This window comes from Mandrillus leucophaeus, unplaced genomic scaffold (genome assembly GCF_000951045.1).
Source record: "Mandrillus leucophaeus isolate KB7577 unplaced genomic scaffold, Mleu.le_1.0 Scaffold1599, whole genome shotgun sequence".
NCBI lineage: Eukaryota > Metazoa > Chordata > Mammalia > Primates > Cercopithecidae > Mandrillus > Mandrillus leucophaeus.
In genome coordinates, this window is record NW_012101586.1 from 84,137 (window position 1) to 156,225 (window position 72,089).

Genomic DNA, 72,089 nt, shown 5'->3' on the forward strand with positions numbered 1-72,089 from the left:
TACTTTGAACATCTGAGTGTCATTGCGTGTAAGTTGGGTCTCTTGAAGACAGCAAACAATGGGGTCTTCCTTCTTTATTCAATCTAATCTTCTACTCCTTGTCCTTCAAGTGGGGCATTTAGCCCTTTTACATTCAAGGTCAATATTGATATGTGAAGGTTTCATCCTGTCATCGTGTTGTTAGCTGGTTGTTTGGTAGATCTGATTGTATAGTTGTTTTATAGTGTCAGTGTTCTATATACATAAGTGTGTTTTTGTGGTGGCAGGTATTGGTCTTTTATTTGCATGTTTAGCACTCCCTTAATAACCTCTTGTAAGGCATGTCTGGTGTTAACATATTTCCTTAGTATTTGCTTATATGAAAAGGACTTTTATAACCTTCATTTGTGAAGTTTACTTTGACTGAATATGACATTTTTGATTTGAATTTCTTTTCTTTAAGGATGCTTTATATATGCCCCCTTATCTTCTGGCTTATAAGATTTCTGCTGAAAGGTCCACTGTTAGCTTGATGAAGTTCCTTTTGTACATGGCCTACCCTTTCTTTCTAGCTGCTTTTAAGATTTTTTTCTATTACATTGACCTTGGAGAATCCGATGACTATGAGTCTTGTGGATAGCCACCTTTTATAATATCCCACAGGGTTTTCTGTATTTCCTGCATTTGCATATCAACCTCTTTGGTGAAGTTGAGGAAATTTGTGTTGACAATATTGTCAAATATGTTCTCCAAATTATTTGTTCTCTCTCTATCTCTTTAAGAAATGCCAGTGAGCCACAGAGTTGATCTCTATGCATAACTCCATACTTCTCAGAAGTTTTGTTCAGTTTTCATCTTTTCTTCATTTTTGTCTCCCTCATTGATTCAAAGGTGCAACCTTTGAGCATTGAGATTCTTTCCTCAGCTTGGTCCCTTCTATCATTAATGTTTCCAATTGCATTATGAATTTCTACAATACATTTTTCATTTCCAGAAATTAATTTTGGTTCTTCTTAATATGGCTATGTCATCTTTCAACTCTTGCTTCATTATACTGCTTTCCTTGGATTGAATTTTAACCTTCTCTCCTATCTTATTAAGTTTCCTTACTGCCAAGATTTTGACTTCTATGTCTATCATTTCAGTAATTTCAATCTGGTTAAGAACTATTGGTGGGGATCTAGTGCAGTTGTTTGGAAGTAAGAAGACATTCTGGCTTTTAGAGTTGCCAGTATTCTTGCACTGTTCCTTCTCATCTGTGTGGGCCTACCTTCCTTTAAACTTGAAGTCGCTGTTACTAGGATGGGGCTTTTTGTTTTTATATCTTTTTATGTTCTTGAGGTTTGCTTGTGGTATTAGTTGGGTTTAGTTAATTGGCTACATTTCTAGATACTTTCAGTGGGACAAGGCTCAGCTCAAGTACTCCCATGCTGTGTGCTCTAACCTAGGGGGCTGGGACCAGGCCCACAGCTTTCTTCTCTGACTCTTTGAGGTAAAGCACCTGCTGTTTTAGACATCTCAGATGTTCTCAGTCTGCTGGCAACAACATTTCAGTGGGGACTGCTGGCAAAAGTGCTGTGGCAAGGTGTCAGAGGGGCTGCGAGGAAGTGTACTGTGGTGGGTGCCAAGGATGAGTGTGCATCAGCTGTGTGGCGGTGGGAGGCCATGTACAAGTGCACACCAACAAGTCAGTGGAAATCCAGTCACACATGCCTTTCAGAGTGGTGATCAGGGTAGGCTGAGGGTGACTGCATTCAGGTGGGGGAACGCTGTGAGTGGAGGCACACCAGTAGTGGTCCATCTGCAAAAGTAGTCCAATGGGAAGGCAGGAGCTGCTGGTAAAAGAGCGATGGTGGTGGCTGCTGACAAGTATTTTGGTGGGACAACTGAGGCTGCACACAAGCAGATGCAGTCAGAAATTGACACAGGGAGACAGAGGGGCTTTCAGATCAGACTGGCCCCTTATTCAGGCAAGACAGCCTGGCTTTCTCCAGGTCCCGCAGCTCACAGACGCTAAAGCCGCCTACAGGAATATTGTGAGCCTTGAGGGCTGGTGCCCCTGGCCATGCTCCACTGCAGCCTCTCCCACTCCAAACCCTCTGTGCTCTATGCAGGACTGAAGTTCTCTCTCTGCCCAGTCTACAGGCAGTTCTACCTGCCAACTCAAATGTCTGTGAGGGTCATAGGTTTTTCCAGAGCTAGGATTATGGAGGTCTATGGCAAGTGTGGGATGCTCCATGTCTGTTTCACTCACCCCTTCCCTAGGGGCCACTAAGGGCAAGGAAGGAGTCCTGGTATTCAGAAACCCCACACAGAATTCCCAGCTTCCTCCCCTTCCAGCCCAGGATGTGTCCTCCCTGTTTCCACTTTAAAAGTCTTCTTCCCAAAGATCTGTCTGGAGTGCGCTGGTCCACTTGATGATCTGGTTTCTCTCAGTTAGAGCAGCTCTTCCCGGCTACCTCTAGTCACCCATCATCAAAAACAGTCACCTTTTTCTTTTTTAATGTAATTTGTAGTAGCTTCTCTACAGTAGATCATTCCAATACTCCTGAAAGTAACAAGTGTCCACACTTGAAAGGCTTTTCAGTAATTGAATAAGGTGACAGGCCTGATATCCTACAACTCACATCAGGGAAATACAACAACAGCCTAATTACTGACATATTGTATTCATTTATCTGCATTTATCTTGTAGCTAATGAAGTAATTTTATGTTCTCCATCTTCCAGTTTATGCTTTTTTATTTTCAGAGTTCACTTTTGTAATTGCAAGAACTTCCTTTTCACTGGGCAAATGGTAAATGAATCAAATTTAAGATGTTTGGCATGAAGATTTTATATATGCAATGGGTCTACAAAGTCTATGAATAGTCAATCAAACATATTTACTGACTATTCTTAGCCATACTCCCCTGAAGGCAGCTTGCATAGAATGCGTTCTCCAACATGTTAATGAAAAGGGCAGTTTAGTTAAGTGATAAAAGAGATAGTACATTCAGAAAGTGAGAAAATAATACTTTCCCCATAATGCCATGTATTAACTTGAATAAACCCAATTTCAAACTGTTTATTTCCAACACATATTCCACTCGAGGTAACACTAACTTGCTTCCATTGTCTGGTTGTTCTGCCGACTAAAAGTACTTGACACATGTGGGCCAGACACGGAGGGTGAGGATGAACTTTCATTCACTCTCCCTTCATCAGAGCTGTTTGCTTCCAGGGCACTTGAACCATCTGAATAGTTCTACTGCTGATGCCATCCTCATGCTGTGACAGCAGATGGAGTGTTCCCATATGAGACTGAGATGCAGATGAGACTCTCATGGGCCAGTGTCCTCAGCAGCAAGGTCTGCCCTGAGTTCTCCAACAGCCTCCTCTCTGCAGACTCAGAGACCCTGCTGAGCTGCTCCCCAGACAAGCAGCACATGTGGGCAGCTGGGCCATCCAAACAGGGAGGTTTCTGTTAAGGGCTGTATCAATGTGGGAGGAGTTTGTAAAGCTTGCATGCAGTAATAAACCCCAACATCCTCAGCCTCCACCCGGCTGATTTTCAGTGTGAAATCAGTGCCTGATCCACTGCCACTGAACCTGTCTGGCACCCCAGAGAACCGGTTGGAAACTCTGTAGATTAGGAGCCATGGAGGCTGCCCTGGCTTCTGCAGGTACCAATACAAATAGGTATTTCCATTACTATGCAGGAGGCTCTGACTAGACCTACAGGAGATGGAGGCCGGCTCTCCAGCAGTGACTGGCAGGGAGAGTGGAGTCTGGGTCATCACAATATCCCCACTGGATCCTAAAACAATGAGAAAGAAGTAAAAGATTAGGTACAAATATTATGAGCAACTTTCATGAATTCTCTTATGATATTAATTTATGATTAATCTTTTTTCAAATTTTTATTCATATCATAAATAAGAGACTTTCTAAAATATATGAAAATAAGCACAAGGAACTTTTTTATTTTCTAAGATCTTAGAGCATTAGTCATTCTTTTTTGAGATGGTTTCTAATTTTTAATAGGAAAAAGTATAAATTCCCTTCCCTGAAAGTTAGAATGTACTCCTTAACATAAGGTAGAATAAACATGGGAGACTGCAGAGCCCTCGGAGCTCACCCTCTCACCCCATTCTCCTCCCTTCTCTCCTTCTGTTCTTACCAGGGACCAAGAGCATTAACAGTCCCAGGAGCTGAGCAGGGAACCTCATCTTGAGAAGGTGAACTGAGCAGTTCTAATCTGTCACTGCAAAGTTAGAGCTGAGCTTTTATCTGACTGCAAGGGACGATTCTCCCCAGGAAACAATATGCAAATCCCCTGGTGGGTGTAGTGAGGTGGAAAGAGCCAGTGGTTGGGGCAGGTCTTTCTTGTGAGCAATGTGATATAAATTGTGCCTTGGAGAAAAACAAATAGAACTGAAGTCCATTTTGCCTATAGTGGTGGAAAGAAGATCTAACTGTGAAATTTGGATCATGAACAAAGACACATAGGTGTGCCAGTATGAGAGAGCACCAAGATCATGACAAAGTAAAAATGTGTGTTTAGGATGGATCTCTGGGAGGTGAATGCCATCCTGCTTGGCTCCCTCCCAGCTCATGTAGAGAGGAAAGGGCCCTATCCCCACAAGCACGGCTGGGCATGTGCTTGCAAATAAAAAGGGAGACTTCTGCCAGCTCAAGAGTTATCTGGAATCTTCTATTACCAGGATAACTGTTCAAAAACGTTAGATGCAAATGTTAGAATCTGCCTTCCCTTGGTACCTGGTGATTTATATATGTAAGAGTGCTCTCTTGAAGGCCTTTACCTGGAGGATGATATGTGTCTCTTGCACTTAGAAGGCACACAGTGCAACTTAAGTAAGAGGAAAGAATTTCATGCCTCAGGCAGTGAATAAAAAATTGATGGTGACCAATTATAGCAATCTGGTATGTGTCTCATCATAATTATCTCACATATGTGAGATTAACCAGAGGGATTTATTAGCAGAAGAATTCTCTAGGATAATAATACAGAACAAGCAGGAAATAACTTTGCATTATGTTTTTTTGCGTGCTGTTCAGGGAAACTCCTCCCACATGGTCTCCTTGGTCATGAGGAATCGAGTCCTGTCAGGACTTCCAGGTTCTTGTCAACTCTGAGTGAATCCTGAGTCTCCCCCAGCCTGGATGTGGTGCAGCTGTAGCCTTGAGCCCGCAGTTCAAATGGAGATACTCTGTGTAAGAAGAGCAAGAACTGGATCCACAGTTTTATGTCTTAGCATAAAATTTACCTATAACTGCCATTTTCCTGGACTTCCATGTGAAAATGATCACAGCTCAGTAATGCCAATCAACCACACGGCTGATCATTAGATAGGGAAACAACTGAACTATTCTTCATTTTTCAGAGACGTGCCTAACATTTTGTTGAACTGCTCCTGAAAAGTAGTACCTGCATCAAATCCCTTCACAACGATAGACATAGTTCAGAAAAAAAAGTGTGGGCAGGTAAACAATTAAAAAATTGCTTTGTATTACTATGTAGTCTTAGGTAATTTAACACAAGTCATATTGCCAAAGAACATGAACAAACAAATGCCTTTCTAGGTAACATTCCAAAAGAAATCTTGTTCAGAATATCTTCTGAGAAATGTACCAAATAATATTTATGTGCAAGGTTGAAAAAGATAATTGAGTAAAAATGATACTGACCTTTATTTGGTGACCTCCATGGTAATAATCTGGGTCAATGATGTCACACTGTAGCTAAGAGGCAGAATTAGAATAAAAGTCTCATGTAGAACTATTTGATTTTTTAACCCTTTTTTCACATTTTATAAATTTGTGTATTTGACTTTTTTATTATCATGTTGACCAATTCTAATCTGGTTCTTGGTCTTACAAATATCAGTCTCCTAATTAATCACAACAGTAAAAAGAGTCAGAAACACCAGAAGTGGAAAGAAGAAAACATACAAAATGTAACGACCCTAATACCGTAGTCCATCTTATTGCTAACTTTGAAGGATTACTCCGAAAGGGTGTTCAATGAAGAATCAGTTCTATTTCTTATTTAATATAAACATTTGATTTACGGGAAAATGAATAACAATAAAAATGTGTCATGTTTTGTTTTACACAAAGTTGGTTCTTTAAAATGCTATTTTTACAAAGCCTTCTTTAAGATGCTTGAATTTAAGACAATATTGCAGTTTTCAATGAAAATGATACATCACTAAAAAGTCTATCACTGTGATTCGGTATTTTATCACACAATCTATTGCCTTACAAATCTGTAAAATGTAAAATGTTGAAAACACTCTTTTTTCAGCATAAAGGGGCTGTGAAATTACCCTATATTAACTTGAAGAATAATATTCCTAATTCAGAACAGAAATTTGTCTCTCTGTATCTTAACATGTTATCCCAAGACTTATTCGATAAGAGAGTAAGCCGGTTGTTCCTCAGTGGACACAGATTAGAAGGTGTAAGAACAGCCTCCATTTGGATCTAGCGGTGAAGCAGGCCTCTGTCTCTGATCTGGAGCATGGTCACCTGAATGAGGAGCGACTGATACGGGTGGGGCTTATTGTAATTGCATCCCATTTGCCTGATGCTGTTATTTGGGGGTCCATAAAATTGGAATCAAGAGTATTATTTTTAAGACTTGTCAAGACAGTGTTGGAAGTAGAATTGTTGTGTCCATTATGCTGGAGTCAGTGTTTGTGGGGTGGAAAGTGTCTTCCTGTTTGAGGGGGGTTTGGCTAGTTTGGATTCTAGTCAAGAAAAAGAAGAAGTCCACAGGGGGGCAGTAGCACAGGTGACTTTTACTGGCTGAACCTCTGATGGGTTTACAGGGAAAAGTCCCTCACAGCAGGAGTCTGGCCAGAGGCTAAAGTGCCTGGGCTGCTTCTCAGAAGGTGGAGATGGGGATTTACTGGAGAAGGGGCTTTTGTGTCTACGGGATGTCACACAACTGCACAGTGGGGAGTCTCTGGGTTAGAGACCTCCCAGGGCAGAAGTGGATGGGGGTTTTCCTAATTGGGGGAGCATCAATTACTTTCATATGTAGATGAGATTTTCTGAAATATATAGTGTAAATATTCTCCGAATGGCTAAAAAGCTAATTGTTTGGACTGTTTTTGAAATGACTGGATGGAAAATTTGAATTTGGCACAGGCCATAAAGAAATAAGCCTGCAGTTTAGAAATAAACAGCATAGGGACAAGGGCACACTGGCCATGTTTGGCTCATTTATACATCACTGAGAATTTGTATCAGTACACCAAGAAGAAAAAAGTAAATATGCTTTTAATTTTTAATTTAGGTAAGATACCTTACCTGAGGAAAAAATGAGAACATAATTTGAGAATTCTCACATTTATAGCTTCTTCTTTCATATTAAATAGTTTCAAGAATCAACAAAATGTTCATGTGAATTTTGAACAAGGAAATATAAGACACCCAAGAAAAATCAGAGATCAAATTCAACCACTTAAACTGATTTCTAAAATCAACTGAAATTCTCATTTAGTCTCTTTCTTTCAACTTCTGTTAATAAAAAACCAAAAGTTCAGAACAGGAAAGAAACACTAGCTGAATTAATAATTTAGGGCCATTCCATGTCTTAATAATAATAACAATAATGTAGTATCTACATCAACAAATGGAAATGCTGATTCTCTGCCTTGTGGAAGCAGGATCTCCCATCACAGTGGTGAACTTGAGTTTTTCTGGGCCTTTCTCAGCCAGGAGTCAAGGATCACTCAAAGTCATACCTTCAATTAAGCATCAATTGCTTTCATATTCAGTACCTGTAGAAACTGCTCCTTCTGAAATACCTCCTGATAAAGAGAATGAAGCATCAGTAATCAAATAAAATAAGTAAAATAAAATAAAATAAATTCTGACCTCCTACAAGCATCCCAGGGATGAAATGATAAAACTTAATAGATTACTAGAGGCATGATCACTTCTGAGAAACTTACTCAACCAGATTTTATTCATATTTAATATCCTTACCCTCATGAGTTAGGAACATTCTCAACCCAGAAAATGACTTTCTTAGTTTTCTGCAATCCTAGAAGACCTAGGTGGAATTTAAAGTAGAATATGACAATTTCTATTAATATCTTATCCTAGTAAATATAATTGTTCAAAAATCATCTATTTCAGTTGGTGCAAAAGTAATCGCGGTTTTGACCATCAAAAGTAATGGTACAACCTGCAATTACTTTTGCAGCAGTCAAAATAGATAATTTTTAAGTCAAAATAAAAGGAGGAGCCCATTGATTCTGTAGAAAATTAAAGCAAGTAGTTGCTAGCCAATTATAGCCCTGAGTATGCCCTTAAGCAAGAGCTAAGTCTTTTGTTTCTGGCTTAATGCTAAAGGTATTAAATTTAAGTAAAAGTAATCTGCCTTGAGGTTAAACTAAACTCATAGTATCAGTCATTACAGTTCAACTAACGCAGAATTTCTAGAGGAAAACAAAAAAAAGATAATGAGAAACCTATTATAAAATTTGCCACATGTCAACATTTGCAGAGTCTGAGAGAGATTCACAATTTGCGTAACCACAATCATCGCAGCAAAATCTTTAATTTGAGACGAGAATTTAGAAAACATTTTTGAACAACTTGGAACAAGATGAATATATCTATGAAGAATTCGACCTCAGTGCCCTAGTGGTTTCTTGACAGAAAAAACAGATGAAAGTAGGAGCCTGCTCTGTTTTCTGTTGGTATTAGACTTCGGAACTGCTAACAACCTGACTGGCCCTGCGGGTGGGGGTGTCTTTTTCCCCTGGAGACAAAGACAGGGATGCTGGAGACTGCATGGTCACGACTTCACCAGTGGTCTCTGAGATTGAGAATAAACCAGCAATGCCAGTGATGTAATCAAGATTATACCCATTGTCTTCCTGGCAAAGACAGGGCCATTGATCTACATGGAGCTCCAATTGTGCTTGCTGAGCAGAGGTGCCAGGCCACCGGACCCAGCAACATAGAAAGAGTTTTCACTGACATACGGAACCACCCCATGGTCCCCTCACCTGAAAGCCAGAATAGCAGAGAAGCTGAACTGGGGCTTCCACACTTCCCTCTGGGTCCTAACTGAACTGATCTTCCACAGAACTCTGACTCAGTCATTGATATGGGCTCTGGAAAGCAGGGTGCCTGGGAGGGTCATGCAAAGTAGCTGGAGTGAGTGCTGGGCTTCTAGCTGCAGAAACCACGTGCCTCCTCCTCTCTGCACTCAGCAGTCTGTGCCCAGGTGGGCAGGCCAGGAAAGGTCCTTGGCTCAGTCCTAAGTGCACCATTCAACACATAGGAATCCTTCAACACTTTAGTAAAGGGCAGTTGGTAATGTTGGTAAAGGGCAGTTGGTGCTTCTGTTGTTGCTGTTTTTGTTATTATTATTACTTTCTTGTATATATTTGTTTTCCCCTAGTTCTCTGCCTTTAAAAATGCCTCATCTCCAGAATAGATTGAAAGATTATGCTGAGGATAAATTCCTTTGCAGGCCTGACCTAGAAATGTCATTTTAGAATTAATTCAAGGTTTGCAGATTTCTGTTGTCAAGAAATGAAGCTTTCAAGGGACTAACTTCCCATGCAGAGCTCTTAAGCCCTGCAAAATATTCCTGGAAATAGATCCTGCACCTCAGAACAAACTACAGGGGATAGCGCCATTGTTGAAACCACCAATCTTCACTACAAAACTGGACTGGGGAAAAGATACATGAGAGAAACCATACACTCCTGCTGGCCCAGTGTAATCAGCTTGATCCCAGTTGTTAGTCTGATCCCTAATGTGTGGTGGAATGTTAGGGACTCAAGAGGGGTCATTCTTCTTGGAGAGTTGGATGCTTAAAAGCGCCAGTGCCCATGTGAGCCCCCTTAGATGAAAATCATACTGCTGAGCCCATGCATGGATCTCACTGGGAGAGCCGGGAAGTGACTGACTGAAGTCCACGTGTTGGATCATATTAATTATTGGGAGCCTCCTGCTTAGTAGTGACCTTTAGGTGGGCATTAACTTGCAAAACCATTGTTCTTGACCTTGTCCCATTTTTAAAGTTTCAGTCACAGCTTTTCTAAGATACTTTTGTCCCCAATTCTTAAGCTATGTTTTTTCTAAGGCCTGCAAAGTTGTCAAAACCATCAGTCAACATCATTGAATTGCCAGTCGCTTTTTGCAGAATGGTCAAGAGATGTAACCCCTGAATTTTACCCAGTCTTGTGATTTCCATTCCTCCAGGACATCCTTGACATGACAGTGGATGACAGCAGTCAAGTACAAATCTCGCATATATCAAGGCAAAATTGTGTCTCCAAATGCAGAAATGATTTAGTAACAGAAGGAAACACCTGGATTAACCTGAAATTGTAACCTTATTTAGACGTGAATACATGTTAATATAAGTAGGTTCAGCCAATAATATATCCAATAACTGTCGACACACCTCTATGTATATTATAAACACATGTGCACATTTCCATAAAAGATGTAAAATTTACTATTATTGCTCAAATATTCATTTTAATGTCTTCTTAGTATCTTTATAAATTGACTACTAAAAGTTTATGCTAAGTCTATACATTTTAACAAAATACATTTATCTGTATGGACAGATGTGGATGTATTGTAATGGTCAGTATCTGCACGGTAATGGTTGATAACCAACTATTCAGAACTCAGTAGCTTATAGTATTAAGCATGTATTTGCATGTTCACAGATGTTTTTTATTAATGATTTTGGCTGATCCAGGCAGAGTTTGACTGGGTGTTTCTAATGCACGGCACTGAGCTTGTCTCCAGTGTGTGAATTGTGTTTCATGTGAGTTCAAGGCTGAAGGGTAGTGACGACTCAGTACACAATATTCCCATGGTAAGTTACACGACTGAACAAAATCCCCAAACAGGCAAACATGTGATAATGCTATTGTTGTATAATTAGTCCTGTATTAAAACACTTTCTCCTTGGAGTCACTACAGAAGCTTCTCCTTTTCTGTATGAACCTGGGCTGGGCTGTAACACAGAATCCTCATAATCCTCCGGTGTAGTGACACTGATTTTTGTTAAATCATCAAAGGCTTTACTATATCTGTTGCTGAGGATAAGGAGAGGAAAAAAGATTTAGGGTACAGAGAAGAATCCTGGGCCCTTTCACCAAAACTGCTCAGAGCATGGCTGCATCTGAGGAACATTGTCAGCAGATGGAGGTACCAGGAGGGGCAGCCGGTGCAGAGCAACTTCCCACATCTGCTTGCCTGGGTGATTTGTGGTTGAGTTTATAACACCATGGGAGGATAACTCTTGTACTGTTGATGGAATAAGTTGCAACCACTTCAAGCTGCAGGCAAGTAACGGTGAGAATAAAATCTGTCCCAGATCCACTGCCACAGAATCACAATGGGACACTGGTTTACAAATTGGATGCAACATAGTTCAGCAGCTCTGAAGCTTTTCCTGGTTTCTGTTGACATGCATATAAATCATTGCTAATGCCCTGACTTGCCTGGCATGTGACAGTGACTCTCTCACCTAGAGATGAAGACAGGGAGGATGGAGACTGGTCACCTGGTTGTCGCATCTAGCACCAAAAATTGAAAACAAACAATTAACACTATTAACCATGTTATGAGAGGACTTCCCTGAATCGCCAGGTAGTGCTAAGCACACTGGGCCGAGTAAATTGCTAATGTTCTTCCTTACCTGGCGGCCAGAGAAGCAGGACTCCCAAGAGCTGACAGGGGCCCTCAAGTCCAGACTGGGGCTAACTCCTGCACAAGGTGTGACCAGCCTATTTATAAGTCTTCAAGGAAGTTGCCTGTTCTCTGTAGTGCACACAAATTTGCACAGCTGCAACAGTGGCATCTCAATAATACTGCACAGGCCTGGTGTCTCCCAGGGATCCCAAAATTGATCAGGGCAGCATATATTTGCCTCAGAGAGCATATTTCTCTCTGGGGCCACAGGACAGTGTCAGTTTACTGTCTTGCAAGTAAAATGTTATTCTACTGTCTTTATAATTCATGACCTCCTTTTCTTTCTACGTTACCATCTAAGACCTGGCGCATGAGGAAAGTAAATCTTCAGAAACTGTAAGAAATGTTAGACATTCCTTGCACTTTGTAATAATAGATATTAATGAGGCCAGAGAGACATCCTCTGTACTCTGATTCCCCAGAGCCCTTGTGCTGTAAATCATTAGCACTACCAATCAGAGATGCTATGAGGTGTAAAAGAGATGGATGGACACATAGATAGATAGTTAGACAGATAGACAGGTTAATTTGTTTAAAAATAAGAAAAATAAAAAGAAAATAATATGTGAAAATAGTGTAATGCTTTGCAAGGAAGGATCCAGTCACTGGTTATATGGCATGGATAACATGTCACCTCTATTTCTTCACGTTCTTTTCTACTTCTTCCATCTAGGCCAGCCAGCATCAGAGAGTTTGTGTCTCTTCTGAAAAGTCTGAGCTACTTTCTAGCTCTTTGTGCCATCATGCATTTTCATGCTAGATGTTTTTCTGAGCTCCATGGATGAATATTCATGCCCTCCATAACTCTTAACTCAAGCTATTCCCTTTCAGATGTTATCCAGACCAAGTGTTCACCTCTACCCTTGAATCTCCCCTGTTACATAAACTTGAATATCTCCATATTACCAAGCTCTTCCGGTTTTTAAGAGTATTCAGCTGCTAGACCGGGTGCGGTGGCTCACACCTGTAATCCCAGCACTTGGGGAGGCCGAGGCAGGTGCATCATGAAGTCAGGAGATCGAGACCATCCTGGCTAACATGGTGAAACCTCATCTCTGCTAAAAATACAAAAACAAAATTAGCTGGGCGTGGTGGCGGGCACCTGTAGTCCCAGCTACTCGGGAGTCTGAGGCGGGAGAACAGTGTGAACTTGAGAGGTTGAGCTTGCAGTGAGCTGAGATTGCGCCACTGCACTGTAGCCTGGGTGACACAGCAAGATTCTGCCTCAAAAAAATAAAAAATAAAAAAATAATCATTGAATTTAGGGCATTTGGCCAAAGCAGGATCAGAAAGAAAACCATGTAAAAAAAAATGAAGGGGAAACCAGTATTTGCACAGGGAGTAGAAGCTCACACAGTATGAAAAGGGTACCCATGTTGTAGGATAGAGAGGAACACTCGTCATGGGTATTGAAGCTATAATGTGGAGAAAAGGGTGTCCCCACATAGACATACAGGATGTGGGACACCCTCCTCCCACTAGTGCAGATGTCACAGCTGGAGCAGGGCAAGCTGGGCATTCAAATGGGTAAACCACTGGTGCTAGAGTCAGAGCCCAGGCAGGATGAAGAGATCACCCATGCACTAGCCAAAGTTCATGTTGGGCTAGCAAGGGGTATAAGGGCTAATGTAGGTGTGTGGGCAATGAGAGGGAAGTTCTTTGCAAGTAGAGTATAAGTAGCAAGGACAGCAAGACATTGGTGTGACACAGAGGAGCCAAGATACCATGGGGAAAGTACTACAAAAGTTTTTGTTTTTGTTTTTGTTTTTAAAGGATACTAGAATAAATTCCGTGACTTTTGATTGAAAGTATATCAGTGCAAATTCATGATTTCATATAGATATATGTAAAAAGATAGAGGGATAGATGATTTGTAGAGAGGAGAGATAGATAGATAGATAGATAGATAGATAGATAGATAGATAGATAGATAGATAGATAGATAGATAGACAGACAGACAGACAGACAGACAGACAGATAGATAGATAGATAGATAGATAGATAGATAGATAGACAGACAGATAGATAAACATTTCTAGATAAATTTTCCCTAAAAGCAATGACACAGCAGTCCCAAAAAGCACATTAAATGCATGGATCTTGTTTTTTTTTCTATACACCAATTTCTATTAAAGGAGTCAGTATTGCTTGGAGAAATGGCTGGTGTCAGGTCTAAAATAGGTGAAGTTAAAGATGAGGCTGCACAATCTAGTGCCAGAAATTAAGGAAGTACTCAGAGAATGATGGAGTAAACACAGCAGATATTAGGAGCGAGTATAAGTGGGGCTCCCATTATACAAATCTGGGAAGTGGTGATGATGAAAATAATGATGGTAGCAGAATATAACCCATTGAAGAAAGTATGAATCTATGAGTCCGTATGCTGATTGGGAGGGGATATTCAGGAAATATCAACGACTTCTCCACAAATTCTTATCACTGTCAAAAAGAACAAGAGTGAAGGTCCAGGGAGAAGCCTCACAGACACCCTCTTCAGCAGGAGTCAGACTGAACCTTGTCAGTCACTAGGCAGCTGGAAACCGTGCACCTCTGGACAGGATGCAGAGAGAGCTCATCTCTTCTAGATATTCCTGCCACCGGGCCCCTAGCAGAATTCAATTATGAAGAAAATCAACCAAATCCAAACTGAGAGACAGCCTATGCAGAAACTGTTGTGCAGTCTTCAAAAGGGATACAGTCATGAAGTCCAAGGAAAGACTGGAGAACTCTACCAGGCTGAAGGACACTAAAGAGATACCAGCCAGGAAAGACAACACATGAATTATTTTGTTACAAAAGATATTATGGGAACAATGAACAAAACTTGAAATGGACCTGAGGGCTAGATGGGGTCACATATTAGTGCTGATTTTCTGATTCCACAGTTGTATTGGGTTATGTAGGAGAATATCTCATCTGTGGAAATACATATCAAAATCTTCGAAGGCAGAGCTGTGAGGACATCAGCACACTCTCAGGTGGTTTAAAGGGTGGGAATGTAGTACATTATACTACACGTACAACTTTTCTGTAAGTGTGAAATTGTTTCAATGAAAAAAATTAAAATGATTGTTCTTAAGAGCATGCCCAAATGTATTCTAAAGCAGTGTGTAATAGTGCTAAGACATCCCTCTTACAATCATAAGAGCAAGAAATATAACTAGCCATTCCTGCAGAGAGATTGGGCCAAGGCAGAGCCAATTTTCTTCCTCTGCGTCACACTCTGGGTATCTGGGACCGTGAAATTTCAAATTCAAGTGCTCTAAGCCTGACTTCCAGGGACTACCTTGGACTCATCCTTGGGTCTGTTCTCTTGAGAGTGGCTATACATCAGGTGTTCATTCCCTAGGTACATGATGTGGAAAGGGGCAAATAGTATGGCATGTGGATGTGTGTGAAGTGTCTTTATATGTGAGCAGAGACTTTGTGTGTTGTGGGACAGAGCAAGATATAAGGAAATGGTAGTGAGGGCCCCAATGCTACTCCAGATTAGGCCCTGCTACCCTCCCACTACCAGTGATGAAGAATCCCAGAGAGTGCAAAATTCTGAATTCAGACGTTGTCTCCAGAAATTCAATGTGTTTTCAAAATAGACTGGCATGGACCTGATTTACCACTCCGCCTGGATTAACAAAAACACAGCACAAAATTGGTGAAACAATTATTGTCAAGTGATTGAATGTTGGAAATTAATGACAATTATCCCAGAAAGTTGGAAACTAGAAGTGAGATTTAAATTGATCCAACTCACACCCTGCATAGAGTTTCCAGAGCATTAATTATGTGGGGAAAGGAAATCCATGAAGAGCTCTGTAGTATGCCTGAGAGAGGAAGAAGAGCCAGTGGTCTAGAAAGGTGGAGACAGATAAACAGTGAAGGGAGCCCAGGCTATCCCCAGAGAGAGCCCAGGCTATCCCCAGAGGCCTCCCTCAGTATTCCACAGAGCGCTGATGAGTGCATGCACATGGAGAACCTACCAAATTCAGCACAGGCCCAGTGTCCTCAGTGTCCCAGGTCAGACCAGGGCAGCACAGACTTGCTGCAGAGAACCTGTTTCTTCCTACACTCATTGTTGTTACAAAAGTTATTTTTGGAACAGTTGTCAAAATTTAAAATGGCCTTGGCAGCTAGACGAAATAATGTATTTTATGGTTGTATTGGGAGCACGTAGGAGACTATCCTTGTTTGTAGGGAATACATAATAAAGTCTTAGAGGGTGGGGTTATCAGGTCTTCAAGTCACTCTCAGGTAGATGTGAGAGTAAAAATCCTTTGTTCTATACTAAAAACATCACTGTCCGTATGAGATTGTTTTCTTTTATAAATGAAAAAAACATTTTATTAGAAGCATGTTTCATGTAATCAAAAGTATATTTTAATAACCTTAAGCCATTGTTATTACCGGTATAAAATCAAGCAATTATCTGCAGATGTATAAAGACGATAAAATGATTCCTCAGTGCACATACCCCCTCCCAAACCCACCATGATCCAGAGCTATATGTCTCTCTAACACCCGGGAACTAAATGGGCTGGAGCTCAATCTTGGTTTGCAGACCCCTATATTCTACCGTCTTTTATGACATTGGGTATTCTTATGCCCAGTTCATCAGAATAAAGAGCTGACTAGTGATGCCAGATCTGAATATGTAAACAAAATTCTATTTCTTCATCAAACTATAGGAGCCTGGGTTAGAATCAACAAATTCTGAATCGATCCAGGCTCCGATGATCAATTGTTCCAAAATAGGAAGACCAAGATCATATCCGTCAGTAACGCTCTGAGCTGCACCCCCCACCAGCATGTTTGTGGGATCTCCGGCCCAGCTCCCCTGGAGCCTGGCTTTCTGGAGAGCAGGAGACAGGGAGCCCCTGGGGAAAGTCCAGGTCAGTGAATCCTCTCTTCTTGCAAGGGTGGCTGCTGCTCAGTGAATGTGCCTGCCATGTACCATCAATGCCACTTTCCTCTTTTACTGTTTAGCAGTGAGTGGGGACCTGTCTCATATGTAGAAGAAACAGTCTCCGTATCCTGTGAAGCCAACACCAAGGTACATGGAGAAATAGTTTGAGTTAGGATAAAACTTGGACACTGATTTGAACCCCTATATCTCACATGGCTGCCTTTGTTCAGGGCATCCTAGCCTGGTTCAGCATCAGGGGAAGTGGAGCTAATTATATCAGCATCAGTGGAGTAGACCCCAGGAATGCGGGGAGTATTCCTCATTCAGGACTAAGAGTGGCCAGAGCTTGGCGGTGCATCCTGTGTGCAATCTTCCTGCTGCTTCTCCTGGGGCCTGAATTTCAAGGGGTCTTGCTACCAAACAGTCTGTCAGGATCCAGATTCAGAGAGATAAAACTCTGGATTGAAATACGCATTTTATTTTTTATTCTGTGTGCATGTAGCAGTCACTTTTGCTACCCTGGACATTTCCCCTTACTGTACTTATGTTGACTCTGCATGGCTATGTCCCCTGCTACTCTCTCTGAAGCTGGGAAGGCAGCTCTGCGCGCACACATGGCAGAGCTCAGGGCCTGGAATGAGCATTCCCTAGGACAACCTTCAATCAGTGATGACAGGAAGGTGTATACATACCCCAGCTTCTTCACCTCTTGGGTGGAATAACCCAGAGGCATTTTCCATGTGTTTCCATGTGGACTTGGGTCCCAGGTGTCCTCACTGGTAGCTCCTTGCTGACGAGTCTTTCACTGTCTCTTCTCTCTTCCTTGTACACTTCCTTGTTTCCTCCCAGTGTTTCCTGCACCTTGTACATACACTGTCTGCATGGAAATCCTTGTCGCTGGGAGGCCCAACCTAAGACAGTGGACAGACTCTCACTCTTGGAGGGTATAGGTGGTCTGAATTCTTGCCAGATAACTCTTCTTTTTTGATGCACAAACAGGAAAATTCACAAAATTTAAGACATATTTAATTTCACTTTATTAATCCCTCTTAGATTAAATTAAAGTACTAAATCAAAGGAGGCTTTAACAAATGACTATCACCATAAAGTACATATTAGAGCAGCAAAATCAGAATCCCCTAGAAATTAAAATCCACACATCAGGGATCCATAACTCTCGGGTGTCTTCCAGCTCTCTTGCCTCATAAATCAGCTCTGTGTGTGTGTGTGTGTGTGTGTGTATGTGTGTGTGTGTGCCTGTGTGTGTTTTATTCTGCTTTGGGGAGGATAGTTGTGGGGATGACGAGAGTTGTTGTTGAAATGAAGAACACATCCCACCAAAGAAATCCATGTCCTAATATCTGGAACTTTTGAATGTTACCTTACATTATAAAAGTAACTTGGCAGATGTGATTAAGTGAGGAATTTTGAGATCAGGAGAGTATCCTGGATGTTCTGGGTGAGGCCAGCATAGTCACAAGGGTCCTTATAATATGGAGGGAGGAGGGTCACAGTCAGACAGGAGCTGGGACAATGGAGAGGAATGCTGGAGTGATGGAGGAAGGGGCCATGGAGCAAGGAAGGTGGGGCATCTTGAAGATGAAAATAAGGAAATCAGATTATACTCCCTGGATCCTCCAGAAGGAATAGACCCTACTGACTCCTTGATTTTAGCTCGGTGATAATTCTCACCTCCACTACTATAAGATAATAAATTTGTGTTGTTTGAAGCCAGTAAGACATTGGTAGTTTGTTACAGCAACAATACAAAATTAATGCAAGGGGAAGTCATGCCTTTCACCTCTCTGAGTGTGTGGTTGTCCTTTATTCTCACAAATATTTCTACTCTCCAATCATTTATTGTCAATTTTGACAAGAGACAGAGAACATTTTACTGTGAGGAGATAGCTCCAGAATTCTTCTTAGGAAGAAAATCTCTTGAGTAAATCCTTCAATTAGCTTTTGCACAATCTGGCTATCTGAGAGCTGAGGGATGACAGTCACAGCACGCGAGAAGGGGAGGGGGCTATAGGTTTGTTTGTTTTCACATTAGGAGGACAAATTAGATATACAGGACATAATCTGAGAAGAAGGATTGAATCAGAGAGATGAGGATGGCAGAGGAGATAAAGAAGTGGTCAGAGCCATGCAAGATGTGTCTCTGCCCCCAAAGCTGAAAGTCATTTAGTTTTTGAGAAACTGCAGAAGGGCCTGAGTTTTAAGTGTAGGGTCAGCGTGGTGAGGGGCAGAGGTAGCAGCAACAGGGGGCTTATGTGGGGAATTTCATACCATCCTTCCGGCTTTGTCTCTTCTCTGATTCTATAGACCATGAGCTTCTCTATGGAATGAATGTGGCCTTGTAACAGGAGCATATTGAAGGTCAGAAGCCCTGGGTTTGAAACTCAGCCTCCGCAATTGCTGATCATGTGACTTTGGGCCACCAACTCACCCCAGCACTCTAATGAGCCATTCCTTCCTATGTGCACTGGGGCCCTGCAAATATCATGGCGCGTCATGATGGTTCACCAGATGATGCGCCATGAAATGCACACACACACACACACACACGCGTGCGCATATTAGAGAGATATATACAAGTATGTATCAGGGAACACCTAGTACCCCTTTTATGCATCCTTGAATAAGTCAGAATGAAGATGTCATGTAAGATATCCCTAGTCAGTGGTCATTTTCAATTAAAAATTATCAACACTTACTCTATAACTAACAGATACCTCTGTATACACTGTGAAATTTCATGTACATATATTCCACTGTAAAATCTCCCACTAATCCATTTATAGCTAGCATTAGAAAGTTGAACAAGGAGATTGCAAGCCATCATACTACCTTTAGTATGGATTTTCTTTCCTTTTTTTTTTTTTTTTTTTTTTTTTTAGTTTAGATGGAGTCTCGCTCTGTTGCCCAGGCTGGAGTGCAGTGACATGATCTCAGCTCACTGCAACCTCCTCCTGCCTCAGCTTACTGAGTAGCTAGGACTACAGCCACATGCCACCATGCCAAGCTAATTTTTTTGTACTTTTAGTAGAGACAAAGTTTTCACCATGTTGGCCAGACTGGTCTGAAACTCCTGACCTCAAATGATCTGCCTGCCTCGGCCTCCCAAAGTGCTGGGATTCCAGGCATGAGCCACCAGGCCTGGCCAAGTATGGATTTTCTAATACAGTCACACTTGTATCAGAGTCCTTCGACTGCTATAACAAGTTACCAAAACTGTGATGGCATAAAACAACAGAAGTGTAATCACTCATAGTTCTAGAGGCCAGAATTCCAGAATCAGTTTCACCAGGCCAAGATCAGGGAGTAATCAGGGCTGGGTCCTCTAGAGGCTCTGGGAGAGTCTGTTCTTGCCTCTTCCAGCTTCTGGTGGCTGCAACTTTCCTTGGCTCTGGCCACATCACTTCAGTTTCTGTCTCCGTGATCACAGTGCCGCCTCCTCTGCAGTCTGTGTTAAATCTATTTCTACCTCACTCTTCCAAAGACACTTGTGATTGCATTTAGAGCTCACTTGGTTAATGCACGAGAATCTCTTCATTCCAAGACCCTTAATTTACAACTACAAAGACACTTTTCCCACATAAGGTACATTTATAAGCTCCGTAGAATAGAACCTGAGGATTATACTCAATACTAAACTCTCAGTGTTGGTCTTGTACACACATCACAAGTGTGAGCTGTCTCTCTCCTGCCAACCTTTTCTCTCCCTTTTTCCCGTGATCATAAATCGCTTTGCTTCTTTAAGTGAATCAAGTACCACCTATGTCCAATTCAGAGTTCAGAGGGACACACACAGGATGGCCTTGCTCAGGCTTTGCTTAGAGACCTGCTCTGCCCCCCATTATCATGCAGAAGGAAGGACACAGCCATAGGCAGCCCTTGGCCATCTGGGAGAAGCTGTCTCTAGAGAGGACAGTCATGGGCTAAGACCCTCCAGACCTGCGATTGTCTTCAGGGGCCTGTGGTCCTCAGCCCCCCCAGTGAGTATGGGTGGCCCCTGACTCCAGTAAGATCTACCAGGATCCTTATCAGAATATCTCACTTACAGAAGGCAGTGAGTGACCTGACAACACAGAGGGACTCTGCAGAGTCAGCTGGATTGGGCACTCTGGGAGAGGCACGGGCCCCTGTGCTAGACAGAGCCTGGCTCCTCATGTAGCTTCCTGAGCACGTGGACTTGGATCTCTCAGTACCACTTTACAAGCCTATTACTTGTTCCGAAGGTAATCAGTGTGATTCATTAAGTTCTCAACTGTGATAGCTAGGAGTCAAATGAAAAAAAAAAAGTGATATTTTTATTGCTAAGGTGATGACAAAGAAACAAGAAAATAACATGAAAGAAAAGGACCAAAACACTAGACTGAAGGATTTGGATAAGAGGTTTAGACTTTCAGTAGTGAAGCACCTGGGCCATCTCTGTTCAGAAGGATAATTAGGAAAGGGAAATGTGCAGTAGAGGCAAAATCTTGGTTATTAGAAAAAAAAAAAAATCTAACAGGAAACAAGGAGTCTTCTTCCTAAACACCAGTAGGTGGAGGGGAAGTGTCAATGAAAATAAATAATGATGAAAAAAATATAAAAAATTTTTGATTTTTATTGCATGTACAGCACACTGTACTGGGAACATTGAAACTAACAGCAGCGGAGCCAAGGTCACTTGATCTCAAATTTTTCTCAAATCTGACCCCTTCCCCTACTTTCACCCCCACTGCTTCACCCCCATGCATCCTCCATCATCTTCCACCTGGACCTCCATCATCATCTCTCAAAAGATTATTCAGCTTCTCTTCTGTCTCCTGTTCCTTGATAAATCTTCTGCAGTCTTCGGTTCCTAAGGCTGTGGCCAAAGGTCTGAGTTCTAAATCTTTTCTTCCCACACCCACAGTCTTTCCATGACTCACTCTGACCTCCTCTATGTTTGGAATTCAGACCCACTCTCCAGCCACCCTACCCAGAATCCAGCACTAACTGCCTAAAGTTTTATTTGTAAACGCTCCAAATGTAACCTCTGACAGGGAGCTGGTGAAATCGCTTCTTTGCAGCAAAAATGGAAAAGAAGGAGGGGAAACCTGCAAACATCATTTTGTTGTTGAGGAGATGCACACAACCCCTCAATTTTTTGCCATCTCCAGTTTTTTTTTTTTTAATCTGTTTCTTAACCACAGTTCTGTTGTTTATGATCTAGTGTGAGTGGTAAAGTGAAACAGAAAGTAAGGAAACTGGGAAAATGCCGATTTCTCAATAATTCCAAGTATTATCACCAAGTATTAACTTGTGTAAAATAAACCCCAAACTGGTCGCTTTCCACATGGATTCCACTTGTGTTGTCCCTAAACTGCATCTGTGTTCTGGCTGTTATGCTGACTGAATGTAATTGGCAAATGTGGGCAAGACAGGCAGGGTGGTGATGAGCCTGAAAACGTAAAAAGCTTTGACCATGTGGGACTGAGGTGCTGCTGAGACGCTCATGGGCCAGAGTCCTCAGCAGCAAACCCTGCCCCTGACTTCTCCAACAGTCTCCTCTTCTGCAGACTCAGAGACCCTGCTGAGCTGCTCCCCAGACAAGTGAGCAGCTGGGACACCCCAGCAGGGAGGTTTCTGTATTGGTCTGTAGCACTGTGGGAGGAAACGCTATAGCTTGCACGCAGTAATAAACCCCAACATCCTCAGCCTCCACCTTGCTGATTTTCAGTGTGAAATCAGTGCCTGATCCACTGCCACTGAACCTGTCTGGGACTCCAGAGGCTCTGTTGGAACCCCCATAAAACAGGAGCTGCGGAGACTGGCCTGGCTTCTGCAGGTACCAGTGCAAATAGGTGTTTCCATTACTATGCAGGAGGCTCTGACTAGACCTGCAGGAGATGGAGGCTGGCTCTCCAGGGGTGACGGGCAGGGAGAGTGGAGTCTGGGTCATCACAATATCCCCACTGGATCCTGAAATTATGAGAGAGAAGTGCAAGGTTATGTGAAAGCATAATATGAAACTTTTGAGATTTGACTTATGACATTGATTTATAGCTAATCTTTTAGTTTTACAAACTTGTATTCATATCCTAAAAACAAACTTTTTAAATGACCCCTTTATTAAATAGGCACAAGAGCTCTTTCATTTCTCAAGATATTATTCAGAGCACTGATTTTAGGAGGTTTCTATTGTCAGGGCAAAATATAAATTCCTCTCCCTGGATCATAGGCCACATTCCTTTAACACATGGTTAGAATAAACATGGGAATCAGTGGGGCCACCAGAGCTCACCCTCCCACCCCCTTCTCCTCCCTCATCTCCTTCCGTCCTTACCAGGGACCCAGAGCATCAGCAGCCCCAGGAGCTGAGCAGGGAGCCTCATTGTGAGAAGGTGAACTGAGGAGTCCTGATCAGGGAAGGTTAGAGCTGAGCTTTTATCTCAGACTCACAAGGGAAGGTCCTCCCTAGAAGACAATATGCAAATGCCCTGGTGGGTGCAGTGGTGTGAAAAGAGCCACTGGGTCGGGGTGAAGGAGGGTAGATATGTCTTGTCTGTGAGCAATGTGATAGAAAGTGTCCCTTGGTGGGAAACTAAGAAAATCTAATTCATCAGTAGAGTAGGAAGAAGGACCTGAATTTGAAAGTTTCAATTCTGGGCAAGTAACATTTTATAGGATGTCAGGGCTTCCAAATTCTTCCCAACTCTGAGTGTGAACCCGTGCCTCCCCCGGACCTGTATGTGGCACAGCCACAGCTATGAGACCACTGTTCAAAAGGAGATTCTCTATGTAGGAAAAGCAAGAACTGGATCCACAGTTTTAAGTCTCAGGGTTGGCAGTACTATGGATGACATTTTCCTAGGTTTTTATTGAAAGATGATCACAGCTCAGGGATATGAATCTACCACACAGCGGATCGTTACAATAGGAAAACAACCTGAGTATTCCTCATTTGTCAGTGATGTGCTTAATATTGAATTTAGCAGCTCCTATACAATGGTGAATGCATCAAATCATGTCACAAGGACTGTCACTGTCCTGAAAAAAACAAAAATCCTGGGAGCGATTAAAAGAGTAGTTTCTAGTGCTATGTAATCTTCAGTGATTTAATACAATGTCTGATTTACTTGGTAAGGAACACACACCCAGAAAAACCAAACAGAGCTCTAGGTATTATTATTCCACACAAAGCCTATCCGATTATCTTCTGGGAAATGCACTGGCATAAGATGTTTTAACATAGTTGGTGAAAAAAAAATTGAGTAAAAATGATATTGAGCTTAAAATGTTGAACTTCATGGCAGTAACCTAAATTGAGAATATCAAATTGTAATGTGAAAGTAGGATCAGAATAAATGTATCATTTTTCACTATTTAAATTTTTATTTATTCTTTTCTTCGATTACTTTTTGTAAATCTTATATATTTGAGTGGTTTTTTTTTTTGGGAGGGGGGATCGATTTTGCTCTGTTACTCAGGCTGGAGTGTAGTGGTGCAATCTCCACTCACAGCAACCCCGCCTCCCGGGCTCCCGGGTTCAAGCAGTTCTCATGCCTTTGGAGTATGGAACTACAGGCACTCTCCACCATGCCCAACTAATTTTTGTAGTATTAGTAGAGAAGAGGTTTCCACATGTTGGCCAGGCTGGTCTCGAACTCCTGGCCTCAAACGATCCACCTGCCTTGGCCTCCCAAAGTTCTGGGATTACAGGAGTGAGCCACTGTGCCTGGCATTGACTTCTTCTTCCTTGTGATGCTGATCAGATCAAATATGGTTCTTAGCCCTGAAAATGTCAAACTCCTAATTCATTATAATAGTTAAAAGGGTTAGAAACATCAGATACTGAAAAGAAAAATAAAAGTAAACACACAAAAGAAACACACAATCTAAAAGAGAACATTAAGGTACATCTTATCAGTGGTATAAATGGATTAGTCTGAAAAGGTGTTAAATGAATAATCAGTTCCACCTACTATCCAATATAGAAACTTGCACTGTGGGAAAATGAATTACAGTAATAAATCTATCAGGCTTGCTTTTACTATGAGCCAATTCTTCAAATCTTAGTTTTACAAAGTATTCTTTAGGGTGCTGAATTTCAGAGAGTACTGTGGCTTCCTTTGAAAATTAATGACAAAGCTTTAAAAAGGTTACCATTGGGATTGGTTGTTTTATCTCATAATCTCTTGTCATTACATATTTGAAAATGTAAAAGCTTGTAAAAAAAATTTTTCAGTAATAAAAAGGTTCTGAAGTAACCCTATACTAAAGACCTTGAAATTGCCCTATACTGTTAAACTTAAAGAATAATATTCTTCATTCTAAACAGGAATCTCTCTCCTGAATGTTAGTAGAATATGCAGAGGCTTCACAACAGCAGACAAAGCTAGTCGCTCCACGGGGGACACAGATAAAAAGGTAGATGAACAGCCTCCATTTGATCCAGGTGTGGAGCGGGCCTCTGTATTTCTCTCATCTGGACCATGATCACTTGAATGAGGAAGGACTCATACAAGTGGAGTTTACTGCATGTCACTTGCCAGATGCTGTTAGTTTGGAGTCCATAAAATTGAAGACAAGTGTATTATTTGTATGACTTGGGAAGTCAGTCTCAGAAGTGGAACTGAGTCCATTACGCCGGAGTCAGTGTTTGTCGGGTGGACAGTGTGGATCTGTTCACAGAGAGTTTGAGAAATTGGGGTTCTGATAAAAGAGAAAGCGATGTCCGTAGGGTGGCAGTAGCACACATGACTGTTCGGTGAAACTTTGAGAGATTTGCCCAAAGGAGTCCCTCACAGCAGGAGACTGTCTAGAATCAAAGATGTTGGGGTTGCTTCTCAGAAAAGGTGGAGACCAAGGGAACTCCTAAGGTGAAGGAACATTGGAGAAAGGGCTTCTGTGTCTAGGGGTAGCCAGAGAACAGCTTAATCTAGGTCTGAGATATCCAGAGGGCAGGGGTGGTTTGCAATTTTCATAACCTGGGGCTTATCTTACCTACTGCTAACAGATGGGGGTGGGGTTTTCTGTGATATGAAAAGCAAGCATTCTCTGAACGGCTAAAAATCTTCTTTGGGGCTGGGCACAGTGACTCATGCCTGTAATCCCAGCACTTTGGGGAGCATGGCGGACAGATCACGAAGTCGAGAGATCGAGATCATCCTGGCTAACATGGTGAAACCCTGTTACCAAAAATACAAAAAATTAGCCAGGCCTTGGGGGGCTGGTGCCCATGGCCGTGCTCCACTGCAGCCTCTCCCACTCCAAACCCTCTGTGCTCTATGCAGGACTGAAGTTCTCTCTCTGCCCAGTCTACAGGCAGTTCTACCTGCCAACTCAAGTGTCTGCGGGGGTCATAGGTTTTTCCAGAGCTAGGATTATGGAGTTCTATGGCAAGTGTGGGATGCTCCATGCCTGTTTTACTTACCCCTTCCCTAGGGGCCACTAAGGGTCAGGAGGAGTCCTGGTATTCAGAAACCCCGCACAGGGTTCCCATCTTCCTCCCCTTCCAGGCCAGGATGTATCCTCCCTGTTTCCACTTTAAAAGTCTTCTTTCAAAGATCTGTCTGGAGTGCGCTGGTCCACTTGATGGTCTGGTTTCTCTCAGTGGGAGCAGCTCTTCCTGGCTACTTCTAGTCACCCATCATCAAAAACAGTCATCTTTTTCTTTTTTAATGTAATTTTTAGTAGCTTCTCTACTGTAGATCATTCCAGATACTCCTGAAAGTAACGAGTGTCCACGCTTGAAAGGCTTTTCCGTAATTGAATAAGACGACAGGCCTGAGATCCTACAACTCACATCAGGAAAATATAACAGCAACCTAATTACTGGCATATTGTATTCATTCTGCATTTCTCTTGTAGTAAATGAAGTAAACTTTCTGTTCTCCATCTTCCAGTTTATGCTTTTATATTTTCAGAGTTCACTTTTTTAATTACAAGAACTTCATTTTCACTGAACAAATGGTAATTGAATCAAATTTAAGATGTTGGCATGAGGATTTTATATATGCAATGGATCTACAAAGTCTATGAATAGTCAATCAAACATATTTACTGACTATTCTTAGCCATACTCCCCTGAGGGCAGCTTGCGTAGAATGCGTTCTCGAACATGTTAATGAAAAGGGCAGTTTAGTTAAGTGATAAAGGAGATAGTATGTTCGGAAAGTGAGAAAGTAATACTTTTTCCATATTACCAAGTATTAACTTGAATAACTCAACTTCGAACTGTTTATTTCCAACATGTATCCTACTTGAGTTGGCACTAATTTGCTTCCATTGTCTGGTTGTTCTGCCGAATAAATGTACTTGACACATGTGGGCAAGACAGGGAGGGTGAGGATGAGCTTTCATTCACTCTCCCTTCATCAGAACTGTTTGCTTCTAGGACACTTGAAACATCTGAATAGTTCTACTGTTGATGCCATCCCCAGGCTGTAACAGCTGATTGAGCGCTGCCATGTGACACTGAGGCGCAGCTGAGGCTCTCATGGGCCAGAGTCCTCAGCAGCAAGCTCTGCCCTGAGTTCTCCAACAGCCTCCTCTCTGCAGACTCAGAGACCCTGCTGAGCTGCTCCCCAGACAAGCAGCACATGTGGGCAGCTGGGCCATGCAAACAGGGAGGTTTCTGTTAAGGGCTGTATCAACGTGGGAGGATTTTGTAAAGCTTGCATGCAGTAATAAACCCCAACATCCTCAGCCTCCACCCGGCTGATTTTCAGTGTGAAATCTGTGCCTGATCCACTGCCACTGAACCTGTCTGGCACCCCGGAGAACCGGTTGGAAACTCTATAAATTAGGAGCCGTGGAGGCTGCCCTGGCTTCTGCAGGTACCAATACAAATAGGTTCTTCCATCACTATGCAGGAGGCTCTGACTAGACCTGCAGGAGATGGAGGCCGGCTCTCCAGGGGTGACGGGCAGGGAGAATGGAGTCTGGGTCATCACAATATCCCCACTGGATCCTAAAACAATGAGAAAGAAGTACAAGATAAGCTACAAATATTATGAGCAACTTTCATGAATTCTGTTATGATATTAATTTATGATTAATCTTTTTTCAAATTTTATTCATATCATAAATAATAGACTTTCTAAAATATATGAAAATAAGCACAAGGAACTTTTATATTTTCTAAGATCTTAAAGCACTGGTCATTGCTCTTTTGAGATGGTTTCTAATTATTCATAGGAAAAATTATAAATTCCCTTCCCTGAAAATTAGAACATACTCCTTAACATACGGTTTGAATAAACCTGAGAGACTGAGGAGCCTCCAAGAGCACACCCTCTCACCCCATTCTCCTCCCTTCTCTCCTTCTGTCCTTACCAGGTACCCAGAGCATTAACAGCCCCAAGAACTGAGCAGGGAACCTCATCTTGAGAAGGTGAACTGGGCAGTTCTGATCTGTAGCTGCGAAGTTAGAGCTGAGCTCTTATCTGACTGCAAGGGAAGGTTCTCCCCAGGAAACAACATGCAAATGCCCTGGTGGGTATAGTGAGGAGGAAAGAGCCAGTGGTTGGGGCAGGTCTTTCTTGTGAGCAATGTGACATAAAATGTGCCTTGGAGAAAAACAAATAGAGCTAAAAATCCATTTTGCTTATAGTCGTGGAAAGAAGATCTAACTGTGAAATTTGGATCATGAACAAAGACACATAGGTGTGCCACTCTGAGAGAGCACCAAGATCATGACAAAGTAAAAATGTGTGTTTAGGATGGATCTCTGGGAGGTGAATGCCATCCTGCTTGGCTGTCGCCCAGCTCATGTAGAGAAGGAAAGAGCTTGCTTTCTCACAAGCACTGCAGGGCAGTGTGCTTGCAGATAAAAAGGAAGACTTCCGTCAGCTCAAGAGTTATCTGGAATCTGCTGTTACCAGGATAACTGTTAAAAACGTTAAATGCAAATGTTAGAATCTGCCTTCCCCTGGTATCTGGTGATTTATCTGCATAAGAGTGCTCTCTTGAAGGCCTTTACCTAGAGGATGATATGTGTCTCTTGCATTTAGAAAGCACATAATGCAACTTAAGTAAGAGGAAAGAATTCTATGCCTCAGGCAGTGAATAAAAAATTGATGGTGACCAATTATAGCAATCTGGTATATGTCTCATCATAATTATCTCACATATGTGAGATTAACCAGAGGGATTTATTAAGAGAAGAATTTCCTAGGATAATGATACAGAACAAACAAGAAACAACTTTGCATTACGTTTTTTTGTGTGCTGTTCAGGGAAACTCGTCCCACACAGTCTCCTTGGTCATGAGGAATCGGCTCCTGTCAGGACTTCCAGGTTCTTGTCAACTCTGGGTGAATCCTGAGTCTCCACCAGCCTGGATGTGGTGCAGCTGTAACCCTGAACCCGCAGTTCAAATGGAGATACTCTGTGTAAGAAGAACAAGAACTGGATCCACAGTTTTATGTCTTAGCATAAAATTTACCTATAACTGCCATTTTCCTGGGCTTCCATGTGAAAATGGTCACAACTCAGTAATGCCAGTCTACCACACGGCTGATCATTAGATAGGGAAACAACTGAACTCTTTTTCGTTTTTCAGAGATGTGCCTAACATTTTGTTGAACTGCTCCTGAAAAGTGGTACCTACATCAAATCCCTTCACAAGGATAGACATAGCTCAGAAAAAAAGTGTGGGCAGGTAAACAATTAAAAAATTGCTTTGTATTACTATGTAGTCTTTGGTAATTTAACACAAAGTCATGTTGCCAAGAAACACGAACAAACAAATGCCTTTCTAGGTAAGATTTCAAAGGAAATCTTGGTCAGAATATCTTCTGAGAAATGTTCCAAATAATATTTATGTACAGGGTTGAAAAAGATAATTGAGTAAAGATAGTATTGACGTTTACTTGGTGAACTCCATGATAATAATCTGGGTCAATGATATCAAACTGTAGCTAAGAGGCAGAATTAGAATAAATGTCTCACATGGAACTATTTAATTTTTTAATCCTTTTTTCACATTTTATAAATTTGTGTATTTCACTTTTCTTATTTTCATGTTTACCAATTCTAATCAGGTTCCTGGTTTTACAAATATCAGACTCCTAATTAATCACAACAATAAAAAGAGTCAGAAGTAGCAGAAATGGAAAGGAAAAAACGTACAAAATATAACGACCCTAATACCATAGCCATCTTATTGCTAGTTTTGAAGGATTACTCCAAAAAGGTGTTCAATGAAGAATTAGTTCTATTTATTATTTAATATAAACATTTAATTTATGGGAAAATGAATACCAATAAAAATGTGTCATATTTTGTTTTACACAAACTTGGTTCATTAAAATGCTATTTTTATAAAGCATTCCTTAAGAATCTTGAATTTAAGACAGTATTGCAATTTTCAATGAAAATGATATATCACTAGAAAGTCTATCACTGTGATTCGTTATTTTTTTCACACAATCTATTGCCTTACGTATCTGTAAAATGTAAAATGTTGTAAACATTCTTTTTTAGTATAAAGAGGCTCTTAAATTACCCTATATTACTTGAACAATAATATTCCTAATTCAGAACAGAAATTTCTCTCTCTGTATGTTAACATGTTATCCCAAGGCTTATTCGATAAGAGAGTAAGCTGGTTGTTCCACAGTGGACACAGATTAGAAGGTGTAAGAACAGCCTCCATTCGGATCTAGCAGGAGAGCAGGCCTCTGTCTCTGATCTGGAGCATGGTCACCTGAATGAGGGGCAGCTGATATGGGTGGGGCTTATTGTAGTTGCATCTCATTTGCCTGATGCCATTATTTAGGGGTCCATAAAATTGGAATCAAGAGTATTATTTTTTAGACTTGGCAAGACAGTGTTGGAAGTAGAATTATTGGGTCCATTATGCTGGAGTCAGTGTTTGTAGGGTGGAAAGTGTCTTCCTGTTTGAGTGGGGTTTGGCTAGTTTGGGTTCTGGTCAAGAAAAAGAAGAAGTCCACAGGGGGGCAGTAGCACAGATGACTTTTATTAGGTGAAGCTCTGATGGGTTTACAGGGAAAAGTCCCTCATGGCAGGAGTCTGGCCAGGCTAAAGTGCCAGGGCTGCTTCTCAGAAGGTGGAGATGGGGATTTACTGGAGAAGGGGCTTTTGTGTCTAGGGGATGTCACACAGCTGCACAGTGAGGAGTCTCTGGGTTAGAGAGCTCCCAGGGCAGAAGTGGATGGGGGTTTTCACAACCGGGGAGTATCAATTACTTTCATATGTATATGAGGTTTTCCGAATGGCTAAGAAGCTAATTGTTTGGGCTGTTTTTGAAATGACTGGATTGTACAATTTGAATTTGGCACAGGCCACAGAGAAATAGGCCTGCAGTTTAAAAATAAACAGCATGAGGGCAAGGGCACACAGACCATGTTTGGCTCATTTATACATCACTGAGAATTTGTATCAATACACCAAAAAGAAAAAGGAAAATACATTTTAAATTTTAATTTAGGTAAGATAGCTTACCTGCGGAAAAAATGAGAACATAATTTGAGAATTCTCACATTCATAGCTTCTTATTTCATATTAGTTTCAAGAACCAATAAAATATTCATGTGAATTTTTAACAAAGAAATTTAAGACACTCAAGAAAAATCAGAGATCAAAGTAAACCACTTAAACTGATTTCTAAAATCAACTGAAATTCTTGTTTAACCTCTTTCTTTCATCTCCTGTTAAAAAATCAAGAGTTCGGAACAGGAAAGAAACACTAGCTGAATTAATAATTTAGTGCCATTCCATGTCTTAATGATAATACAACAATAATGTAGTATCTGCATCAACAACTGGAAATGCTGATTCTCTGCCTTGTAGAAGCAGAGGAGCTCACATCACGGTGGTGAACTTTATTATTATTTGGTCATACTTGGGCAGGAACTAAGAATCACTGAAGTGTAAATGCTCTATGAGGAGCCAATTGCCCTTACGCTGGAAAACTTCTAGATAATAACTCTTCTAAAATATCTACTAGAAAAAAAAAAAAAAAGAAGAAGGATCAGTAATAAAAAGAAATAAATTCTGACTTCCCAGGAGCCGTCAGGAATAAAATTATCATGTTTAACAAAGGACTAGAGGCATAATCTCTTGCTCAACACTGATTTAGCCGGATCTCACTCATATTTAATAGTCTTACCCTAGTAAATTAGAAACATCCTCCCCTAGAAAATGGTTTCTTTGGTATTCTGGAATCTTAGCAGCCCTAGGTGAAAATTAAAACTGAAAATAAGAGGGTATACAAATCTGTTACCGAAGGAAAACTGTTTTTGCAACAATTATTCATATAAGGCAAAATAAAAGGAATAAACCTTTCGATTTTATGGAAGATTAAAGCAAATACTTACGAGTCAATAATAATCCTAAGTAAGCCATAAAGCAAGAGCAATATCTTTTGTCTCTGGCTTGTGATGGTATTAAATTTCAAAATAATGATTTTGTTTTGGGTTAAAACTTACTTCATAGGTTTTCTCAGAGTAGGTCATCTTACTCAGAAATTGTAGAGGAAAACGAAAATAAAGAGAAACCTGTTATGAAATTTACTCCAGGTTAACATTTGCAGAGAGACTCAGAGAAGGATACCATTTAAATGACCATATTAATGGCATTAAAATATTTAATTTGCTAGGCAAATCTAAAATCAACCTTTTCTCTAGAATTTGAAAAAGACAGTCACATCTTCAGAGAATTTGACTTGAGTGCTCTTGTGAGTGGCTGACAGAAAGACTAGATGAAAGTTGGTGCAACAGAATCAAGGACATCACAATGTTAAATTTTAGACCCTCCTCATGAGAGAGCAAGTCCAGATAGTGCACCATGACCAGGTAAATGATCAGAAAATGACTTGGGAACTCTTTGTGGCTGCCTAGGCATATCGTGGCTGTGGTTGGAAGGCTGATTTCCCCTGGCTGGCATTGCCCTGCACCTTGAATATGGGCATTCGTCTCTACAACTGCCATCAAATGCCACTAAATGGTGTTCCCATTAATAAGGTCATTGTAATGCGTGTAACATAAAGACGGAGCGCACCAGAGTTCAGGATTATGGGAGTATTTATTTTATTCCAGTGTTTTTAATGTGTGTTTTTGTCTTTCAAACAAGGAACTCACAAATAGGATTTTTTTGGTTTCTGGAGGCTACATATTCTACCCCTTGAAATACAGGTTGGGCCTACAAGGTGACATGGAATTCTGCCAGTCATGAGTGGGACTCAGGGTAGAAAAGGGCTCTGCAGCAGGTCCAGGTTGAATTGCAAACAGCTCAGCCCCTTGGGCCAGTGCAGACACAGAATAAGGCCATTGTAATGCATGTAACATAAAGACAGAGCGAATCAGAGTTCAGAAGTACAGGAATATTTATTTTACTCCAGTGTTTGTAACGTGTTTCCTTGTCTTTCAAACAAGGAAGCCACAAATAGGACTTTTTTGGTTTCTGGAGGCTACATATTCTACCTCATGGAATACAGCTTTGGCTACTAGTTGACATGAAATTCTGCAGTAGTGAGTGGGACCAAGGGTAGAAAAGGGGTCTGCAGCAGGTGTGGGTGGAAGTGCAAACAGTCCAGCCCCATCGGCCAGTGCGGATACAGATGACTTGAACAACGCTATCAACCATCTGGACAAGACTGATATTAGAGAACACGTCACCAACTACAGCCGATTCCATGATCTTTCAAAACATTGGCTAACGATGCATATATTTTGGACCACGAGATATTTCAATGAAATCAAGTAGATTGAATGATAAAAAATAAATTATATATAACTGAGGGGATTGTGTAAGAAATCAGAAAGAGAAAGTTATCAGAAGGGGGTTGGTGGGAGGAGGAGGGATGAAAAATTACCTATTGGGCACAAGGTACACTATTCGGGTGATGAGTGACTAAAGCTCAGAGTTCACTGCTACACAATTCATCACTGTAAGCAAAAACCACTTGTATCCATAAGGCCACTGAAATTCTAATTTAATTTTTTAAAAATTTGCCAAAAGAATCTAAATACTTGGAAAATAAGTAAAGTACCACTAAATGTAGTTTGGGGCAAAGAAGCAACAAAAATGGAAATTACAAAGTACTTTGATCAGAAAATAAACATCGCATATCCAAATTTATGAGATGCAAAAATATGCAGTTAATTTATAGTAATATGAATGCATTTTAGCAAAGAAGTTTTCACATCAATCACTGGAAATGTAATCCTGACAAACTAGGAAACAAAGAACAAAGATTACTCCAAAGAACGGTCTTTTATTCTTAGAAATGTGAGGATGTGACAAGCACACACCTAGTATTCCACCAATAGAGTCATATCAGTCTCCAAATGTAAACACCATGAGCAGCTGCACAAGAAGAAAGTCTTAGAGTGGATGGGCAGAGTGAGTAACTGCTCAGAGAGAATGAGGAGTCAAAGAATGTCAAAACAGGATTCCTATGTGATATTATTATAAGTTACACAAGCATGAGACTATCCTGAGCCCTGACTTACTCATAAGTCAAACATCATGGAGTGCGGGCCACCGTCCATCCTCCTGATAGTTGGTGAGAGTGGGTTCACTTGGGAAAGCATGGGAAAGTGCCGTGAAGGTCATCAGTGGCCGCAGGTGAGGACAGGACACACTAGAGTCCCCTACAGTGACATGACTGAGTATCTCTACAGCCATGAGAACAGCAGGGAACTTTAGGGGCTGCTCCAGGCATGATGTGGCAGACCTGGAGACTCAGTGGGGCTTCAGCACCCTATGTGTGGAGGCAGGAGGAGGCTTTGGAACGTGTCCTGGAGGACCCTGGCCGTGTTCACGTAGAAGTGGAGCCTGTGCCTGTGCCTAAGGCCTCATGGCCTCTTCCTTCCTCAAAGGCTTTCCAGTCATCTTCCTGAGCCCACCTGACTCCAACTGCTGGAGACACATCCCCTGGCACCACAGCTGCTCCTGCCACAATGAGAGGCTGAACTTCCATTGAGGTTTGTGTTAAAGGCCATCACACTGTGCAGGGACCTGGTGAGTGTCCTGCTCACGGGAGGCTGTGCAGCATCTCCAGTCTCCAAAGTGGTGTTTGTGCTGGTGAAATCCCTAGAATTTTGGCTAGATGTGTTTTCTCACTTGTGAATACCTTCTGTAGACCTGTCATTCTGTGCTTTACAAACTGTTTTCTGTAAACTGTCTGTTCTTTGTTTTTGGACTTTGGGGTTAAGAATGTAATTTTAATTATACTATCTTTAGTCTCCACACTGCTGATTGTGGAAGTGAAATCAACGTATTTCTGGTTCGATGCGTGTTCTCACACATGAATATGTGTAGAAAAGTCCTCTGAAGACTTGTCTGTCTTTGTTTGTGATAGATAATTTCCTATATACCATGCTTTCATTATTTATTTATTTTTGATATTTCTCCTGGGGAATACAGTTTTAACTTCATTTACCATGATGTGGATCATTCCAGAAGAGAATCATTTCTGAGGGGGTTGATTATTTTAACCAGAAAAAAAGTATTTTGTCCTATTCATACAAAAAATTCTATATGTTGATTATAACACCTCATGAAATGAAACTGATTTGCCCATGATTTGTTCATAAATATTTTTGAATAATTATTTTAAGTGACACCATGCAAAACATGCTTTTTCCATCCCATCACTGTTAGAATATTGGAGTCAGATTTATTTTCAGGTATTGACCCTATCATCTAAAAATTATACATATGATTATTTCAAAACCTTTTATTTTTTGTGATAATTTGGTACCCAAATTGTCATTTCTAAATGACTAGTAAGTTTCAAAGGGAATCTTCCTATTCTAGGGCAACAATGTAGGAGTTGAAAGGAATTGAAACCACTGCAAGAACCTGGTGATAAAACAATACAAAAGTTTATATTAATAACAGCAGAGAACAGGAGAAGAAATGAGAACTAAGTGACCTAAAATTCCAAACTGAAAAGCACCGCTTCTAGAGTTTAGCTGCCATTGGCCTGACTCTTTGTCCTCCTGACATATCTGCCAAGTTTGCATGTGGACACAAGATCTCTCCTGGCACAAGCAGAGGGACTCTCCTGGGAACAGAGAATCAGGTTGACCTTCAGGGGTTGTGCAGGGCAACCTCTATACATAGCATATGTCCTCTGTGGGGTGTAGGCTGAGGTCTGACTCAGGCGGGCTGGAGGAGATGGTCTAGAAGAACATAAAACTTCCACAGACTCAGCATGTTCTTCCAAATCCCCAAAGCTGAACAGAGCATACTGAATACATGTCTGAATTGTGAATATCGATCTCCATCCCTGCAGGTGTAGACCCTGCCTGGCCTTCTGCTCAGCATATCAGTGCTTGTGACATCTCCAGACCCAACCAGTGGTCTCTGCTAAACCTCCTCTAGGGGCAGAATGAGTTTCAGAAGCTCTGCTTGACTGTTGTGATTTGACTTAGGACTGAGTGACATGACCTCAGGTCTCCTTGCACAGGGTCTTCACTAAACCTTTGGTGATTACAGACCTAAAGCCCTACTCACGACATTACTTTCCTGTGAGACTCTCAGTGGCACAGGTTTCACCCAGGAAGCCACGCAGCAGTGCCTTCAACTCTGTGGTCCTTCACCGGTATCACATATGGCTCCTTTGTGGGTCCAAATTAACTGCCAAGCCCACCACCATCCACATCCCCACCCACCATAAGCCAAGGCAGTTTAACTGAACAATAGCTGACCTCTCCTGTATTCCCCTCATGCTCCCATTCCTGCAGTCTGCCCAATCTTGAATTCTGCACTATGGGGAATAAAAAGTTTATATCATCCTTTATTTTCCCAGTGATTCATGGAAAATACTACATCTTCAGTATACTACCTCTTTCAGGATTTGCTTTTAACTTTGAAAACCAACTTTTGGAATTTCAAGAACTAACTTTTTCCATCAGCGAGAGACAATTATAATAAAAAAATTTAGTATTAGCATCTTGCATCTGATATGAAATTACAAAATCTACTTGACATTCACAACCAAGGTAGTATTAATTGTCCTCAGCCAGCTCCCTGTGAGAGTAACTAGTGGAGAATACCGTCTCAACTGCCTTACGGAGTGAGCAATGAGTGTTAAATAGAAAAGCAAGGAAGCTGAAAAAGTAGGAAAGTACTTGGATTTGGATAAAACTGAACACAGATTTGCACCCATTGTATCTCACACCTTTAACAGGGGCCAAGGCATCTCAGCCTGGTGCAGTAGCAGAGGAAGTAGATTGAACCTCACCCAGTGAGGTCCAGAGGCTTATATATCCTTCATCAGCATCAGTGGGCTTCAGCCTGGGTTTCTGGGGAGTATTACTGATGCCCGACTAGGAGTGGTCAAATCACTGTGGCAGAGCCCCTGCACACACCCTCCTGTTGCCTATTCAGGGACCTGAATTTTGAGAAACTTATTCATTTAGAGGGAAAAAGGGAAACTTCCTATTTGCCCTCTAAAGGTTTGCAGAAAATGAATGGACAAAACACAAATTAATAGAAGAAAGAGGCAAAAAAAAATTGTGCAAAATGCAGGGGAAAAATCACAGGGTCTCACTCAGTTACCCAGCATGAAGTGCAGTACTATAATCACGGCTCATGGCAACCTTGAATTCTCCAGTGCAAGTGATTCTCCCACCTCAGCCTACGGAGTAGCTGGGATCACTTGGACGTGCCACCATGCCCACATACATGGGTATTTGCTGGATAGGAGATGGAGACTCTCTGTCCTGGATGTGAGACAGGAGGCTGGCATCTGGCTAAGGATGATGTTCCCTCTTTGCTAAAGAGTAAGAGGAAAGTGTCAATGATAGTGCAAGGCAGGGACATGCCCTCACCCAGTGAGGTCCAGAGGCTTATATATCCTTCATAGGGGAGTGGGAAGAAGACAGTGTAAGAAACCCATGGGAAACAAATGAACTAAAATAAAAGAAATAGGTCATCAAAAGTGTAGATGTATTAGTCAGGGTTCTCTAGAGCGACAGAAATAAAGAAATATATATATATATACACACACACACATATGTATACATGTATGTGTGTATATATATATGACGGGGAGTGTGATGATTAATACTGAGTGTCAACTTGACAGGATTGAGGGATACAGAGTATTGATCCTGGGTGTGCCTGTGAGGGTGTTACCCAAAGAGATTAACATTTGAATCAGTGGACTGGGGAAGGCAGGTCCACCCTTAATCTGGTGGGCACAATTTAATCAGCTGCCAGCAAATGTAAAGCAGGCAGAAAAATGTGAAAAGGAGAGACTGGCCTAGCCTCCCAGCCTACGTATTTCTCCCATGCTGGATGCTTCCTGCCCTCGAATGTCAGACTCCAAGTTCTTCAGTTTGGAACTCAGACTGGCTCTCTGTTCTCATCAGTTTGCAGACAGCTCATTGTGGAACTTATGATCCTGTAAGTTAATACTTAATAAACTCCTATATACATATACATATATACACACACACACACACACACACGTAGGAGTGTGTGCGTGTGTGTGTATGTATATGTATGTGTGCATATATATACACACACACACATATATATACACACGCACATATATATATATCCTGTTAGTTCTGTCCCTCTATGTGTCACTTGCTAATACAGGAAGTTTATTAAGTAGTAACTCAAACAATCAAAAGGTCTCACAATAGGCCGTCTGCCGGCTGAGGAGCAAGAAGAGCCAGCCAGAGTTCCAAAACTGAAGAACTAGGAGTCCATGTTCGAGAGCAGGAAGCATCCAGCACAGGAGAAAGATGTAGGCTGGGAGGGTAGGCCCGTCTCTTGTCACATTTTTCTGCCTGCTTATAGTCCAGCTGTGTTGGCAGGTGATTGGATTGTGCCCACACAGATTAATGGTGGGTTGCCTTTCCCAGCCCACTGACTCAAATGATAATCATTTTTGGCAACACCCTCACAGACAAACCCAGGATCAACACTTTACATCCATCAATCCAATCAAGTTAACACTCAGTATTAACCTTCACAAGCACACCCCTTGCCAACTTGAACACATACATATCTCCTGAGATAATACATAATCTTAAAATACAGATAGTAGTAAGGTCATAGTTACCCCTAACGTAATACAACTATCCACCATATGACTGTTTCCTTCAGACCAGCTGAACATAGTGTGGCCGTGGCACACAGACTGAGAAGTGCAATTCAAGCTAAACATCCCCTTAGGGGACCAATCAATAATGATCCCATAGGAATCATTGCGCTGCACCTCGGACTGTTCTGCGTTGCAATCTTCCCAAACAAGTACATTCATTTTTTTCTGACCAGGTCCAATCCTGTTTACAAATAGGTTTTTGGGGGCAGTATGCCTCAATTATAGGAGCAGATTTATTTTGGCAAACCCTGAGATCAGAAAGCATGTATAACTGTGTCATAGAGTGATTACATCCAGGCATTATCATCAGGCAAGATTGATATTGAGGGGGTAGGCAACTAGTGGCCTTCCCCAAACAGATAGGTGGATGTTCAAATCCTAAAGAAATATTCATAACAGTTCCATCCTCATGTGGGTGAGATGTGCCTCTATCATCTGTAGGATCACGCATCCAAGAGCTATCATTAGTGTATACGTCCATTGCATATGGGGTCCAGCCAAGTTACAGGCCGTAGAAGTGGTGGATAAGATAAATATGCCCAATAAGTGTAATTGTTCTCTGTGCCAGCCCTTACTGAAGGAATACTCATGGCAGTGCTGATAATCGCTACCATACCTATCATTAAATTACTCATTGTGACTGGTTGTTTCGCTTTCCTCAGGTTTTCCCCATCATCTGTGACAGTTTCTTGATCTGTCCCCAGGTAGGTGGCTGTGTTCAACCGGTGTTGCTCGTGACAGTTGGGGTCCTCCTTAGTGTCAGTCTTAACGTGACTGAAACTGGGGTGTCCTCAGGTTCCTCCCAGAATCTCTTCTTTGGCATCTGGCTCATGATTAGGTTTCAGGTGTCTTGATGGTATCCAAATCATATGCTGGTTTTGACCTGGAGAACCACAAGCATAATCTCTACCCCATGTTATTATTTTACTTATTTCCCAACTTTTTGTTATCAGATATCTCCTCCAAACCAGTTATTCTACTTCTGTCTTTGCAGCTGGTTTATGTAGATTCTGTTCAGCTGCTGATAGCATCTGGCCTTTAGGCAGGCTCAAAAAATTTAAAGTCAATAATGCTAGATTCAATTGCATATGTGGGGTCCCATAGTCCCTATTTCTCCCCTTTTGGTTTTGCAATGGCTGTTTCAGGGAGAGATTTATTCTTTCCACTATGCCTTGTCCTTGAGAATTATATGGGATACCAGTAATATGTTTAATATTCCATATAGAGAAAAAAGTAGCTAGAGCTTGGCTACTATAGCCTGGGGCATTATCTGTTTTAATAGAAGCTGGAATGCCCATCACCGCAAAACATTGCAAAAGGTGACATTTAACACAGGAAGGAGACCCTCCTGATTGGCATGTAGCCCAGACAAAGTGAGAAAAGGTGTCCACACATACATGTACATAAGCTAGTCTCCCAAATGAGGAAACATGTGTGAGTGAAATCCATTTGCCAAAGAGAATTAGGGTATTAGGAAGGGTATTGTCCTCCTCCTGAAGTGATTTTTTTCCCAAGCTCTAATGCACACTCCTCTAAGCTGCTCTATGGCATCATCCTGCATAACAACTTGTGCACCTAAACCAGTGCAGCTACTGATGCCCAACAGTTAATCTGCAGTTATATTAATTTGTAGTTGGACCCAGGCATTGTGAGTAGCCTGAATGGAAGCTTCATCTGCCCACCAAGTTTTAAATGGTAGGAACTGAGCAGGAGATAGACAAGCTCAGGTAACAGCATCCCAGTCAGGAGGAATCATCCAACTGAAGACAGCAACATTCTGTAACAGTCCCATTACAAAAGGAGAACCTGGTCCATATTGATTAACAGCTTGTTTAAATTCTTTGAGTGATTTAAAAGGAAAAGGCTCAAATGTAGCTATAATATTTCCCTGTTCATCTGGGAGTTGTATTCTAACAGGGAACTGTCAAACCTCTGTGTCACCTTCATGTCTAGCTTGCTGGATTCCTGCCTGAATAGAAATGAGAGCGATTGCTCAAGGCGCTGCTCAAACAGCCACTGGGGCAACTACTTTTGACTCAGTGTCCTCTGAAACAGAAGGATCTGGAGGGTCAGGCCAGTCTTTTTCTTCAAACTAAAGAGGGGGTACAGAAGGGGAGGGATAAACCTCTCCTTCATTTGCCGCTTTAGTTTTAGCTTGCAAACAAATCTGCTCTGTCACCTCTTCTGTTACTTCGTTATATTCTCCTTCTTCCTCATCATCAGTGTGAAAATGTTCCAAGGTGGAATGAACCAGAGCTGACACTTGACCCATTGTTACCCTGATGCTTCTGAGCTCCGCTTCTTACTCACCACAGGGATTGCTTAAGAGTAGTCGAGTGTCCTCCAGCATAGCTCCACATTCTCCAAACACCACTGTAGTGACACTTCAACCTGGTTTCGAACCTCACGTATGGGCACCATGTGCTGGGACCAGCTCGGTCGTGGAGGCTCTAACCCAGCAGCGCTAGAGGAATTAAAGACAAACACACAGAAATATAGAATGCAGAGTGGGAATCAAGGGGCTGGCAGCCTTTAGAGCTGAGAGCCAGGAACAGAGTTTTCCCACACATTTATTGACAGCAAGCCAATGATAAGTGTTGTTTCTATAGATATAGATTAGCTAAAGGCATTGCTTACAGGAAACAAAGGGATGGGCTTTTGCTAGTTATCTGCAGCAGGAACATGTCCTTAAACCACAGAGCACTCATGCTATTGTTTGTGGTTTAGGACTGCCTTAAGCAGTTTTCCACCCTTGGCGGGCCAGGTGTTCCTTGCCCTCATTCCGGTAAACCAACAACCTTCAGCGTGGGCATCATAGCCATCAAGAGCATGTCACAGTGCTGCAGATATTTTGTTTATGGCCAGTTTGGGGGCCTGTTTATGGCCAGATTTGGGGGCCTCTTTCCAACACCAGTCCAAACTCAGACTCCTGGGATGATGCAATTCTCCGGACTTAGCCTCTCAAAGTGCTGGGGATTACGGGCATGAGCTACCACACACAGCCTTATACTGTGTTTCATACATTGTCCTGATTTTTCTGTTTCATCTATGACTTAATGAGTTTTCTTGCTATGAACCTAGACTTGCTGGTAAGACTTGAAAGCACATTCAAGTATATTTTGGGACAAGCTGTGACTGGCAAAGTTTTGAGCCTTGTGGAAAGAGCAACCTTACTGACCTGTCAGCTGTCAATTCCCCATCACTACTATCACTTCTGGAAGCACATTTTCCAAAACCCCTTTTCTCTATATGGTTTCTTTAGAGTTGCTTAACCAGAGGCCCTCCCATGAGATTGGGAAGTCAGAGTGGTGGATTCATGTACACTGACACCTGAACTAAAACACGTGGAATTAGGTGTGGACTGGAGAATCACCTGGAGACGTGCTGCAGGCAGCTGAGAACATCAACACCCCGACCCTGGTCTTCCCAGACAGGTCTGAGGATCATGACATGGTACTCAGCACATACCACCAGGGGCAGGTGCACTCTGACTTCTGTAGGAGCACCTGAGAATCCCTTGTCTCTAGTGGCTACTTCATGAATAACATACCATACGCTTCGAAAAGACTGTGGTTTAGACTCTAATTTAATCTACTTGAAGAATTTATCCTTGAAATACCGAGAATAGCTTCTCTTTTGCTGTATGAATTCCAATTATCCCATAACACAGACTCCTAAGGTGGACTTACACCTCTTCCTTATTCATTCAGGACAGGCATTGTCCCGTCTTTTCTGCTGGGGATGAGGGAAAAATAGGCTTAAGTTTCAGAGGAGCCTCCCTGACCCCCTCTACAAAAGTCTTCCAATGACTTTCAAAACCTGATTGAATTTAACAAATGCTCTTAGCAGATAGAGGCACCAGGAGGACCATCTGGGGTGGCTCAGCCTCACACATCTGCTTCCTTGGGGGTTTATGTTATGACTTGTAACACTGTGGGAGGGGTACCATAACCATGCTGACAGTAATAAGTTGCAAAATCTTCAGGCTGCAGGCTGCTGATGGTGAGAGTGAAATCTGTCCCAGATCCACTGCCACTGAACCTTGATGGGACCCCACTTTGCAAAGTGGATGCAGCATAGATCAGGAGCTTAGGGACTTTCCCCGGTTTCTGCTGATACCAGGCTAAATTATTGCTAATGCCCTGACTCGCCTGGCAAGTGATGGTGACTCTGTCTCCTACAGATGCAGACAGGGAGGATGGAGACTGGGTCAGCTGGATGTCACATCTGGCACCTGAGGTTGGAAACATAAAAACAAATATTCTTAATATTAATCATGTTACCAGAGGACTTCCCTGAAGTTTCAGCCAGAACTGAGCACATTGACGGAGTAAATTCCTAGTGTTTTCCTTCCTTACCTGGGAGCCAGAGCAGCAGGAGCCCCAGGAGCTGAGTGGGGACCCTCATGTCCATGCTGTGTCCTGACTGGGACTGACTCCTGCACAGGGTGTGACCAGCCTATTAAAAAGTCTTCAGGGCAGGAGGCTGTGCTCTGGGAACATGCAAATCAGCAGGGGATGGGGCAGGCTGGGCACAGCTGCAAGGCTGGCAGATCTCAGTAATTCAGCACAGGGGCAATGTCCCCAGGGTCCCAGGTCATACCAGGACAGCATAAATTTGCCTGGATGGAATATATTTCTCTCTGGGGCCACTGGTGTGACAAGAGATATTCTGGGGGAAAAAAAGTCAAACTTTAATACAAACCTAAGGACTACATGGAATAATATATTTTATACTTGTATTGGGAGTATACAGGAGAGTATAACCACTTGCAGGGAACATCTAATAAAGTCTTAGAGGGTGCATCTATCAGGTTTTCAAGTTACTTAAATGGATGCAGAGGTTAACAATCCCTTTTGCTATACTAACAACTCCTCTGTGATTGTCACCTGGTTCCCATTGTTTCATGTGAGAAAAACAGTCTTTATCAGAAGCATATTTAATACACTCCAAAATATTTGTAGTGACCTTAAACATTCGTTATTACCAGTATGTTTTCAAGAAAATTCCTGCAGATGCACAATAATAATGCTGTGATTCCTCAGTGTCTGTGCCACTCACGGATCTTCCATGATCTTGAGCTATAGGTCTCTTTAGCACCCAGGGTCTCACTGGGCAGCAGCTTTGTCTTGGTTTGCGGCTCCCCTTATTCTACCCACTTTTCTGCCCTTGGGTATTATTTCCCATAGGTCATCAGTGTGAAGGGTTGTCTAGTAATGCTAGATCTGTTTACTTCAGACAACATCTCTGTTTCTTCCTCCAACTGTTGAAGCCTGAATCAGGACAAACTTGAAACTCTGGGTCAATCTACACCCCAACATCAATTGCCTTCAAAGGAAGAAGACCAAGGTAATGTATCTTGCCTAATGCCCTGAGCTGCCTTTCCCACCAGAATATGCATGAGTGTTCAGGTACAGCTCTCAAAAAACCTGGCTTTCTGGAAAGCAGGGGAGGGAGAGACCCTGGGGAAAGGCCAGGTCAATGAACACTTTCTCTTCTGTGAGGGTGGCAACTACTCAGTAGGCTGCCCTGCACCATCAATGCCACTTTTCTCTTTGACTCTTTAGCAGTGAGTGGGGACAGCATCCTGACTCAGATGCCAGCCTCCTTGCCTCACATCCAGGAAAGAGAGTCTCCATCTCCTGCCAAGCCACCGCCCATGTACATGGAGAAATGCTTTGAATCTGGATAAAACTTGGAAACAGATTTGAACTGCTATACCTCACATGTCTGCCCCTGCCCAGGCATCCCAGCCTGGTTGTGCAGCAAGGAAACTGGAATCAACTACATCGACATGAGAATGCTAGAGCCTGGGCACTCCAGGGAGGATTACTCATGCATCACTAAAGGTGGCCAGACCACAGTGTTATAACCTGTACACAGTTCTCCTGCTGCTTTCCGAGACCCGAATTTCAAGGGAAGTTACTGGTAAACTGCTTGCTAAGATTTAGGTTCAGAGAAAAGCAGTTCTGGATTGCAATACACAATTTTGTGAGTGTGTGTGTGGAGGGGTGAATATAGCTGTCACTCTTGCAACCCTTTCCCTTTTCCCTTCACTGTACTTCTGCTGACGCCCCATGGCCATGTCTTTTCCTCACTGCTCTATCTGAAGCTAGAGAAGGCAGCCCTGCCTGCACACATGGCCTATCACAGCACCTGGAATGAACATCCTCTAGGAAAGCCCTCAATCAGTGAGGACAGGGGAGGTGTATACATACCCCAACTCCCTCCCTTCTTAGGTGATATAATACCAAGACATTTTCCCAAGTTTCCACATGGGCTTCGGTTCTATTCATCCTCAGTGGTAGCTTCTCACTGAGGACATTTTTGGTATCGCTACTCTTTTTCCTCTGTCACTGCCTTGTTTCCTCCCAGTATTTCCTGTGCATTGTAAATATGCTGCCTGCATGGGCATCATTGCCCCTGAAAGATCCAACCTTAGACAGTGGACAAACTCTCGTTCTTGGACAGTAGAGTCTGAATACTTGCCAATTCTTCTCCTTTTTTTTTTCATGCATAGGGATATTCAGAAAATTTAGGAAACACTTGAATTATCTGGGAAAGACAGCATCATCACAAAGGTCTTTATAATAGGGACAAGTGGGGGTAACAGTCAGAGAGGAACGGAGACAATGGAGAGGGATGCTTCAGTGATGGAGAAAGGGTCCAGGCAGCCCGGAACATGGGGCTATCTTTGAAGATGAAAAGCTGAGAATCAGATTCTCTCTCCTGGAGCTTCCAGAAGGAATATAGCACTACTGGTATCTTGATTTTAAATCTGAGACTTCTCACTGCCAGAACTGTATGATAATAAATTTGTGTTGTGTGAAGCCAGTAAGATTCTGGTAACTTGTTACAGCAGGAGTAGGAAACTAACACAAGGAGGGCAGGGGTGTCTTTTACCTCCTTAAGGGCATGGTCGCCCTCTGTTCTTCCGAATATTTTTATCTTGTCATTTTGTAGTGTCAGTTTTAACAAGACACACAGAAAATTTCACTGTGAAGATGGCTAGCAGAATCCTTGTTATGTTTAAATGCTCTTGGATAAATCCTTTGATTAACTCTCATACTCTCTGGGTATGTGATTAACTCTTGTATGCTCTGGATATGAGAAAAGTCAGGGAATATTTATTCATTTGTTTTCACATTAGGAGGAGAAGTCAGATTTACAAGACACAATCTGAGAGGGAAGGACTGGTCAGAGACATGAGGATGGTAGACAAGATGCAAAGTGTTCAGGGCAATGCAAGATGTGCCCCTGCCCTCAAATCTTAAAGAAAGACATTTAATATTTGTAAAGACTTTGGAAGTTTTGCTTTGTAGACAAAACTGCATTAGGCCCTGAGTTTATAATTGGGGTAATCATGGCAAGGTGCAGAAGTAGCAGGGAGCTTGTGTCGAGAATTTCACATCACCCTTCTGGCTTTGTCTCTTCTCTGAATTTAAAGGCCATTCAATCCTCTGTGAAACAAATGTGGCTATGTGGAAGCAACATATATAGGGTTATGCAGACCTGGGTTCCAAGCTCAGCCCTGACAATTGCTGACCATATATCTTTGTGCAAACCACCTCTGTTGAACTGTTTCAGCTATGGGCTCTGATGGACAGTTTACTCATCTGTGAAACGGATCACCAGGGGTATCAAGGGCTGCCCTGAGGGTTTCTCTAGTTGATACACCAGGAAATGCACCTGTATGTATGTATGTATGAAAAGAATACTTAGGGCCTCTTTTATGCATCTTGAGTATCTTATAATGAAGATTCTATAGGTGATACTACTAGTCAAATGTCATTTTTTTTGTATTATAATACTTTAAGTTCTGGGGTACATGTGCACAACTTGTAAGTTTGTTACATAGGTGTACATGTGCCACGTGGGTTTGCTGTACCCATCAACTCATCATTTACATAAGGCATCTGTGGTCAATTTTAGAATAAGTGTGACATGCTGCTGAGAAAAATGTATATTTTGTTGATTTGGGGAGGAGAATTCTGTATATGTCTATTAGGTCCACTTCGTCCAGAGCTGAGTTCAAGTCCTGGTTTGGTGTTTTTATGTTGTTGTTGTTTTGTTTTTGTTTTTTTGTTTTTTGCTTTTTGCTTTTTTGTTTTAGTTTTTTTCAGGCAGGTTCTTGCTCTCTTGCCCAGGCATGAGTGCAGTGATGGGGTCTCGGCTCACTGCAACCTCCACCTCCCAAGTTTAAGGGATTTTCCTGTCTCAACCTCCCAAGTAGCTTGGACTACAGGCACATGCCACCAGGTCCAGCAAATCTTTTGTATTTTTTAGTAGAGACGGGGTTTCATCGTGTTAGGCAAGATGTTCTCAATCTCCCGACCTCATGAACAGCCACCTTGGCCTCCCAAAGTGCTGGGATTACAGGTGTGAGCCACCAAACCCAGCCTCAGATGTCATTTTCAACTAAGAATTGTCAATATTTATTCTGTAACTAACAGATGCTCCTGTATACACTGTGGGGTTTCCTGTACAATGTTTCCATCATAAAAATCTTCTTCTAACCAATTATGTGTAACACTGGAGAATTGAAGGTGGAGAGAGCAAATCATCATACTACCTTTAGGCTGGACTTACCCTAAGCTCCATTTTTATTAGAATTATTGGGCTAATAATTACCAGAACTTTGGTGGCTTAAAGCAACAGAAATATATTCTCCTATAGTTCTGGAGGCCACAAGTCCAGCTCTAGTTTCAGGGGTCAAGAGCAGGCTGTCATCAGACCAAGCTTCTACAGGGACTCCAGGGGGAAGTCTACTTTTTGACTTCTAACTTTTGGTAGCTTCAGCTTTCTTTGGCTTGAGTCCACATCACTTCAGTCTCTGCCACTGTCTTCAAATTGCCGTCTCTTCTGCAGGCTTTGTTAAAATGTCTGTCTATGTCCATCTTATAAGGACATTACGATTGTCCTTATAAGATAGACATAGACAGACGTTTAACAAAGACAGCCCCTTTTAGGGCCCACCTGGTCAATAGAGGATAATCTGCCCATTTCATAACCCTTAATTTATATGTGCAAAGGCCCTTTTCCTATATAAGGTGTATGTATAGGCTCCATGGAATAGGACATGATCATTTGAGCATCATACTCAGCATTAAACCATTAAAGAACATACTGTCAGTGTTGGTACTATACACACATCACACACTCTTCTCCCTCTCTCCTCCTCTCTCTCTCTTCCTTGTGATTGTAAATCTCCTCACTTCCCTAAGCATATCCAGTACTACCTATGTCCGGGTTAGAGCGGCACACATAGGAAGGCCTTGCTGTGGTTTTGCTTAGAGACCTGCTCTATCCCTCATTATCATTCAGAAAGAAGACACAGCCAAAGACAGCCCTCAGCCATCTGGGAAGAAGCTGTCTTTACAGAGGGCAATCACGGGCTATCATTCTCTGGACCTCTCCTTGTCTTCAAATACTTGTGGGCCTCAGCCCTCAGTGGGGGCCTGTGTGGCCCCTGGCTCGAATAGGATCCAACAGGATCCTTATCAGAATATCTGATTCACAGAAGGCAGCGAGTGTAAGGTAGAGATTGTCAGGACTTGTATTCTGAGCATGGATCACGACATTGGTCATGACAATGCTGATCAAAACAGGATCTGGACAAAACAGGATGCACTACAGAAACTGGCCCAAACCAGCTAGAACCAAGATGGTGACAAAAACGACCTCTAGTGGTCAGACAGCATGAGTGGGTCTTCCCTCGGAGGCTCCTGTCAGACAGAGTGGTCGCCATGGCTCAGTGGTGGGTGGTCATAGTATGAAACCCCTCCACGGTCTTTTCACAGCCCCCCTCTGACTGCAGTGATGTGGGATTTCTCTGTCCAACTTTCATGGCTCAAGTAGCTTCTGGGACTCTGTTCACAATGGGAGGTCATGAAGGTCGTTAGGCTGCTGATGGCCAGAGTGACATCTGTCCAGACTCACCCGCTTGACCCAGGCAGGCATCGTGTCCAGGGGGCAGTGGGAGCCAGCAGGAGATCAGTGTCAGCCCTTATTTCACACGGAGCTAGGCTAGGACACTGTTATTTCCCCGACTGGCCCTGCTGGTGAGAGTGACCCTGTCTCCTGGAACACAGGGAGGACCTGGAGATGAGCACCACGCAATATCCCAACTGTCATATAAGTGAGGAATAAATAAATATGAACATCCACAAATATTAATTCTAAGTAAATACTTCATTCAGTATGATTATATTCTGAGAAAGCAAAACGGGCTAAAAACTTCATCTTGAAGGAAACATTCATGTTTATTGCACAGAAACTGAAGATGAAGCCTGAGTTCTCCTTCCTCATGAGAGAGTTGGAAAAGCAGGAGCAAGAGGAGAAAAGCTGGGTCCCCATGTCCACGAGGGCCTCCTGAGGCTGTTCCTGCTCACAGCGAGTGGGGAAGGTGGATGAGTCAGCTTGTGCTGCCTCATGAAAAACACAGGACAGGATGGCGTAAACCACAGAATTTAATGTTCACATTTCTGGTGCCTGAAATATCCCAGATCAATGTTCAGCAGGGTTTGCTTTCTGGTAAAGACCTTCTTCATGGTTTGCAGATACCACCTTCTCACCATGTCTTCACACAGCCTTTCCACAGAGGGGAAGGCAGTTAGAGAGAGAAGGAAAAGGAGAGGTCTCTGGATCTTATAAAATCACGAATCCTACTGGATTAGGGACCCCCCCACACTTATGACTTCAATTACATCTTTAGGGGTTCTGATTTCTACAGTCACATTGAAAAATTAGGATTTCGATATGAATCTGAGGGCACGATTCAGTCCATAGCAGGTGGGACAAGGCCAAGGCTGTGCTTCCAGTATCAGGACACGGGGCAGGTTCCCCATAACTCAGCACATGGGTGGCTCCTGCCAGGTGCCCAGCTCACAAGCAAGATTTGACTCTAACTTTAGGGCTCCCTGTTGATAATGGGATAGTAGCATTTCTACTTTCCCAGTGTTCCCAACACCATGGTGCTCTCTTTTGTTTGTTGTGGAGCGTGTTTGCCATCTTCAGGCAGGTCTCTGACATAGCAACTTATAGGACATATGATTCTATGGTTGTGAAAATTAATTAATAGATTAATTAATCATAAATAACAAATTAAACAATACATTGAATCAGAAAAAAGGAGGGCCAAATGAAGAATTTAAAAGGACTCTGAGTATCTTAAAAAGACATATTCCTTTCAAACAACAGCAGATAAGAGTCACAGTTTTTTTTGACAAATAACTTTTTAGTAGCAATTATGAAATAGTAAATGACAACTTCAAATAGGCTACCACAAATGTAAGTTCATAGTCCAAAAATTTTTCAAGAATCGTGTAAACACATTTTCAGATTAAAACAAACAACGAATGTGGATTTATCAGCAGATCCACTCAATGGAAAATTTCTCAAATGTGTGATTGAGTCAAAAGCACATTTGTCCCTGATGGAAAGCTCCAGGTATTTTTGTTTTTGTTTATGTTTTCAGTCTTTAGAAGAAAACGGCTTTCTCTCCACTGTGTTCCACCTCATGCTGCTGAGGATGGCTGGGCAGGCAGTGATGGTGAGGAAGGAAGAAGGCTGTGTTCTGAGGGTGGTTGTGCCTCCTGCCCACCTGAGTGACCTCATGGAGCAGAGCCACCCACACTGCCAAAGTCACCTGTCTGCCTCTGCACTGCCATGGCAACAGATGCAGAAACCTTGTCCCATTTAGTTCTCCATATTATGAGGTTTCTTTGTAATAAATTTGATTATGCTCTGATTCTCCTTTTATCTCTCCCCTTTCAGTTTTTGGGATCATTTACTTTTCACCATATCGACTCGAGAATACAGACCTTTGGGGTATCAGCATCATGTAGGTTGTACATTTGTTTGCTTTCTCTAAAATATAACTAAGCACCTTAAATGGGTTTTGATTTTCTCTCCTGTCTCACAGAAAAGCAGAAACTCAAGGTGACTAGATGCTGTCAATCACAGGGGGGCTAAAGGTGACGATGACATTCCTTACCTCGTACTCTCGTTACTTACATTTTATTTTCTTTTACTGCATTCTGTAATAAAATATAGGCTCAATGATGCATTAATTAGTATTTTTCAATAACATATTTAGTGATTTATGTTTTTTAATTTGAGGGCTCCTGTCTAATAAATGTCTATATACATGTTGCCATGCAACTTTTAAACCTAATAGAAATGACACATTGGAATTTTAATTGCACTTCCTATGGAATCTGTTATCTTGAAATAAATCATCTCAAGTATTATTTAAGCCCTTAGCCTGCATCAGGATCTTGTTCTATTGATTCAATCAGTCTCTTGTGTCTCTACACCATGTTACCACATGTGACAGGCATCACTCATTACTCGGGTTCATGTAAATTTATTTGGCAGAACAATCAGATCATGGATACAAATTAGTGGAAACGCAAGTAAAATACATGTCAGAAACGTCTGGTTTGGGGATAGTTTTCTACGTGGTAACACTTGGTCATATTACAAAATTGTTATCTTTCCACTTTCCAAACTTTCTCTCTCCCTTGCCAATCACGTGAAACTGCCATCTCTAGTATTATGGTGGAGAAAGCACTATTGCTTTTTTAACAGAAAGCATTTCTGTTGGGTTTAAAAGTTGCATGGCAAAATGTATATAGATATTTATCAGACTGTAGCCGTCAACTTAAGGAAGCATACAAATTTAGAACACTATCGTCAATGCAATCTCTTAAGAGCATGATTTTTCTATGTATTTACCACTAAAATAGAGGATTCAGATTTATTTTCAGGAAGAGTGTCATATAAAAATAATGCATTTATTCATTCTTTGAATCATTTCCTTACAACAACATAGCACTAAATATTTTCTCTTTAAAATGCTGTATCAGTAAAATATTTTTAAAATTCTAAGAATTTGAGGAGGAAATAAAAACTCATATAATTCTGCATTGTTCCTGTGGTACATTATGTAAACTTTATGTTCTCCATCTGAATTATTTTGTCTATGTTCAATGCCCACTTTTGGAATTGCAAGAACTCTATTTTCAGTCAGCAAAAGGTAATTGAGGCAAATCAAACTATTTCGGTATTAGGATTTATATCTGCCCTGGATTTTAAAAATCCATACATAGTAAAAATAAAATCAAACATTTTAACTAATTATTCTTAGCCATACTCCTGTGCAAACAGCAGAATGCTTTCTCCACCATAATACTAGAGAGGGCAGTTTTGTATGAGTGGTAAAGGAGAGAGAAAGTTTGGAAAGTGGGAAGACAGCCATTTCCCAGCATGACCAAGTGTTACCATGTGTAAAACTATCCCCGAACCAGACATTTCTAACATGTACTTCACTGTGTTACCACTAAGCTGCTTCCATGATCTGATTGTTCTGCCAAATAAATGGACTTGACAAATGTGGGCCAGACAGGGAGGGTGAGGATGAGCTTTCATTGACTCACCCTTCATCAGAGCTGCTTGCTTGCAGAGTACGTGGCCACCCATGGCAGCTGGTGGAGCCTTAACATTTGGAACTTAGGCACAGCTGAGGCTGCCATGGGCCAGAGTCCTCAGCAGCAAACTCTGCCCTGTATTCTCCAGCAGCCTACTGTTCTGCAGACTCAGAGACCCTGCTGACCTGCTCCCCAGACAAGCAGTGCATGTGAGCAGCTGAGATACCCCAGAAGGAAGGTTTCTGTTCAGGGCTGTACCACTGTGGAAGGAAACTCTAGGGCTTGAATGAGGTAATAAATCCCAACATCCTCAGCCTCCACCCGGCTGATTTCAGCGTGAAATCAGTGCTGGAATCACTGCCACTGAACCTGTCTGGGACTTCAGAGGCCCGGTTTGAAACAAAATAAATCAGGAGCTGTGGAGACTGGCCTGGCTTCTGCAGGAATCAATACAATTAGGCATATCCATCATTGGGCAAGAGGCTCTGACTAGACCTACAGGATATGGGGGTGGCTCTCCAGCAGTGACAGGCTAGGAGAGTGGAGTCTGGGTATCACAATATCCCCACTTGGTCCTGAAATAATAACAGAGAAGTGCAAGGTTATATAGACATATTATGAGCAATTTTCACGATTTCCCTTATGATACTGATTTATAGTTACGTGTATTTTCCAGTTTTAATTTATATCATAAAAAGTAGCCTTTCTAAAATAAACCCATTATTTACCAGCCAGCAGGGGACTCCCCAGCCAACTGCCTGAGTCTACCTGACTCCACACGCTGTGGACAAATTCCCTCTTTATTTTCAAGATCTTAATCACAGCAGTGGTCATTGTTCCTTGGAGGTGAATCCTGTTTATCTGTAAGATCAAAATATGAATTTTCTTTCCTGGATCATAGACTATGTGGCTCTAACACATGGTTGAAATAAATATGGGAAGCTGTGGAGCCCCCAGAACTCACCTTCCAGCCCCATTTTCCCACCTCATTTTACTTCCATCTTTACCAGGGACCCAGAGCATTAGCCACCCCAGGAGCTGAGCAGGGAGCCTCATTGTAAGGTGAACTGAGGAGTCATGATCAGTCAAGGCAAGTTTAGAGTTGAGCTTTTATCTGAGATTCACAAGGGAAGGTCCTCCCTAGAGGACAATATGCAAATCACCTGGTGGGGGCAACAGTGTGGAAAGGGTCTATGGTGTAGGGGGTATATCTCTACTGTGAACGATGTGACATAAAATGTTCAATGGAGCAAAACAAACATAGTTCAAGTCAAGTATGCCTGTAGCAGGTGAGGACGGGACACATGAGGATCTCCTCCCAGTGACATAACTGAGCATCCCTGCAGCTATGAGGACAGCAGGAAACTTTATTGGCTGGTCCGGGGATGATGTAGCAGCCAACCCTGGAGGGTCTGTGGGGCTTGTGTGCCCAAAGGAGTTAGGAAGGAAAAGGCTCTGAACGGTGCCCTGGAGAGATCTAGCCCCTGTTCACACAGAATAGGAGCACGTACCTGTGACTGAGGCCTCATGTCCTCTTCCCTGAAGACTCTCTAGCCAACTGTCTGAGCCCACTCGACTCTACCTGCTGTGGACACATTCCCTGGCACCACAACCTCCCCTGCCACACTGAGAGGCTCAACTTCCTTGGGAGAGTTGTGTTTGGGGACATCTCACTGTGCAGGGTCCCAAAGAGTATCCTGCTCACAGGAGGATGTGCAGCATCTCAGGGCTCCAAAGTAGTGCTTGTCATGATGAAATCCCTAGAATTTTGGTTAGATGTGAGTCCCCACTTGTCAATACCTTCTACAGACATGTCATTCTTTATTTTGCAAACTATTTTCTATGAACCGCCTTTTCTTTGTTTTGGTACTTTTTGGTTAAGAATGTAATTTTCATTGTACTACCTTTAGTCTCCACACTGGTGATTGTGGGAGTGAAATCAATAAATGTTGGGTTGGATGTGTGTTCTCACTCATGAATGGAAAAGTAAAGACTTGTCATTCTTTGTATGTGTGACAAATTCCTTTCTATATTCCATGCTTTCTCTTTCTTTCTTTCCTTCTTTCTTCCTTTCTTTCTCTTTCTTTCTTTCTTTCTTTCTTTCTTTCTTTCTTTCTTTCTTTCTTTCTTTCTTTCTTTCTTTCTTTCTTTCTTTCTTTCTTTCTTTCTTTCCTTTTTTGACATTTCTGCTTAAAAATACAATTTTAGTCTGGGCACGGTGGTTCACGCCTGTAATCCCAGCACTTTGAGAGGTCGAGGCAGGCGGATCACGAGGTCAGGAGATTGAGACCATCCTGGCTAGCACAGTGAAACCCCGTCTCTACTAAAAATACAAAAAAATTAGCCGGGCGTCATGGCGGGTGCCTGTAGTCCCATCTATTCGGGAGGCTGAGGCAGGAGAAAGGCATGAACCTGGGAGGCAGAGCTTGCAGTGAGCTGAGATTGCACCACTGCACTCCAGCCTGGGTGACAGAGTGAGACTCCCTCTCAAAAAAAAAGAAAAATACAATTTTAAATTCACTCACTATGGGATCTGTCATCTTAGAATAGACGATCATTTCTGATGTGATTAAATTTTTTAACAAGAAAAAAGGTATTTTGTCCTTTTAATACAAACATTTCTTTAAGCATATCACCTCATGACAGGTAACTGGCATGCCCATGAATAATTCATAAATATTTTTGGAACATTATTTTAACTGAATATATATAAATCATACATTTTTCTATACCATTACCACTAGAATATACACATCAAATTTATTTTAGGTAATGATCACATTGTGTAAAAATAATATATTTACTTACTTCAAATCCTTTTATTGTTTGTTTATGACAACTTAATATCAAAGTTGTCATTTATCAAAACCTGCTGGATTACATCCTGCTGGGCCTTCTGCTCAGCATGTCAGTGGTTGTGACATCTCCCAGACCGAAACAGTGGTCTCTGCTAGACCTCCCCTAAGGATAGAATAAGTTTCAGAAGCTCTGCCTGGCTGCTGTGATTTGACTAGAACTGAGTGACATGATCTCAGGTCTCTTTGCACAGGGACTTCAGTAAATCTTTGGTGATTACAGAACTAAATGCTTACTCACGACATTACTTTCCTGAGACTGCCAGTGGCACAGGCTCCACCTAGGAAGCCAGGCAGCAGTGCCTTCAACTTTGTGGTTCTTCACAAGAAACATATTTGGCCCTTTTTTGGATCCACATCATCAACTGCCATCACCACTTCCAGACACATCCTCACCCACCATAATCAAGGACAGTTTAATTGAGCAATAGCTGACCTCTCCTGTGTTCTCTTCATGCTCCCATTCCCGAAGTGTGCCCAATCTCAAATTCTGAACTTTGGAAAATAAAACAGTTTACATCACCCTGTATTTCCTCAGTGATCCATGGAAAATACTATATCTTTAGTATACCTGTCTCTTATACACATCTAGATGTGTCCTGAGTCTTGCCCAACCTAAATGTGGTGCAGCTACAGCCATGAATCTGCAGTTGAGAAGGTGATTGTCTATGTGAGAAGAGCAAGGACTGCATCTACAGTTTGATGTCTCAGGGTAACCTCAGTGATCCATGGAAAATACTATATCTTTAGTATACTGCATCTTCCAGTATATGCATTTTATTTTTAAAACCAACTTTCGAAATTTCAGGAGCTCTCTTTTTCTATCGGCAAGAGATAATTGTAATCAAAGAGTTTTAGTATTAGGAACTTGCGTCTGCTATGAAATTACAAAATCTATTTGACACTCACAACCAAGATGTTACTGATTGTCCTCAGCCAGCGCTCCCCGAGAACTAGTGGAGAATCCTGTCTCTACTGTCTTATGGAGTGGAGAAGAATGGTAAATAGAAGAAGCAGGAATTTAAAAAGTGGTAAAATCCCAATTTTTACATATAATCAAATATTTTCTTTAAAAGATACCCAAAACTGTTAAACCCTAAGATGTACTCAACATTTTTTGCCAGAAATAATCAATTGTCTGGCTGTTTTGCTCAAGAAATTTAAACAAATACAGGCAAGGAAGGAGGATTCAGATGAGCTTCCATTCTCCCTGCCTTTTCCTTTCAATTTTTTACTCACAGGGCCCTAGAACCTCCTCATTCCCCTGTTGCTTAAGAGAGTCAAGGCTGTGGCAGGTGACAGGAACATAAACAGGGTGCTGACCTGGAGCAATGGCTCACATTGGACTCCCAGCCTGTAGGGAGACCAAGTCAGGTGGGTGTTTTGAGCCCATGAGTTTGAGAACAGGCTGGGCAACATGGTGAAGTACCTACTCAACAAAAAATAGAAAAATTAGCCATGCTTAGTGGCATGCACCTGTCGTCCCAGGCGGAGTCCTCAGCAGCAAATTCTGCCCTGTATTCTCCAACAGCCTCTTCTTCTGCAGACTCAGAGACCCTGCTAAGCTGCTCCCCAGATAAAAAGCATATGTGAGCAGCTGGGACACCCCAGCAGGGAGCTTTCTGTTCCAGGATGCACCACTGTTGAAGGAAACTCTGTATGTTGCATGCAGTAATACACCCCAACCTCCTCAGCCACCACCAGGCTGATTTTCAGTGTGAAATCAGTGCCTGACCCACTGCCACTGAACCTGTCTGGGACTCCAGAGGCCCAGCTTGAAACATCATAGATCAGGAGCTGTGGAGACTGGCCTGGCTTCTGCAGGTACCAATCCAAATAGATGTTTTTGTCATCACTACCCAAGAGGCTCTGACTAGATTTGCAGGAGATGGAGGCCAGCTCTCCAGGGGTGACGGGCAGGGAGAGTGGAGTCAAGGTCATCGCAATATCCCCACTGGATCCTGAAATAATAACAGTGATGTGCAAGGTTATATAAACACATTTTGAGCAACTTTCATGATTTCCCTTAAGATATTGATTTACAGTTACAGAGTTTTTCAAGTTTTGATTTACATAATGAAAGGTGGAGTTTCTAAAATGAACCTATTATTTACTAGCCAGGAGGGAACTCTTTATTTTCAAGTTCTTAATCAGAGCACTGGTCATCGTTCCTGGGAGGTGATTCCTGATTATTCCTGAGAAAAATAAATGAATTCTCGATAATGGAGCATAGACCATGTGCCTGGCACACACGGTTGAAATAAATATAGGAAGCTGTACGGTCCCCAGATCTCATCCTTCCACCCTATTTTCCCACCTTATTTTAATCCTCTCCTTACCAGGGAGCCAGAGCATTAGCAGCCCCAAGAGCTGATCAGGGAGCCTCATTGTGAGAAGGTGACCTGAGGAGTCCTGATCAGTCAAGGCAAGGTTAGAGCTGAGCGTTTATCTCAGACTCACGAGGGAAGGACCTTTCTAGGGCACAATACGCAAATCATCTGGTGGGTGCAGTGGTGTGGAAAAGGTTGATGGGGCAGGGGGAATATCTCTTCTGTGAACAATGTGACATAAAATGTTCATTGGAGCAAAACAAACGTAGTTCAAGTCAAGTTTGCCTGTGGTCAAGGGAAGAAGTCTCTGACTGTGAAAGTTGAGACCTTGGGCAGGGACACATCGTGCAGTGCATGCCACACTGAGAAAGCACAAGAACTCTGACAATGTGGAAATGTGTTTCCAGGATACATCTCTGGGAGGTGAATGCCATCCTGCATGGCTCCCTCCTGTCAATCTAGAGAAGAAAACAGCCCCATTCCCACAAGCACTGATGGGCAGAGGGCCTGCAAATGAAAAGTGCTCCTGAGCCAGCTCAAGTGTTGCCTGGTGTCTGCTGTTTCCAGGACAACTGGTCAACATTGTTCAAAGCAAGTGTAAAGATCTACCCTACCCTGGAAACTGGTGAGTGAGCCCCATAAGAGCACTCTGACCAAACACCTCACAGAGAATGATGTGGGTCTCTACATTTAGAGACAAGAGCTTAGCATAAGTAAGAAGAAAGGGTACAAGAATGTTATGCCTCAGGCAGTGAATATAAAATTCCTGGTGACCATCTGTTCAATCTGGGATATATCTCAACAAAATCATCCCACATATACCAGATTAACCAGGAGGATCTCATAGGGAAGACTTTCCTCGGTTAATGATACAGACCAATAAGATATCACATTGCTTCATGTTTTTTTCCGAGTGGTGCTTAGGAAAACTCTTCTCACACAGTCTCCCTGGTCACGTGGGATCAGGTCCTATCAGGGCTTCCAGGTTCTTGCCAACTCTGGGTGAGACCTGAGTCTCGCCCAACCTAGATGTGGTGCAGCCACAGCCATGAATCTGCAGTTCAGAAGGAAATTTTCTATGTGAGAAGAGCAAGGACTGCATCGACAGTTTGATGTCTCAGGGTAACCTGTACCTGAAACTGACATTTTCATGGTTTCCTGAAAAGACACTCACAGCTCAGGGATGTGAGTCTGTCATACAGCTGATCATTAGAAAGAGAAACAATTTCACCTTTTTTCACTTGTTAGTGATGAGCTCAATGTTTAATTGGACAGTTCCTGAATAATGGTGCTGATACCGAATACCATCACAAGGACAGTCACATTTCTGGAAAAAAAAAATACGGGAACAATGGAAAGACTGAATTGTAATTGAAATACTATGTAATCATGGGAAATTTAACAGAAATTCATAATTAATTGCCCAAGAGCACAAACAAATGAAATTCTAGGTAATATTTCAGAGGAAAACTCGGTTTAAATATCTTGTGGGAAATCTAAGATAACATTTTTTACAAGATTGGAAAAGATAATTGAAAAACCAACAATAGTGACCTTTAAATATTGAATTCCATTGCAATAATGTGGGTTACGGAGATCAAATTGTACTTAAGAGAATGGATTGAAATAAAGGCTCATATTTTATTTACTCTTCTCTCATTAAATTTAGTAACTTTTGTGTATGTGATTTTTCTTTTCTTATGTAATTAACCAATTCTAATCTCCTTCTCAGTCTTCAAAACGTCAGAGCCCTAATTAATCATAATAGTGAAAAAAAGGAACATCAGAGGCTGAAGGAAAAGAAAAATAAAACACAAACCACAATCAGCCTAACTAAAGTGGAACAAGATGGTCCATCTTATCGCAAGTTTTAAATAATTATCCTGAAAGGGTGTTAAATGAAGAATCAGTTGCATCCATTATCCAATCTAGAAATTTGAATTGCAGAAAAGTGAATGACAGTAAAAATGTTGTCATCTTTTCTTTTACTAAAAGTCAATTCTTGAACATATTATTTTTGCAAAGTATTCTTTAAGATGCTTGAATTTAAGACAAGCTTGCTAATTCCTGTGAGACTTCATAATAAATTGTTAAGAAGGCTACCACTGTAATTAAGACGAATCTCATGATCTGTTGCCTTGCATAATCATAAAATGTGAAATCTTGTAAAGATCTTTTTTATTCAGAAGAGGACTTTGAAATTACCGTGTATTACCTATAGACTTAAAGAATAACATTACTGATTCTGATTACAAACCTCCCTCTCTTATGTGTTGACACTTTATGCCAAGGCTTTGACAGCAACACTGTGGTCACTCCACAGTGTACACAAATCAGAAGGTTTCAGAACCATCTCCATTAGGATCTGGGTGTGCAGCAGGCCTCTGCCTCTGAGCGTCTCTAACATGAACCATGGTCACCTGAATGAGGGACGACTTATACAGGTGGGGTTTATTATGGCTGTGTCTCCTTTCCCTGATGCGGTTAGTTTGGGGTCCATAGAATTGGGAGCAAATGCTTTATTCATAAGACTTGGGAAGAGAGTGTTGGAAGTGGAATTGTTTTTGTTCGTGGCGTCAGTGTTTGGGGTGGACACTTTGATCCAATTTGTAGGGAAGGGCTTGCGGGCTGATCAAGGAATGGAGATGGCCACAGGGGGGCAGTCGCACACATGACTTGATTGGATGAGGCTTTGTCAGGTTTGCAGAGAGAAGCCCCTCAGCAGGAAACCGTGCAGAGAATAAGGTCCCAGGGTTGCTTCTCAAAACGGAAGGGTCACTGGACAAGGGGCTGTGTGTCTGGGGGATGCCGCACAGCAGCACAGTGGGGAGTTTCTGGTTTAAGGTTTTCATAACTGGGGTTTATCTTATTGCTAGCAGATGTGGTTGAAATTTTCTGGACACGCAAAGTATTTTCTGAAAGGCTGAAATATTCTTCTCTTTTGAAATAAGCAACATAGGGGCCAGGACACACAGGCCATCTTTAGCTCACTTATATGTCACTGTTTCCAATTCTGTAGACTTTGTTCTACAGACTGTATTGGCCCATATTGTCCAAACAAACACTACCATGGATGAGGGTGAGAAACACAGAAACCTGTTCCCCACATGGGATGCAACGAAGGTTATTTTGAGTAAAGGGAAGAGTTTCTCTTCGGATGAGAACTGAGACCAAGCCACCCACGGAGTGTCCCTTTGTGAAGCTGCAGGTCCTGTGACTGGATTCCTGGCTGCAAGGCACCTGGGGTTGCAGCTGTCTGCATTATCTCACTAACTGTAAATTGTCACTCACTGGACTATAGATTCACAGGTAAATATTCTGAAACCCAAAGAGTTCAGGGAATGAAGCCTCTGTGAATGTATGTCTTCTGCTTCTGAGAATTTCTCTCTCCAGCACTGGAAGAAAGAGGGTTGCTTGTATGTTGCACCTTCATACCCTGTTTTAGACCTGTCTAAGCTGAACCTGTTTCCAAATATTCAAATTATTGTTCTTTACTTTTTCTTGTAAAAATGTTTAGAAATCCTATAAAACTATACACACAGCTGTGGGATTAAATGGTGAGCTTTCCCTCTGTGCTTGTTAAACATTCTGCAGAGCCCACCTCAGCCACCAGCAAACTGCACAAAGTGAAGTAATGCTTCTGTTTCCTACCTGAGCATTCTGTGTCTTGAAAGTTCCCTCTCAATTCAAATATTGAATCTGGGCATTCGTCTCTACAGCTGCCATCAAATGACACTAAGTGGTGTCCCCATTAACAAGGCCACTGTAATGTGTGCTATATCAACACGGAGAGAATCAGAGTTCGGGATTACAGGAGTATCTATTTTATTCCAGTGTTTTTAATGAATGTCTTCATCTTTAAAAGAAGGAAGCCCCAAGTAGGACATTTTTAGCTTCTGGAGGCTACATATTCTACCCCCTTAGAATACAGATTTGGTCCACCAGGTGACATGAAAGTCTGCAGTCATGAGTGGGACTCAGGATAGAAAAGGGCTCTGCAGCAGGTGCGGGTTGCAGTGCAAACAGCCCTGTCCCTTGGGCCACTGCAGATACAGACGACTTGAAAAACACTATTAACCACCTGGACAAGATTGATGCTTAGAGAACACTCCACCAAACCACAGCAGATTCCATGGTCTTTTCAAACTATTAGCTAATGATACATATATTTATGGCCACAAGATATTTCAATAAAATGAAGCTGATTAAATCATAAAAAACAAATTATTCATAACTGAGAGAATTGTATTAGAAATTGCAAACAGAAAGTTGTCAGAAGGCAGTTGGTGGAAGAAGGAGGAGGGATGAAAAATTACCTCTTGGGCACAAAGTACACTATGAGGGTGATGGGTAACTAAAGTCCAGAGTTCACTACTATACAATTCATCACTGTCACCAAAAACCACTCGTACCTCTAAAGCCACTGAAATGCTAAAATTAATTTTTAAAAAATTTATTAAAAGGATTCCAAATATTTTGGAACTAAGTAAAGTACTACTAAATATACACTCAAAAGGAGGGACTTTTATTTTTAGAGATGTGAGGATGTGACAAGTACACATCTAGTATTCCACCATTAGAATCACATCCGTCTCCAGATGAAAACACCATTAGCATCTGCACAAGAAGAAAGTCTTAGAGTGGATGGGCAGAGTGAGTAACTGCTCAGAGAGGATGAGGAGTCAGGGAAAGTCAAAATAGGAATTCTTGGTGATATTATGAGCTGCACATACATGAGACTCCTGTGATCTCTGACTTGCTCATAACATCATGCAGTGCAGGCTGCTTTCCATCTTCCTGATGATTGGTGAGAGTGGGGTCACTTGGGAAAGGCATGGAGAAGTGCAATGAAGGTCATCAGTGGCAGCAGCTGATGACAGGACACACTACGTTTCCCTTATAGTGATATGACTGAGCATCCCTACAGCCATGAGGACAGCAGGGAACTTTAGGTGCTGCTCTAGGGAGGATATGGGAGCCAATCCTGGAGGGTCAGTGGGGCTTGAGTGCCCTAAGTGTAGAGGAAAGAGGAGGCTCTGTAAGGCATCCTGGAGGACCCTGGCCCTGTTTACACAGAAGACAAGCCTGTGCCTGTGACTGAGGCCTCACAGCCTCTTCCTTCCTCAAAGGCTTTCCAGTTATCTCCCTGAGCCCACCTGACTCTGGGGACACATCCCCTGGCACTGCAGCTGCTACTGCCACACTGAAAGGCTGAACTTCCTTTGAGGTTTGTGTTTGGGGCCATCACACTGTGCAGGGTCCCGATCCTGCTCACAGGAGGCTGTGCAACATCTCCAGGCTCCAAAGTGGCATTTGTGATGGTGAAATCCCTAGACTTTTGGCTAGATGAGTTTTCTTACTTGTGAATGCCTTCTATAGATCTGCCATTCTTTGTTTTACAAACTCTTTTCTGTAAACTATCTATTCTTTGTTTTTGGACTTCGGGGTTAAGAATGTAACTTTAATTGGACTATCTTTAGTCTCCACACTGCTGATTGTGGGAATGAAGTCAACAGATTTTTGGTTGGATGTGTGTTCTCACTCAGGAATATGTGAAGAGAAGTGCTCAGAAGACTTGTCTTTTTTGTATGTGTGACAAATTCTTTCCTATATACAATGCTTTTAATATATATTATTTTTGATATTTCTGCTGGGGAATATAATTTTAACTTTACTTGTTATGGAATCCATCTTCCTAGAACAGACAAGGATTTCTGATGGGGTTCATTATTTTAATCAGAAAAAAAGATATTTTGTCCTTTTGGTATAAACAATTCTTTACATTGATCATATCACCTCATGAAATGGAACTGATGTGCCCATGATTAGTTCACAAATATTTTTGAGAAATTATTTTAAGTGAAGCCGTGCAAAGCATACTTTTTCCATCCCATCAGTATTAGAATGTGGGAGTCAGATTTATTTTCAGGTAGTGACCATATAATGTAAAAATTATACATTTACTTATTTCAAAACTTTTTATTTTTTATGACAATTTAGTACCCAAATTGTCATTTAGACATGACTAGTAAGTTTCAAAAGGAATCTTCCTATTCTGGGACAATGATGTAGGGGTTCAAAGGCTAAAAGAATCACTGTAAGAACCCGGAGAGAAAACAATAGAAAATTTTATATTAATAATATCAGAGAACAGTGGAAGAAATGAGAACTTAGTGACGTAAAATTCCAAAGTGAATAGGGCGCTTTCTAGCTGAGCTGATGCTCACCTGACATTTTGCCCTCCTGCCAAATCAGCCAAGTTTACATATGGACACAAGTTCTGTCTTGGCACAGGCAGAGGAGACCTCCTGGGAAAAATGAATCAGGTTGACCCTCAGGGATTGCACAGGGCAGCCTCTACACATGGCCGGTGTCCTCCGTGGGGCTTTTGCTGAGGTCTGAGTCATCAGACATGCTGGAGGAGATGGGCTAGAAGAACATAAAACTCCTACAGACCCAACGTGTTCTTCCAAATCCCCAAAGCTGCACTGAGCATGCTGAATACATGTCTGAATCATGAACATCGACCTCTATCCCCACCACCCTCCTTCTGGTGTAGACCCCGCTTGGCCTTCCACTCAGCATGTCAGTGGTTGTGACATCTCCAGACCCAAACAGTGGTCTCTGCTAGACCTCCTCTATGGGAAGAATGAGTTTCAGAAGCTCTACTTGGCTGTTGTGATTTGACTCGGACTGAGTGATGTGACCTCAGGTCTCCTTGCACAGGGACTTCACTAAACCTTTGGTGATTACAGACTTAAAGCTCTATTCACGGCATTACTTTACTGTGAAACTCCCAGTGGCACAGGCTCCACCCGGGAAGCCATGAAGCGGTGCCTTCAACTCTGTGGCTTTCACAAGTATCATATTTGGCTTCTTTGTGGGTCCACATCAACTGCCAAGCCCACCACCATCCACATCCCCACCCACCATAAGCCAAGACAGTTTAATTGAACAATAGTTGACCTCTCTTGTATCCCATCTTGACCCCATTCCTGCAGTCTGTCCAATTTTGAATTCTGAACCTTGGGAAATAAAAAAGTTTACATGATCCTTTATTATCCCAGTGATTCATGGAAAATACTACATCTTTAGTATACTACATCTTTCAGGATTTGTTTTCCATTTTTAAAACCAACTTTTGGAATTTCGAGAACTACCTTTTTCTATCAGTGAGAGGCAATTGCAATTTTAAAAACTCAGTATTAGGATGTTGCGTCTCATATAAAATTACAAAAATCTGTTTGACATTCAAGACCAAGATGTTACTGATTATCTTCAACCAGATCCCCCTGAGGATAACTAGTGGAAAATGCTGTCTCTACTGTCTTATGGAGTGGCCAAAGAGTGTTAAATAGAAGAACAAGGAAGTAGAAAAAGTAGGAAAATGCCAATTTTAAATATAACCAAATATTTTCTTAAAAATATGGTCGGATGCGGTAGCTCACTCCTGGAATCCCAGCACTTTGGGAGACCAAGGTGGGCAGATCACTTGAGGCCTGCAGTTTGAGACCAGCCTGGCCAACATGGTGAAACCCTGTCTCTACTAATAATACAAAAATTTGCTAGGACTGTTGGCAGGCACCTGTAATCCCAGATACGTGGGAGGTGAGGCAGGAGAATTGCTTGAACCCGAGAGGCGGAGGTTGCAGTGAGCCAAAAGCATTGCTCCACTGCACTCTAGCCTGGGCGACAGAGTGACATTCTGTCTCAAAAAAAAAAAAAAATTAAAATAAATAAAACTATGTCTATATGTATATCTATATCTATACTTATATCTATCTCTCTATCTAGTTATCTATCTACATATCTATCTACATATCTATCTATCTATCTATCTATCTATCTATCTATCCCAAATTATTAAACCCTAAGATGTATTCAACATGTTTTTGCCAGAAAAGATCAATTGTCCGGCTGTATTGCTGTATTGCTGAGTAAATTTAAGAATTATAATAGGAATAGGAATAAAGTTCATTGAGCTACAGGAGTATGTTGTAACCCAATTCAAGGAAGCTAAGAATAATGAAATAAACAGGGCCCAAAACCTCCTCATTACCCTGTTGCTTATGAGAGTCAAGGCTGTGGCAGGTAATAGGAATGTCAATAGGGGTGCCAATCTGGTGTGATGGCTCTTGCCTGTAATCCCAGCAATATGAGAGGCTGAGTAAGCTGGAGAATTGAGACCAGGATTTCAAGAGCAGCCTGGGCAACATGGTGAAACCCCATGTCTACCAAAAAAAAAAAAAAAAAAAAATTAATCAAGCTTGGCGGCATGCCACTGTAATCCTAGCTACTCCGTAGGCTGAGATGGGAGAATCGCTTGCACTTGAGAATTCTAGGTTGCAATGAGCCACGATCACACTAATGTACTTCATGCTGGGTAACCAAGTGAGACCCTGTCTTGAAAAAATAAAGAAATAAATAAACAGGTGGTGCTAGAGGTGCAGCTGAGGATTCATGGCCCAGAATCCTCAGGAGCAAACACTGCCTGCTGTTCCTGCAGTTTGGGAGGCTGAGGTGGGTAGTTTGAGCTCAGGTGTTTGAGATCAGCCTGGGAAACATGGTGAAACGCCATTGCTACAAAAAGTACCAAAAAATCAGCTGGGCATGGTGGTGCGTGCCTGCGGTCTCAGCTACTCAAGAGAAAAGGGTAAAAGGATCTCTTGAGCTTGGGAGGCAGAGGCTCTAGTGAGCTGAGATCACAGCACTTCACTCCAGCTTGGGCAACAAAGCAAGACCTTGTCTCAAAGAATAATTAATTAATTAATTATAAAATTTAAAAATGTTTTTAAAAGTATTGTTTTAGTGACGGGTGAGACAGATGACTCAGTGCAATGAGTTAGAGAATCTGAAACCAGTTCTGCATATATGTGGTCAATCAATTCACAGTGAAAGTTCTATAGTTGTCTCAAAGCAACTGTACTGAAAAAAAAATAGCCTTAGACTAGGTAATTAATTAACAACACAAATTTATTTTCACACAGTTATGGACACTGGGAAGTCCAGGGTCAAGGCACTGGCAATCTCGGTGTTTGGCAAGGGCTGCTTCTGCTTCCAAGAAGGCACCTGATGGCTGTATCATCACATGGTGAAGGTGGAAGGGCAAAAGGGGTAACTCTATGTGAAGCCACCTTTATTAGGCATTAATATTATTCGTGAGTGCAGAGCCTTCGTGATCTAATCACCCAAAGGGTTCAGATTCTAATACTGTTACCTTGAAAATTCATTTTCAACAGGAACTTTGGAGGGGACACAATCAGACCATAGCAGTGATTTAGAAGAAAAATAATTATAGTAACTGTATTATATTGGATCAACTGGATATCCATATTACATCAAAATGGATTGTAACCTGTACATTTAACCTCTACATTGATATAAATATTAATTCTAAATAAATCATAAACTGAAATATAAAAGTAAAAAGTATAAACCTTTTAAAAAATAACATAAAAATATATTTCATGAGTATATATGCAAAAAAGGATTTCATAAAGAAGATACACAAAGCACTAAGCACACACACAAAAAAGTTAATCAATTAGTTCTCCACTGAAAACTCAAAAAGCCAGCATGATTTCTTTCCTTCAAATGACTGCATCACCTCTCCATTGAGGGTTCAGAACTGGGCTGAGGCTGAGATGGCTGAAATGACAGAAGGAGAATTTATAATGGGAATAGGAATAAAGTTCATTGAGCTACAGCCGTATGTTGTAACCCAATTCAAGGAAGCTAAGAATAATGAAAAAAACATTTCAGGAGCTCACAGACAAAATAGCTAGTATAGAGAAGAACATAACCAGCATAATCATTCTGAAAAACTCACTATAGGAATTTCATAACGCAATCACAAGTATTAATAGCACAATAGACCAAGTAGGGAAAGGAATCTCAGAGTTTGAACACTGACTCCCTCAGATAAGTATTCTTAACTAAAAAGAAACAAAAAAAAGTTACATTTAATTACACATCATGTGGCCAAAACCTCAGGAGGGCCCTTGATATCTATAGGGATCTATTTCGCAGTTGAGAAAATCATTCATCAGAGGACATGGGTGGTTCGCACAAAGTCACATGGTCAGCAGGTGTTGGAACGGGGATTTGGATCGAGGTATGTCTTGTCAGGCCTCTGAGCCCAAGCTAAGCTGTCCTATTCCCTGTGACCTGCACGTGTACATCCAGATGGCCTGAAGCAACTGAAGAACCACAAAAGAAGTGAAAATAGCCTGTTCCTGCCTTAACTGATGACCTTCTACCATTGTGATTTTTCCTGCCCCACCCTAACTGATCAATTGACCTTATGACATTCCTTCTCCTGGACAATGAGTCTCAGGAGCTCCCCATCGAGCACATTGTGACCTCTGCCCCTGTCCGCGTGAGAGTAATCCCCCTTAACTGTAATTGTCCACTACCTACCCAAATCCTATAGAACTGCCCCACCCCATCTCCCTTTGCTGACTCCTTTTTCAGACTCAGTTCACCTGCACTCAGGTGAATAAAAAGCTTTACTGCTCACACAAAGCCTGTTTTGTGGTCTCTTCACACGGATGTGCGTGACATGTCCGACATTAAGTCTGTTCCTTCTGTGTGGACAAGTCCAGTCCTCAGATGATCCCACTGCCTGTATGAGAGAAGAAACAAAACCAGGATGCTGTGAAATTCACAGGTCTCTGCTGCCTATGCCCCATATCATGTGATTCTAACATTAAAATCAGCCCCTTCTGCAGGTTCTTCTGCAAAATGCAGCTTTCTCCAAGTATTTAAATCTCTGAACAGCTGTGTTTCAGACTTGGGGGCGGGATCGCATATTTTCTTGTCCTGACCCTTCCTCCTCTCTTCTATCTGTTTCCATCTGTGGCTCCATCTTTCCCTGTTTCATCCTACTTAGATTGTGTCCTGCAAATTTAATTTGTCCTCCCACTATTAAACCCCACAATCCCCAGGAGTAATGAGATCTGACTCCTAGGCTTTCAGATACCTGCAATGTACAAAACTTAATCAGGGGGTTTACCTAGGAGATTTTCTCTCTGAGAGATTTTTCTCCCTGGTACTAGCTCTCCTCACAGTAAACTGCTCTGTCTTTTGTCCAAATTGAAACCAAAGGCTAACAAGTTGAAGAAGTTGGGAGATCAGGGTGAAACATCCCCTCAGAGAGGTAAATGCCATTCTTTCACCTTCCGTGAGTTTCCTACAGCAGCTGTAACAAATCACTCCTTCCTTACTGGCTTCAAACAACGTAGGATTATTCTCTTGTAATTCTGGAAAGGAGAAATCTCACACAGGTCTCTTTGGGCCAAAATCAAGCTTCCCTGGGGACATCATGGGGAAAAGCTTATTTTCTTGCCTTTTCCATCTTTTACCTGCTGTCTCTCCTTGGTCATGGTCATTTCCTCGTATCACTCAGCCTCTCCCTCCATAGTCACTTCTTCTCTCCAAATCGGACCCTCCTGCCTCCCTCTTATAAGGACAATTATGATTACACGGAGCCCACAATATACTCCAAGATAGTCTTCCTATCTCAAGACTTCATCACATTTGCCCAAAGTGACATGGTCAGCAAGTGACATCATCACATTGCCAAGTTTCTTTTGCATATAAGCTAATGTTAAGGTTCCAGAGGGTAGGACATGAACATCTTTTTATGGGGGAAAGTGCTTTACTCAGACTACAAAACCGCCTAATTATCTGCAAACTGCCCTTTCCTAAAGAAGAATCCAAGGTCGCATGAATGGGAGAAGGAGAGGACAGGGAGAAGCCAGCAGCTTTATAAAGTGAGAGAGCTGGAGGGATCTGAGTCAGGGCCCTCTGTCTGGGGGTTTCCTGGGCTGGAGGATTCTTCACCTGCTGCTGCTCTAATGTGGACCTCACAGTGTGGAGCTATTTGTTAGGGTCTCCTCTGATGTTGTGACCCAGAAGAAAGGAATTGCTACTTAACCAGAATCTATGAGAGACTGGTAAAAGAAAATTAAATGTTTTCTACATTCTCTGAATTTCTCTACCTATTATAAGAGGAGAAGTAGCAACAATTTGATAACAGACACTTCCACTCATGAGGATTTGCCTATAATCTTAGGTTGGGTTTCTAACGACAAGGGTTCCCATGTAAGCACCCTAATGACAAGCTACAGGAAACCCTGAGACTGAAGACAGAAAGTGAGGCAGGGAAGAGATGATGGACAGTGAAAGGTCTTTCAGCAAGCAGCTACCCATGAGGACCACAAGAGCTGAAGCCCACATGGAAACACAGAAGAATGCCTCTGGGCTATTCCACCTGAGAGGTGAGGGACCTGGGCTATTTATACACCTCACGTGTTCTCACTGGTTTAGGCTGTTCTAGGCGATGCTCATTTCAGCTCCTGAGGTCTACCGTATGTGCAGGCAGAGCTGCTTCCCCAGCTTCAGAGACAACAGTGAGGTGCAGACATGACCATGGGGAGTCAGCAGAAGTACAGTGAAGGAAAAAGATTGTGGGTAAAGACAGAGACTGCAACGTTCATGAAGAAAAGATGGGGTTGTTAAATCTGGAACTTGCGCATGTGATAGATCTCTCTGGAATAACACGCTGCCTGGTCAATTGCAAGCAAATACTTCAGAAGTCAGACAGGTCTTCCAGGCAGAGCATTGGCATCCCCAAACCTAGGCTTCCCAGAAACCTCTGAGGGCCACATGATTGGCAGTTTTACCTTCTGTTGCAGGTGCACTGTGGATTCTTGGGGAGCTCCAGAGAATCCTTCTATTCTAGTATTTGCATCTTTGACTACCATGTCCCCAAGTCTTTCATAGGCTGTCGTTTAGACTCTCATTCCGTCTATTTAGAAAACAATCCCACTTGAAATTCGAAGAATAGCTTCTTTTTAGATATTAATTGCAACTCACACCATAACTCAGACTCCTCAGGTGTAATCATCTCTCAACAGAATTGCTCTTAACAGATGGGGGCACCAGGAGGAGCAGCTGGGGCAGCCCAGCCTTACACATCTGCTTCCCTGGGTGGTTAATTTTATGACTTGCAACACTATGGAAGGGTAACTGTAATCCTTTGACAGTAATAAGTGGCCAAATCATCAGACTGCAGGCTGCTGACGGTGTGAGTGAAATCTGTCCCAGATCCATTCCAATGAACCCAGATGGGATCCCCTTCTACCATTTGGTGCAGCATAGACCAGGAGCATAGGAGCTTTCCCTGGTTTCTGCTGATACCGGGGTAATTCACTGCTAATGCCCTGATTTGCTTGGCAAGTGATAGTGACTCTGTCTCCTACAGATGCAGACACGGAGGATGGAGACTGGGTCATCTGGATATCACATATGGCACCCAATATTGAAAACATAAAAACAAACATCTGCACAATCAGTCTTGTCATTAGAAGCACTCCCTGAAGAGCCAGGCTGTACTGATCACATTGGCTAAGTAAATTCCTAGTGTTCTCTTTCCTCACCTGGGAACCAGAGCAGCAGAAGCACCAGGAACTGAGCGGGGGCCCTCATGTCCATGCTGTGTCCTGACTGGGACTGGTTCCTGCACAGAGTGTGACCAGCCTATTAAGAAGTCTTCAGGGGAGGGGGCTGTGCTCTCAGAACATGCAAATCAGCAGGGGATGGGGTAGGCTGGGCACAGCTGCAGGGCCAGCTCATCTCAGTAACTCAGCATGGGAACAATGTCCCTAGGGTGCCAGGTCAAAGCAGGGCAGTACAGATATGTCTGTAAATAACATGTTTCTTTCTGGGGACCATTTTGTAACAAAGCATATTTTTTGATACTTCTCAAAATTTGAAATACTACTGAGTATCTGAGGAAATAATGGATTCCATTGGTGTATTGGGATTATTTAGGAGAATATTCTTCTCTGTAGGAAACTCAGTAAAGTTTTAGAGGGCTCCATCATCAGTTATTCGATATACTCTGAAAGGAACGGGGATACTTTGTGGTACACTTGCAGTAGTTCTGTGAAATTGTTTTTTCTTTTTTCAAAGGGACATTTATCAAGATAATGTTAAATATATTTAAAAGTATTTTAGAGTGATTTTAATCCATTATTATTATCACTGTATGTTCAAGCAATTCCCTGCAGATGCACAAAGATGATACCCTAAGTCCTCGAAGTGTGTGTTGCTCACAGATCTACCATTATCCATGTCTATGGGCCTCTCTAATGCCAGGAATTTTATGGAACACATCTTATTTTTGGTTTGGAGACCTCTATTTTCTATTCCCTTTCCTGTCATTGGTTATTTCTTCCCAGGATTCATCAGCATGAAGGGTTGACTAGTGATGCTAGATCTGATTACTTCAAAAATAAAAGAGTCACTTGTTTCTTTCTCCAATTACAGAAGCATAGATTGGGATAAATTTGAAATTATCCAGGGATCAATTGTTTCCAAAATAAAAAAGACCAAGATCATATCCCCTGATTAATGATCTGAGGTGCACTGCCCACCAGTCTGTTCCTGGGGGCTCAGGAGCAGCTCTGCTGGAGCCTGGAGAGCAGGTAATGGGGAGAGCTTGGGAAAGACCAGGACAGTGAGTCCTCTCTCCTAGTGAGGGAAGCTGCTCCTCAGGGCATGTCCCTGCCTTGCACTATCAATGCCATTTTCCTCTTTTACTCTTCAGCAGTGAGGGAAGGTCATCCTAACCCAGATGCCAGCCTCCTATCTCACATCTAGGACAGAGTCCCCATCACCTATTAAGCAAATAACCGTGTATATGGGGAAATCACTTGGATTTGGATAAAACTGAACACAGACTTGCACCCATTATATCTCACACCTTTA

The 72,089-nt window shown here is 42.1% G+C and overlaps 1 pseudogene and 4 gene segments (V, D, J or C); all 5 read right to left on the reverse strand.

Moving 5' to 3' along the window:
* LOC105536466 overlaps window positions 1-4,189 on the reverse strand; it is a 17,962-nt gene extending 13,773 nt beyond the window's left edge. The window contains 2 exon segments of the V gene segment in view: window positions 3,459-3,777; window positions 4,141-4,189. Coding sequence covers window positions 3,459-3,777; window positions 4,141-4,189 — 368 coding nt within the window.
* Window positions 4,190-22,181: 17,992 nt separating this feature from the next.
* On the reverse strand, window positions 22,182-23,020 carry LOC105536467. The segment is given in 2 exon segments: window positions 22,182-22,582; window positions 22,947-23,020. Coding segments are annotated over 2 exon segments (450 nt in total).
* A 4,145-nt stretch (window positions 23,021-27,165) lies between these two features.
* Window positions 27,166-43,124, reverse strand: LOC105536468. The segment is given in 2 exon segments: window positions 27,166-27,575; window positions 43,058-43,124. Coding segments are annotated over 2 exon segments (465 nt in total).
* Window positions 43,125-56,544: 13,420 nt separating this feature from the next.
* LOC105536469 lies at window positions 56,545-57,372 on the reverse strand. The segment is given in 2 exon segments: window positions 56,545-56,945; window positions 57,324-57,372. Coding segments are annotated over 2 exon segments (450 nt in total).
* A 12,960-nt stretch (window positions 57,373-70,332) lies between these two features.
* Window positions 70,333-70,811, reverse strand: LOC105536470 (annotated as a pseudogene).
* Between the last annotated feature and the right edge of the window lie 1,278 nt (window positions 70,812-72,089).